The sequence below is a fragment of the Chenopodium quinoa genome, unplaced genomic scaffold, assembly GCF_001683475.1.
Source record: "Chenopodium quinoa cultivar QQ74 unplaced genomic scaffold, ASM168347v1, whole genome shotgun sequence".
Classification (NCBI taxonomy): Eukaryota; Viridiplantae; Streptophyta; class Magnoliopsida; order Caryophyllales; family Amaranthaceae; genus Chenopodium; species Chenopodium quinoa.
Window position 1 is genome coordinate 2,342,436 of NW_018745286.1, and position 72,089 is coordinate 2,414,524.

Sequence of the window (72,089 nt, forward strand, 5' to 3'; positions counted from 1 at the left end):
AGGTATGCTGATAACCAAAAATGATGCCAGGAAGCACTATTTTCAAACTGTTTACCAGGCAATTAGAAATACATATGTAGACAGTGTTGCAGAGACTTATGGGTCTGAAGTGGTCAACAATTTCTGGTACCTTGACTTTTGCAATGAGAACAAGAAGCGATCGATTCCACTCTTTCAGCATATTGCCAGAGCTGAGGAATTGTTAAACGCTATTGACCACCAGTTGGCCAACTTCCTTCCAAAAAAGTTGGAAAAAATCCGCATTGAAACCATCCGGACCCGGCGATTTCGAGCCATGCATATCAAACATAGTTTTCTTAATTTCTTGAGGGGTAAATGGTTTATCTAACCATTCACGATCATCCCTGGTAATTGGTTGAATATGTAATTGGCAAAGTAGAAGATCAATGTCTTCTTCATGGTTGACCCCAACGGTCGGAGAAAAAATTCCTTTGATCGAATTTAGAACCACTTCTTCCACTTCATCATACCTTTCTACCCACACCTCTTAATCTTTTCTTAAAGTCAGGATCTCCTTTTGCAGTTGTTTTTGTTTTGCCCTCCTATACATTAAGTGAGTGGGAAAATCACCGTACTTGATCCAGTTGGATTTCATTCTTTGTTTCCAATATTCAAAGTTGAGCTCTCCTTCTTTGTTTCCTTCTTGACTGGAGAATTAATTTGGTTGATGTAGAACTCTCCTTCTTGTAATGAGTCAATGCTATCCCTCACCATGCTCAAGTCCTTAGAGATGTTTCTCCAGTTAATGCCCCAATCTTTTTGTTTTTCAAACACCAACTTTGGAGATTAGACCTTAACAATATTAGCTTTTTTGATAGCCGAAACATACTAGACCCTTGGACTTCCACATTCCAGGAGTCATGAACAATTTCTTTAACCTCTTGAAACCGGAGGCACCAATTTTCAATCTGGTAAGGCCTGTTTGACCTTTTAGAGGTAGGGTTGGTGATAGGCGTGTCGCGTACCTAACAAAAAAACCTAACGAGACCACTACTATGTGGACGGGCAAGTAATGATCGAATCCCAAGATACTAAGGTTCACCTAATTCATTATACTCAAATAATCACTAAGAAAGTATCAAATCAATGGTGAAGTATACTATAAACTAATGTATGAAGAACTTAACTAATCTAATGAATATAATGAATCAATGAACTAAAACATCCAAGATCAAGCATTACCACAAATGCAATCAATGCATAAACAATTCTACCCCCAATATTAATTCAATCGACAAAAGGAAAGGTATTCCCTATAAAATACCAAAGGTCTCTTCCGAGTTATCAATGGCTTCCCAAATTAACTATCAAGCCTATTTCCATGGAATAAAGCGCATAAGTGACATTATACACAATACTTAACTTCCTAATCATTCAATCAACTATTTCCATGATAATCTTCAAACCCTTAATTGAAATACCCAAATCCCGTTAATATTCAACTTCTGTTGCAATAAGAACAAAGGGATGATAACAATACTAATTATTCCTAATCTAGTATTGGCATAAACACAATCAATTAAGCATGTCAATCGGAATTATTGGAGAATTTAAAGAATTAACCTAAGCATTAATCATATCCGGGCTTGCAAGAATCTACTCACACATACTAGCAAACCCTAAAACAATAATCAATGGAGAAAACATAATTAAAAACAATAATAATTGAAAGAGAAGAGAAAAGAGATGAATACAAAAGATGCTTCAATTGAAATAACTCAAATTGTTGATGAACAATACTCAAATCTAATGAAGTAATTAAATTGCAATGAAAGAGAGTAACTAGGGTTCTAGAGAGAGAAAATAAAGCTTAAGGAATTAACTGAGTGTTTTCTAATAATGATTACAAGAGGTATTTATACCCTTAATGAGATAAAAATTCGAAAATAACAAATCCGGTTTCCGCGTAACTGTGCTCGGTCCAACCAGGCGAGCACCACCCGACCGGGTAGGTGGAAGTACTAAGCTGCGCTGCCTTCGTTGCCTTCTTCTCCCTGGCGCCCGATCCCACCGGGCAGGTGGTGCCCGATCGGGCGCGAGGCTCAAACGTTGGCCTGCTGCTTGCTGCCTTGCTCTTGTTCTTGTGGCGCTTTCCACCACCACGCGCCCGGTCCAACTGGGCAGACCTAGCCCGATCGGGCGCGTGATGCAGCTACCAAATTCTTGCTTCTTGCCTTCGTATTTCGAGCACCAACCACAACTCCTCAGTGCCCGGTCCAACCGGGCATGCACTACCCAACCGGGAACAGGAGAATTAAGTAACTTGTAGTCCGTTTTTAGCTCGTTCTTCCTCTTTGCTTCACTAACATCTCCCATAAACACCCGAAATGTGTCCGAATCATCCAAGAAACTCCAAATTCCTATAAAACTCACAAAAACATATCGAACACACTAGAGAAGAGATTATTAGCGAGAAACAGATCTAAAGAGCCTAAAACCATGCAAGAATATGATGTAAAATTGGGATAAATCAATGTATAAAACGTGTACATCAGTTGGAGTAATAGGTGATTGCAGCATGATCAGAACAAATTGGCTCATGAACAACTCTTCCATCCGGGGTGTGATTAAACCATTCCTCGGTAATATAGGCTCGGTCTAGCCTTTCTAGGATGAGATCCTGTTGTTTTCTCTTGTTACTCCAAGTAAAACGTGGCCCTGAGAACGGAACCTCGGTGACATCACTACTTAGTCTCTAATCAAGAAAGGTGTCAGTTCCTCTTATAATGCTTACACCTCCAAGTTTATCATTCCCGCTCTCAATTTGGTTGAAATCACCAATAATTAAGGTGTTTTTGTATTCATCCAAAAGAAGTTGTAGAAATTCCCAAACTACTTTTCTATTCTTCACTTAAGGTTCACTGTAGAGGAAAATCACATACTTAGGGTTACCATTAATTCTATAAATTTTACAAAGGATGAAATTTTTTGAGGAGTACAAGCATTCGACTACATCATTACACCAACTTAACACTAAAAGACCCCCACTACTACCTTCCGAATCATACCCAAAAATAGAAGTTGGCCTTAGAAAATCTAAATCAAGGTTTAAAGATTTAAAATTTTTTGTTCCAAACAAAAACCCCCTCGAAAAAACCACTTTCTAGGTGGATTTTGGCTTTTAGAAGGTCATTTTTAAACACTTAGTGGATAAAGAATGACTTAGAATGTCGATTCCACCCAAAATTCACTATTTTAGAGTCGAAATCAAGGTTCGTAGTCCAAAAATAGCATAAGTACGATTTTAATCTAATTAAAAACGAGGTCCTAATCTAATTAGGATGCTAAACCAGAAATTTAAATCCATTTAAATCACCTTAATTAATTCTTTTTTAGTTGTAAAAATTAAATGCAAGAGGCTCTTATACTGCTGTTGGGTTTTGAGGTGTCCGACATCGCGCAGAAACATAACCCGAAAACCGGATCGCATGCATAACAATTACAACATAATAAAATAGCATGCAAACAAATAAAACACAAACACACAAAGAGAAGAGTGATAAATAAGCTCACCCTTGACGCGTGCTTCGCTCACTAATCGAGCTCGGACATGGAAAACTTTAAGCCCCGCAAACGCAAGACCTCCGACGTCTCACACCCTCGATTACCGAACTGGCCCCTACCCCGTAACTTAGACGGGGCTAGACCAAAATTACAAGAGTTTTACGAACTTAAGGCTTTCTCACTTAATAGGAGATTCCATTTGAGTTCTACTCAAGTGAGTATTCCCAATACCCAAGGTGGGTATTTATAGGGAAATACTCCCAAGGGTTTCCATCAACTTTCTACATGGAAGAAGTGGTGAAATGTGAAAATAAGCAATTAATTTAATTCCAAATTAAATTAAATAAGTTATGCAATAGTCAAATGACAAGTGTCAACATGAGGGAGGGAGTAGGTAAGGACCACAAACCTATTCTTGGAGAGCAAGCATTAACCCACCAACTCACACTTGGTCAACACAAGGAAGACCGACCTCAAGCCTTAGGCTCCAAGGCACGCCCAGCTGGCGGTCTTGCCCTTGGCTGGGCCTGCTAGCACGTCGCAAACCCACGAGAGCTGTTGGGCGCTAGCAGGCTGCTGCTAGGCTTGCTCGCGTGCTTGCGGGCTAATGCTAATGCTAGTGCTACTAGCATCGGCCTGCTCGCATGCTTGTGGGCCGATGCTAGCGCTGCAAGCTCACCCAACCATTGCTTGCGAGTCCTTGTGCTGCTAGCTAGCTAGCTCGGACAGCACACCCGGCCAGTGCACATGCGTGGCTGTTGGGCTTGCGGTCGAGGCTAGTCCATGGCTAGCAGCCATGCTAGCTAATGTTGCCTAGTCCTCGGTTGGCTAGGCCAATCTGAGGCTAGGTCTTTTGCGATGACTTGTCATTTGACTTATTTTCTCGTCTCGTCGATTGCATAAATTGACTCGACGTACAACGCTCGGCTTCGACGCTCTAAGCTCGGAATCCGACGTCTTAGTTAGTAAAATCTCTGTCAACTCAATTAATTCTACGGATTAATTCTCGCCTTGGTTTGGTTACACGATTGGTTGTGACCCGAAGGGTTCAGTCAAGAGCAAGTTGTAATATTAATTATTCATTAATATTACTGATCAGAAGCGGCCTCTAGCTAGGCATTCCGATCACTTGACCTCACGGAATAATTAGCTTTCCTAATTAGTTTCGAACCCTCTATCGGAATAATACACTTGTTGTAAGGACACCATTCCTTTCATGGTTACCTTCATGGTAAGAAATGTGTAATATTTTCAGGTGGAGTCAATGAATGAGCATTTGGGAGTCCTGGGATATGCTTCACCTAGATCTAGGAATGTTGGCCTTTATTTCTATATTGAGTACTCATGACAATGGTTTTTATTCATATTAGTTATTAATAAAGAAAGAGTTTGAGTTTTCACTACAAAGTTTTGGTTTGAGTTAGTAGTTTTGAGTAACCTTGCGTAATCACACGGTGGTAATACGCCTAAGTCTATCTTTATGGTATAATTATACATATTATACTGGTATTTCCGTAGAGGGAGAATTGGGGGTGTTACAGCAGGCTTCATCGAACCCTGCATGTATCCGGAATGGCTGGCTAATGTTGTAATGGTTCAGAAGGCAAATGACACCTGGAGAATGTGCGTTGACTTCACGGACCTATAAAGAGCCTGTCCGAAGGACTTTTATCCCTTGCCGAGGATCGATTAACTAGTTGATTCGACAAGTGTTCATGCTCTACTTAGTTTCATGGACGCATTCTCGGGGTATCATCAAAATTTCATGCATCCCGACGACCGTGAAAAAGGGCATTCGTTATGAACGCCGGGGTGTACAATTACAAAATGATGCTCTTCGGATTGAAAAATGTCGTGGCAATATATCAAAGGCTGGTGGATCAAGTCTTCGCCGAGCAAAAAGGATGAACATGGAGGTCTATGTAGACTATTCTATTGTCAAAAGTAAAAAAGATAAAGACCATGTTGCATACTTGGCCAAGACATATGTAACCTTAAGGAAATTACAAATGAAGCTGAATCCGAAGAAGTGTGTCTTCGGCGTGAAGTCAGGCAAGTTTCTGGGCTTCATGGTTAGCAAGAGGGGGATTGATGCCAATCCCGCCAGAATAAAAGTCGCACTTGATCTCCTCGAGCCGAAAAAAAAGAGAGATGTTCAGCGGCCGACCGGGAGAATGGCAGGCTTGTCCAGGTTCATCTCCAAAGCTTCGGACAAGGGCTTACCATTCTTCAAGGCCCTGAAGTTTCCCAAAACGAAGGAGCTTATCTGGGAAGATGAGCAAAAAGAGGCCTTCAAGCAGCTCCGTGAGCACCTGGCTTAACTCCCGACGCTGGCACGACCAGCCGAAGGGGAAACCTTATACTTATACGTGGCAGTCAACCCTGCCACTATAAGCGCGGTTCTGCTAAAGGAGAGAGACAAGGTTCAAAAGTCGATCTACTTCGTCAGCCATACTTTGACGCATGTCGAGACTCGTTACCCCCTGCTCGAAAAAGTTGCATATGCAGTAGTGGTAGTCGCTCGGAAGCTGAGGCCCTATTTTGATTGTCATCAAAAAGTAGTCTTAACTGATCAGCCTCTGGAAAAAGTCCTCGGCAAAGTGGAAAAATCCAGTAGGCTTGCAAAGTGGGCCTTCGAACTCACCGAGTTTAGCATAAGCTATCAGGCGAGGGCAGCCATCAAGGCTGAAGCTCTAGTGGACATCCTGGCCGAATGTTCGTACCAGGAAACGCTAGACGAAGATAAAAAGACATGGACCGTTTTTACGAATGGATCCTCCACCGTAAATGGTTCGAGGGCAAGGATAGTACTTACCTCGCCTGAAGGCAAGTCCTTTTAGTATGCACTCAAATTTGCATTCCGAACTTTGAACAACAAAGCAGAATATGAGGCAGTAATTGTTGGCCTAGAATTGCGCATATCACTGGAAGCCGAGCATGTCTGCTTGAAGATAGACTCTCAACTCGTCGCAAATCAGATCCGAGGCGAGTACGAGGCAAAAGAGCCCTCGATGATTGCTTACCTCACAAAAATCAAAACGATAATTGCGAAGCTAAGAACTTTTGAAGTCGAACTGATCCTAAGGGGTTCGAACGCACAAGCCGGTGCACTCTCCAAACTTGCAAGTTCGACTCTAATCGAGCTGAACCAATTTGTATATGTGGAGGTGCGACGAGAAAAAAGTGTCGATGAAGCACCTGAAATCTGTTGTTGCATCACACGTGAGCCCAGCTGGATGGACCCCATCCTAGCTTACAAGCTTTGGGGAGAAATTCCCAAGGACAAAAACTTAGCCTCTAGGTTGAAGAGAATGAGCTCAAGATTCATCATCTTTAGAGGAAAGCTACTGAAAAAAATCGTTCTCATCCCCATTACTGAAGTGCGTGGGACCAACATATGCTGACTATATCCTTCGAGAAATCAACCTCAGCATCTGCGGAAACCACATAGGGGGAAAAATTTTAGCCCACAAGGCATTAAGGGCAGGATACTACTAACCCACCATGGTCCTGGAAGTAAAGGAAAATGCGAAAAATGCCAAAATTCGCACCAGTTATTCATCAACCAGCCCGAGATGTCCAGCCGATTCTTAATCCTCTTCCATTTACTCAATGAGGGCTGGATATCTTAGGGTCGTTTCTCGATGCTCCGTACCAGAAAAGATGGCTGATAGTCGCCATTGACTATTTCAGCAAATGGATCGAGGCCAAAGCAGCCTTGAACATCACTGAGCAAACTGTCAGGAAGTTCATCTGGTAGAACATTATCACTCGCTTCGGCATCCCAAAGGTTTTTGTCTTTGATCACAGGAGGCAATTTGACAATCTTCCGCTGAGGCGGTATACCGATCAGTTTAGCATCAAGCTGGCCTATTCTGCGATTTGCCATCCGCAGAGCAACGGTCAAGCCGAAGAAGTAAATAAGCAGATTCTCAACGCACTCAAGAAGAGAGTGGAGGATCAAAAGCCCAAATGGATAGAGGAATTTCCTGGAACCCTCTGGTCACTTCAGACAACTGAAAAAGAGGCTGCGGAACATTCACCATTTAAGCTAGTATAGGTCCGAAGCCGTGCTCCCAGTAGAAATAGGCACAAAAAAGTCGCGAGTGCACCACTTCTCAGCCGAAGAAAATGAGCAGCTTTTGAATGAATCCCTCAATTTTCTGGACGAAGTCAGAGATTTGGCTAGAGACAAAATGGCTGCATACAAGCAAAGAATCAGCAAGTTCTAAAATCGAAGGGTTAATGCAAGACCACTTAAAATTGGGGACTTGGTCCTTCGAAATGCTGCAGCAGTACAAAAAGGCCGCATTCATGGGAAACTCTCGGCCACTTGGTAGGGATCTTATGAAATTTATGATGAACTTCAACTTGGAACCTACCGACTTTGTCAGTTGGATGGAACTGAGTTGAAGAACCACTGAAACGCTGATGTACTGAAAGAATTTCATGTATGAGCCCTTCGGGGAAGAACAATCTATGTAAGTGCATCTTCTAAAACTAATGAAAGGCCATTGAGCCACCTTTCTTATCAAATTTTCAAGTTTCTATTTTCTGTTTTTTATGTTTTTTTTAAAGGTTTCTTCGGCACTGTCCCAAGTATAACCCAACATTGGCACTGTACTTTGGATTGCTTCTAAACCCATCCAACAAGGAACAATGATTTCACAAGCGAAGTATAGCCATATGAAGGCATGGTACTTCGAATAAATCAGTTCCTTGGGGCAAAGGGGCCATGGATGAATGTGAAGCATAGCCAAGCGTCGGCATCGTGCTTCAGAGGAGTTATATCCGAGGCATTTTCAACCTCTAGTATTGTGCTTTGGATAGTCATTCCCCGAAAAAATTTTAAGGGTCGAGAGAATACTGCTTTCAGAGTCCAAGGCTTCTGAGCAGCAAACTCATAGATTCCTCAAAAAAAAAAGAAAAAAAAAAGAAAAAGAACATAAACTTCAAAAAAATTTCTAAGTGGTACAAAGCAGGGCGAAGCAGGACTTCGTCTGCACAAGTAAAACCAAGCAAACACCTTAAAAATCTAAAGTTTCATTATTCGGATTTCTGGGGGGCAAGAAGCACTCTAGCAGACAACTCAGTCGTACTCTTCCAGCAAAAAGGACCGAATAGGTCCAAGTCGAAGCTCAACACTTAGAAAAATTATGCAAAATAAATAAAAATGCAAATTGCATAACTTAAGCAAGTGAGAAAAATAGTTGGAAAGAGAAGCACCGCATTTAAAGTAAGCAAGTTATGTTCGGATCATCGAGCTACAGAAATTCAAGTTTGAAGAAACATTCTAAGTTGGCAGCCGTTCACAAGACGGAAAAATATAGTTGCCGAGCTAAGTACAACTACTTAAAAATCAAAAGCAGATAAAGAGTTTGTACATCAAGGCAAGCTGAAGCAAAAGGCAAAACAGATGCGACATATTTAAATTCAATGCTGAGATGATTCGCAAGATTCTGTAGACGACTACAAGAGTTCTTATGCTTCAGCATTTTCAGGGTCAGGCTGAGGAGCAACGTTTGGGCCACGAGAGGTTGCAACAGGTGAGGATGAAGTAGGATGAGCTAAAGCCTTCTCGACTTCCAGCTTGTGAGCTGCTTCCCTGTCTTCCCTTTCAGCTTCCTCCTTCTCTTTGGCCTCAACTTCAGCTTGACAGGCTACGAAGTCGATCTCGGCCTAGTTGGGGTTCACCTTGTGAACATCCATTTCATCTAAGGCCCAAGTCTCTACTTGGTCCCAATTGATGCTCGGTTCAGCATGAAAGGCGAGCCGCCGAGCTACGTTAAAACCGTTCTCATAACCCTCAGCGTACTCAGCCTCGATGTAAACTCTAACTTCAAGCAGCTTCTGAGCTTTCTTAAGCTCGGCCTGAGTTTTGGAGGACTCTGCCTACTGCGCCTTCAACTCATTTACAGCCGCTGAATTTCATCCTTCAGATCGGTTTGCTTTTTCATCGACTCCTCCTCGGCAATGAGAGACCTTTGTCGAAAGTCCTTGGCCATCATCTGCTGAGTTTCATTCTTTTGCTGCTGAATCTCTTAGATCCGGGACTCGAGGCCAAGAATATCCTCAACCTCATACTTCCTAAGTAGCTCAGCTCCCTGACCCATGACAGAAAAGACATATTTCTCCAAGTTTTAGAGAACAATGTCAGCACTTTCTTTGGCTGCAGCAGCCTCTTCCTCAGCAGCTTTGGCCCTGAGTCCAACAAGGTTGGCCCTGACCTCAACCTCCTCATGCTTGAACCGAAGCTCGTCATTCATCCCGACGGCTAAGGTATGATTCTGCACAGCCTGCAAGGCGGGGAAAGGGTTAGCCGAGGCAAAATGAGTTAAAAAAAATGCTTAAGGGTTAGAAACTTTACGAGCATCAGCAACCTCTGAGTCTCAGCGAAAGGATCTGGGATCCTCACAGTTGGCTCAGCCACAACAGCAGCCCAAAGAGACCATATCTTCGCCTTCTCCAGCTTAAACTTGCTAGACAGGTCGCCGAAGAAGGCAATTGCCGAATCTCGGTGGGACCGAAGTGTGTCCCTACTGCTGTCAGGGACATGAAGTAGTGGAGCTGATTCGAACCCCATGTCTGTAGACAGGAAGGTTCGGAAAGAGTGATCCACAGAAGTTGAAGGCATGTCAGTTCCCTTCACAGTCTCAGCACCCTTCAAGGTTTCAGCCTCGAAACCCTTGGGCTTCCCATCCAAGATCTACACCTCCTCTTCGGGGTGGTCTAGCAAATCCTCCAAGGCATCAGCCTCATGTTGAATCTCCTTAGTGAAGGGCCCATCGTGGTGCGGCGGAGATGTATGAGGAGTCCTATCTTTGGACTGAGCTTCTTGAACTTCAGATTACGGGTCAGAATGAGGTGTCTGATCTTCGGCTTTCTCCTCGGCAATTCCTTCAATTGGCCCAAGAAGAGGAACCTGCTCTTCTATCTTCTCCTCCTCGAGCCGAGGCTTCTTTGCGGGAACAGGGGCCACCTGAAATTGCCCCGACCTTATGATAAATCTCCTCTTCGGCCCAGTCATTTTTCCGTTCGAAGAAAGGTCTTGGACAGCTTCAGTAGCTTTTCCTTTTTCTCTCTCTTCTTCGTAAGACTGCAGAAGGAAGAATAAGGGGGGCAGAGAGCTGTATAAGTAAAATAAACAAAACAAACAACAACAAGAAGTAATCAAAAGACAAGTCAAGGCTGAAAGCTTACCGAAGTCTTGAGAAGACACTCGTCTTTGTCTTCGTCTTCGTCCTCTTCAACTCCTGGGGCAGCTGGAGTAACTCGCTCAGCAACAAGAGTAGAAGCTCCAGCAACTGAAGAAGCACGGGCTGCAGCTTCTTGTTCTTTAGCGTTCAAAGGGAAGTACGGGTCACGCTTTTCCCACCAATGTTTCTGCTGCTGGTACTCGGCAGTGCTGACTATCTCAAATCTTTTAGTGTGCAGAGAGAGCGGTCGATCCTTCGGATCAGTGATGGGAGGCGTATTTGTGATCGGATCCCTCTCCTAAGTGATCCCGAGCACCTCGTACTTAATGCCCGAGTTCTCTTCAAATAACACTGAAAAAGCAAAATGACAATTAGTCTCGCAAGGGAAAGCAGACAGTGAAAAACAAAAAAGAAAATAAATGGAGTCCTCGGCCCCAATCGAGCTCCTTACCGCCTTGGTACTTTTGGCTGAGGCCGATGACAGCAAGCATCTTCTCGCTGAAGATATAGTTGCAGCAAGGCAACCAAGTAGTGGGAACGATCGCGTTTCGGCCTGTGGCCCCAGGCACTTTAGACCGGCCGAAATGGCTCATTTGCTTTCGGTCCAGGGGAGTGAATTCATCAAGACTGATGCTAGACATGTTAAAATCTGGCTGCCTCAGGTACCTCGGTGCTCCGAAGTAGTTTGGGTGTTCTAGATTTTGGGGCGCCCTTACCCAGATCCATAGTCTTTGTCAAAGGTATCATTCAGCCAGACTGTGAGATAGCCCTTCTCATCTTCAATTTGCCACCAGCCGGGGCTGTTATGTTTGTTCGCTTGAACATTAGGAACCAGTTTGTGGATACAGCAGAAGCAATAAACATTGGGCTTAAATCCGAAAAACAAACATACCCAAAGTTATGTCATCAACCTTCGGATACTCACCGGCGTCAACTGGCACAACGAGATGTTGTAAATATTTAGTACGTGGGTTATAAAGGAATGGAGTGGGAACCGAAGCCTGTATTGCAACTGACGGACATAAACTCCGATATAACTTGGCAGAGGGCGATGAATCCGATCATCCGAAGTGGGCATTCGGTACCAATACCCATCTTCTTCCATAATTCCATAGCAAATCTCAATTTTCCCGGCAAAATTGTATTCGGCGTCATTCCCAACCCACCAATCATACGGGGGGAAACTCATGATGCCCGCATTCGCAGCCTTGTCCAACCACTTCCTTTCCTCTGGAGCCAACGGCCTAGATGCAGAAGCTCCGCTTCGGCCAGAGGTGCTAGTCGAACTTGAGGCCCTGGGTGGCAGGACGCTAATTGGGACAACGTTAATGGCATAGCAACTAGGATTGGCGACGGAACCAGTCCTAACCCTAGGTTTCCGGTCACTGAGAGGTGGCATCATCACCAAAGGACGATTCCTCCGCAGAATCAACTACGGAATCTCCTCATCTTCTTCTATACTCGGCTCAGCCTCAACCTTCCTCTTATCGTGAACGCCAACCATTATCAAAGGTGGTTAAGCGAAAGAGCGAAAATAGGGGTACTCGAAAAAGCAAGAAAAACGAAGAAATTTCGAAGAAAATTACCTTGGTCAGACGCGGAATTTTCCAATCTATAAGCTCGGAGCAACAAATTTTGATCTTTAGCCTCGGATCGCTGAATATGAGTGAAAAAAGGAAAAGGGTTTTAATTGTGGTGATTAGAGAAAAGCAATTGGGACTTAGCAAAAGTTGCAATGAGGAGAGAGAGTGGGACGAGTGGTGAATATACCTGCCAACTCAGGAATTCTGGGAGTTCGTGCCACTAAAGCCCCCACTAACTCCACTTCAATGCTTCACCCTTCCGTCTGCTTCTCACGTTAAACTCCCACTAAACTCTCTAAATTCCCTATTAACTCCAAGTAGCCGTTATTGCTTCAAATAAATCCAAAAATAATTCCAAAAAACTCAAATGCTAATTAAATCGTTTACTTCCCTCCAATTTGCAAGTCAAAACCCAATTCGTCAAACTTCCAAACCAGGACTGGGGGGGCAAGTTGTTTGGGTCCAATTTACTCTAATTGGGCCGGCCCACGAATGATTCAATTACAAGTCAAAGAAGGTTTAACCCTCCAAAAGCATGCCAAGTCATTCAAAGGCCCAGTCAACATGGCAACCCCATTTGGCTCCAAGGCCTATTTAATCTATTTGAGCAAGGTATAAAAGTCTTCGGTTCTCTCTTTCTACATTCATTCACATTAAGCCTCAAGCAATAAATACTCTTGCATAGCTTTCTCTCTTTAGAAACACTTTACTGACTTCGGCATCGGAGGGGCCTTCCTCGGCACAACCACCGAGGCCAGATTACGTGTGTTTGTTGTGCAGGAAACCCTCGTCCCAGTCATCACTTGGGCCGAGTCCAATCTTCAGCCCACTGGAAAGGTCTCGACGAAGGACCCATTGTTTAAACCCGAAACAACTATAAATACAAACAAAGAAATCCCTAAACCTTAGTTTACCAAAATCCCATAATTAAACAATAAACCCCAAAATAATAAAATTTAGAGGAATGAATCTAAACTAACACACAAACCTGATGTGCACTGGTACCTTCATTTTCACTAGAAATCAACCAAGTTAGAACTTTCTTCTTAAACTCGCTTGATTGATGAAAGCACAAAGACAAATAAATGTAGATAGGGAATTTTTTTTTTTTTTTTTGAAAAGGTCTAAAAAAATAAACATAGAAAGTACACAGTAGAATCTTAAAATACTTTAAGATCTCACATCTCTAAACGAAATACTCTGTATTATATAGTAGCCTCAAAATTAGGAATGACAACGGATCGGATTCGGGTCGGATGGGGCTAATTCCAAATCCGATCCGTTTAATATTCGGATTGTGGACTCAGGTCCGAATCCAATTGACTCAAGTTCGAGTTCGAATCCGACTCACATCTTAAGGGCTCGAATCCGATCCATTTATTCGGACATCTGGATTGATCCGAGTATTTTTTTTTAGAATAATGTGTGATACATTTATAATTGCTCGTATGGTCTCTAATAATACTCCCTCCGCCCCATAATACATGAGACGTTGGACTTTTTTTCACCATTCATGCATTATGTTTAACCATAATTTTTTTACTAACATAATAAAAATATATTTTATCATAAAATATGTTGTTAGATATAAAGTTTCATAATATTATTTTTAAAATAATCTTTATTAATATTTAATTATATAAAAATAAAGTCAAACTAGTATATTGGCATGTGTGCAATGTTTGACTGTGTCATGTATTATGGGACAGAGTGAGTATTTTTTTAATTTCATACTAGATTTAAGCCCGTGCAATGCACGGGTTTCTACTAATAAACAGGGTATATTTTGTAAATTGTTTTTTTTTTTTGAAAAACTATATTTTGTAAATTGTTTGAAAAACTATATTTTGTAAATTGTATGTTTAAACAACAATACAAACCAATTCTTGAAGAAAAATAGAAAGAAAATAAAATATGTGAAACTACATGTTCTTGTTTAACCAACTTTTTTTCAAATTGTGAACACGGTGAAAATATAATCTTCTAGGCTTCCATCATCCATTGTAAATCAATCGTTGATCGTGCCAATTGATAAGTTGCATAATTAAACACGCCCCCTTGCAAAATTAACATCCTTGCAAAATTAATACTTATGACTGAACTGGCTTCTTAATTATGATCATCGCTCATCGCGTGGGATATTAAATGAGTTTATATAGGATTTAAAAGATCCTGGATTTAAAGTGGTGATGATCATCGTTCATCGCGTGGGACATTAGATGAGTTTATATAGGATTTAAAAAATACTGGATTTAAAGTGGTGATAAACTTTATTATTCAGATTTGATAAATTTTGTTAACGTAGAACTTAATCTTTTAAATGAGTAAAATGATAAATGATGAACATTTATTTTTTGCTAGATTAAGATAAAGGATATATGTTTAATTTCAATGATTTTTCTTATTTTTTTGTATCTAATCCAAAACTGATTTTTTTTTTCTTTTGAGAGAAAATTGATATTTTTTTTAATTTGACGTGATTTCATTTTTTTATTAGTATTTTTTTATAAAATATTTTATTATAATCGCTTGTCATATTTTCATTATTTTTTTAACTAATCCAATTTTTTTAAATATCAATTGAACGTGAATTTTATTTTTAAGTTTAATAGTATTTTATATATATATATATATATATATAAAATAAAATAAATTGTTTCTTTTCTCTTAGATAAAATTTCCAATTTAAAAAGATAGTATTTTATTTTTATAATAAATTTAAACCTTTAATTTTAATCTTACGTGATACTTTAAAATAAAAATCCTACGTGGCATAAACCTACACGTTACGCTCTAAAAATACTAATCCTATATGGCACTCTAATAATTTTTAAAAAATAAAAATCCTAGGTGGCTCTCTAAAATCTTGGGAAAAAACTCCCCTTTATATATACTAGTTTTGTGCCCGTGCGATGCCCGAGTAGTTTATTCAATTTTAAGATTAACCTTTTTTTATTTATATGCCAAATTTCAAAATATATCATTAATATAAACACTGTTGTAAGAGGTATATATCCATTTTGAATTAGTATATTTTGACATAGGCTACCATTTAATTTTGTAAGTGTGCAATATATATAATAAATATACATTATATATAAGAAAAATATCTATGTTATTCAAACTTTCTACTCATGGATTAATAATCACTTGACAATCATATTAGTAAAGTAAAAATATATTTTTACCGCTCATAAAGTTGTGGGTAATTTTGGGAAAGACCTTGAGCTATCTGGTAGTTCTTGAAAATGTTACAAGTAGCATAGTCAAAGCAATTCGAAAAAATCAATTTGGAGTGTTGCACCTATTTTCATGTAATTGAATGATATTTCTAGGAGAAGGTGTGATTTTAATATCTTTAAGTGTACTCATGTTTGTCAGGCGGGTAATACGACTACCCATATTGTAGCTAAATGAGAGATTGATATAAATTTGGAATATTTTATGTATGAGTGATTTTCCCTAAGTCTTCAAAATTTGGCAAATCTTGATTTAATTTAATAATACAGATTTGCAAAGTATCTACAGTGTCTTTTAAAAAAAATTAAGAAGTACAATATAGCAATCATATAAGGTTGTAAACCTTTTATTATTAGTTGATTTAAATAATCTTAAATGGATCTCATTTTTAATTACCTTTTAAAACAATTGTCATTATATAAAAATACTTTGTAACAGACTTATAAAATATATATTTATTGAAAGTTTGAATTTAATTAGCACATATAAAATATTATTGTTACATCACTTACATAACATCACTTACATGAGCCCTCGTGACATATAACTTGCTTAATGATTTTCAAGTATGTAGTATAACCTATACAGACTTTAGCATAATATTTTAAAAGAAGACATTCTTAACCTCAGATTTGCTAATGGTGGTGTTACTTATTTCTTGTATGAGTTTCGTAAAAATTGGTTGGTAAAAAAACTAATAGCATAAAGAAAGTCAACTATACACTAATTTCTCAATTTTCACTTGGAGAACCATTGAACTTCCATACATAAACAATTGTTTTATAGTCTTATACAACTTCATCAAGGTTGTTGTAATAGAGTGGTAACTGGTAAGTATTTGGGCCTGTCATTCGGGTGACCCAAGTTCGATTCCCGGCTACGGAGTAGTAATAAAATTGTTTCTCTTTGTCAATTGTTGTTCCTTGATATGGTTCAGTTTTGTTAAACCTCACAAGTCATACCTCATCATCTTTTTCTTTTCATTACACTATAGCACGATTGACTATTATAATTTTTTTTTTGAAAGACGATTGCTTAGGAATTTTTATTCATACCAATTATTATTTGATTTGATAGAAAATGAAACTCTAATAATTTGTTATCCTACATAAATATATCGTGACCAGGCTAAAAGTTTAGCTTTATCGAATATTATTTATAAGATATTTTTTTAAAGTAATTTTATTCTTATGGAAATTAGAAATCCTATCATAAATAAAACTCTAAATAACTTTTTTATCCTAAAAATCTATCTTAAATTTGCTTATTTAACGTGAGAGGTGTCAATGTGTAATATGATAACTAGTGTGTGTCTCGGGCAATGCCCCGAATTGCTGGTTTGTATTTTGTACTTCTTTAATTTGATAATTATGCTCAAGTTTTGTATAGCTAGTGTGTGATGCGAGCGTTGCCTAGAATGTTACAATTTTTTTTTACCTCATATGTATTTATTTTCTAATCTTGTGAAGAATAAATAAACTAAATAACCTCTAATTTGAAAGAATATACTACATATAATGTTATTAATGTGAAATTTAAAACACTAAAGAAAGTTGGTTGAGATGGTTAGTGTATAACCTACGTTTGTTGGTGGTTGCGGGTTTGAATCTAGATCCGCCTCTTATTCGGGTTCAGTTTTATTTTGTCGGATTCAGATTCGAACTATTTTTGAACGGATTCGAATCGGATTTTTTTTGTTTGAATCGAGTCGGATTCGAATCAAATTTAAATTAAATTGCCATCCCTACTCAAGACGAGATGTGCAGCTAGCTATTCACTTTTCACATTAGATTCATTAGGAAAATCGATAAAACATTTGCCAATGCATATATGTTAGACGTTCGAAATGAGTCATTTAGTTGGGTTTATTTTTTCATGGTCCTGTCCTGGAGGACCTAACTCAGCTAACAAGCCCTCTTTAGCGTTTGAGTCAATGCCCCCAGTAGTCTCTAGTTTCCCGCCGCTTCTGGAAATCCAACATTTCTTTCAAAACAAGAAAGCAGTGAACAATTGACTCCAAGCCAAACGAAGAAGAAAATGCGACAGAAAGAGCTGAAATTCAGCATTGCAATCGCAATCGCATGCATCTCCGCAATCTCTCTCTACTTTACTCTTGATCATCGCCGACGACGTCGTTGTGCCAGATTATCGTGCTATTTATCCTCTGAATTCAAGCCACAATCTTCTTTCAAGCGAGTTTTGGCTGATAATTCTTACTCTTCTTTCAAGCATCTTAAGCTTTCTGATTCTAGTAATGGTATGAACTTTCATAATTGATTGATATTGATGTCATTTTTTTAATTATTTTTTGCTGAAATTTAGTATATGATTGATTGTTCATGACATAATTTTTTAATGCGTGGAACTAGTCTGAATTAGCAAATTTATATTATAATTAGATGATTTTAATCCGAATTAAGCTTCATCTTTATTTGAATTGGAGCTAATTAACTTCCAAATTTTCAGAATGAGTATGAAGATGTAACTATAGTTTCTTTATTTAAACCCTAATTGATTGATTGAATTTATACTTGAATAGTTCAGCTTTAACTTTGATTGATCAAAGTCATTATGCATAGTTGTGATCGGTTTAATTCGCCATGGTGTCATTTGATGCCTACAATCCAATGGAGAATCGAGCACACATTTGTCGAATATTGCCAAATTGGAGTGTGAATGTCTAATGTTTTGGATGTTTGGAGAAATTTGCCTTTTTTTTTACATGTGAGATAGATTAGGAGTCATGCATTCTTTAACTTTTTGTTCAATTGTTTAATTGGTGTGGCAACTAACAAACAATAACAGCAGAAAGAGAGATATTACCGTCGGCCTCCCACCCCCCCCCCCCCCCCCCAAAATCCCAAATACTATCGAGCTGACTTATCTTACCCTCCATGAAATATTGAAATGTATGTCTGCATATGCATTTCATTTGATGTATCCAATTTGAAATGTTTTAACTGATGGTACTGAATAATGAATATGAACGAAGATGGAATTTTCTTCTCTCCTTTTTGAGGATGCATTGACAAATTCAGGCTGAATTTAGCTTTGGGATTTTGTTTCTCATTTCTGCAGCTGCTGAATCATCTAATTTGCACCCTTATGATAGAGAGATTATGACGTTGTTGGAGAATACTCAAAATGATTATATCATTTTTGATGAGATTTCAATGACGGAAATGAGCAAGTCACATGTCTGGGTGGAGTCAGAGTCACAATTACAAGAACTTGTTGATGTATTGAGTAAAGAGAAGTTATTTGCTGTGGACACAGAGCAGCACAGCCTACGATCATTTCTGGGTTTCACTGCTTTAATACAGGTAATGTGTTAAGTTTTTCTCCCTTAATATCTATTCACCAAATATTTTGATATGAAGATTAGGCTAGCTTTTTTTTTTAGTGAGGTATTGCCCTTCTGTTGCATTCTTCCCTTCCTAAACCCGGGGAGGATGCCTCATTCCTGTTTGGAATTGAATGTGTTAATCTCATCATGAACCTGTATGTCAAACAGATTTCAACTCAGAAGGAGGATTATCTTGTCGACACCATCGCTTTACATGACTCTATTCATATGCTGCAGTCTGTTTTCTCTGATCCTAATGTTGTCAAGGTAAATATCTACCATATGATAACTTCAGCAAAACCTAAATGACTTCTTTGTTTTCCCAAGATTTACTAACATTAAAAACTTTTGTATGACTTTTTATCTTCCAAATTATAGCTTGTTACTACCAAAATAATATAGAAAACGTTAGATATTTTGCTTCCAACATGAAGTATGAAGAAATGACCTTTATTATCAATTTCCATGAGTACAACCTCCCCTAGGTCACTCATTAAGGAGGCATACATTATTTAATTGACAATTTTGGAACGTACATTGATTCACAACTGGTCAAGAACTACGGTAGAACAGGATGAAATCGAGGCAAACCTGTCGGCTGATGATACAAGACTAGTCTGGTAATGGATCAATTCAGACAGGGCGGACCTGTATTTTCTTGTCTGGTCTAGATTTTGAACATCCTCTGCTTTGTCGTTTTCTGCGTTTTTTTTTTCTTTTTTATTATTATTATTATTTTTTTTTTTATGTTTTAATTATGTGATCATATTATCATACAGATTCAGAATATGTAGCTGAACGAATATACTGTTGGTTTTTTTGATACTTTTTCTTTGAGTAATAAGAACACACATAAGAATGCATCATCTTATGGCTAGAATCACCAATTCTTGAGCATTCTCTACTAACCACTAAGTTCTAATTGCATTTTTAACACAACATGATACACTAAGAGAAGAGGAGGCAATATAGTTGGCAAGTAGCTGCAAGCCTGCAAGGTGCGAGCAGTGGCGTTTATTGAAACCTGGTGCAAAAATTATAAACAAAGACCAAATGGTATTAAGTGGTCTGACCTAATTGGTTTGGTCTCTGGTCCTACAATTGGTTGCCTTATTCAAGCAGTGTTCACCATAGTGCTGGTATCTTGAATGGATTTACACCACTCAAATCAATCATAGAAATTCTATTAGAACCAAAATACTCTATCCAGCTAGGTTGAAAAACATAATGTCTTGAATGTAATTCAAACAATAAAATCAACATTATTGATCACAATAACCTGTTCCCTTGACTAAAAAATATCCTATATTCAAAGTCTTTTAGGCAAATACAAAAAAAGAGAGAGCCTTCTACTTAACTTTATTCGATTAGTTGTTTAGGAGACTATTCTATGATGATCAATCATAAAAACTAGCAATAGAAATCCCTAAAGTTCAACTAAACAACAACCCAAAGTTAAAACCTTCACATGCAATCAAGTATCTATGAAGTTATTAAGGGTTTCGCCCATCCTCTGGGAGACTACTTGCAATCCATGGAAATAGCAAAATCAATCAATGAATTATATGTTAGATACATGAACAAAACATCAAGGTTGAAGATTATTAAGATAAAAAATGAACAAGAGCACGTACAACAAGAATTATCAATTGTTAATCGCAATGGAGAAAGAAGAGACATACAATGGAATTTATTTTACTAGAGATTCAATCCTCAAGGAACAACCATAAAAGTTATGAATTATAATCATCGAAATTGCAAATTGAACTGGAATCTACTTGTTTTACAGCATGGCGTAGCGGTGGCTTTAGGGGTAGGTAACGATGTTAAACCATTGTTTTTGCTAAGGGGCTAGTTGGTTGGTTAGACTTACAAGCGAATGACTCTTGATTTCCTTTCCAACTTTTTAATCCACCATGCCACCAACAATTCTCCAATGAACATCACCTTCCAATTAATGGGCCAACCTGAAAAAATGATTATGAGGAATGTCAATAAGGTTTTTAGTTGGCCTAGAAGAGGTAAGATAAGCCCTAAGGATTGTCCCTATTGTATGTATTATTGCATACTCTTTTGGAAACTTATGGTTGGCCTAAAGGAAGTAGGATAATGACTTACTACTAAGGATTACCCCTCTCATATATATGATTGCAGTCTTTCTTATTGTGAACATTATCTTTTCTAAGGGACACAATTCTAAGGACTTATTTCTACACGTAGGCATTAGATTTCATCTTTTGTAATTTATTTAAGAAGTCTAAGTGGCTCTTGGTGCAACAAGGATTGAGTTGTGCTCCTTAAAGACCATGCATTGATTAGAGGACGATGGTGTCGTGGGCTACAGTGAGTGGGCTAATGATTCTATATCTTCCTCCCTCATGTGGAGGCAACGGTAATCTACAACCCACAAATTTGGATTTTCCAACCTGATATTGAAAGAGTTCTGAAAGGTAAAAAGCCGAAAAGAGAGCCAGAGGATAGCTACGAGGGTGGAACCATTCCATTTGAGTAAATTTGGCAACATTGTAAGCTGGCTTTGTCAACAATAGTTATGCTTCATTTTAAAATGGTGTCAGTGTATGTAATTATGTGTATAGAAATGCCTTTTGTTTTAAATTAAAAGGAGAAAAAAAGTAGTGGTGTGTCATATAAAAAAGATGAAAACGAAAGGAAAAGGATGATGAATATAAGGAAAAAATTGTAATTCAATGAAAGAGAAAACATGTTGATATAAATAATAATTTTATGTCTCTTAGTTGTGGAATAGAATTTTAAATATGGTTGTAAACTTGTCAAGTGGATGGTTAAATGGAAATTTAATCTGTACTTGTGATTGAATTTAGTTGGTGTTCTATGATTGAAGTTGCTTCACTAGTTTAGGTTTTAATCACCACTTTCTTCTATAATTCTTAATATTTTGGTCCTAAGTCTCATTACAACCATATAAATCCCTTATGGTTAGAAGTAAAGAGTGTGTATCTATCGGTGATTTGGTGGAGAAAGTCACAATTCAAACTTATAGTGAGGAAATTGAAATGATGAGATGATGAGTCCTGTGTGAGAGTCTTGTGATGTCACCTTGTAGGACTGACTTGATATTGATAGAAGATTAGAAAAAGGATGTTTTATGCTTTATCAGTCAAATCAACTAGGGTTGAATATTGTTCTTATTGGCTTGCTAGGTCGAAATTAGTCTCTTTCTATGCTCCTCCTTTAGCATCCATTTCATGGTCTTGTTTTGCAGCTTTGGTAAATTTTGAATCATTGCAGGCCCCTTTAGCATCCATTTCATGGTCTTGTTTTGCAGCTTTGGTAAATTTTGAATCATTGCAGGCCTAGCCTTTCTGAAAGACCTCTTTAAAACATTCCCTCATTTGGCTGTTTAGGGACAAAAATTTCCATTAAAACATTTTAGTCCTCATCTTGACATGAATAAAGAGCATTTAGGCCTTGTTTACTTCACCTTAAAACAAATATTCAGTAAAAATAATTTTAATTTTGTAAAAATAATTTCAGTTGAATAAAAATAAGTTCAGTTGAGTAACAAAAAATTTATTTGAATAAAAATAATTTTAGTTTCGTAAAAATTTGTAACTTAGAAGAAGAAATATAATAGAGAATCATTAAAAAATAATTTTAGTTCAGCAAAAATAATTTCAGTTTAGTGATAATTTTATTACAGTAAAAATAATTTTAGTTCAGCAAAAATACAGTAAAAATAATTTCATTTCAACAAAAATAAGGTGAAGTGAACAAGGTCTTAGTGCTAATTCTGCATAGTGTTCATTATTCTGAGTTATACGAGGTGTTTTATGATTTTTGATGTACTTCAAGTGCAATTGGACATTCCTTGATCCCTTATTTTTGTTGATGTTGATTTGGACTTAAGCTTCGGAACATGTTTTGAAGTCACATGCAAAGAAACTATGGGAGGAAAGGCTCTAATCAGGTCAGCACACCTGTGCAGACCTGATAGCTGTGAGACAGAAGCTACTGGTCCCTGGAATTTGGGGAGCACATCCGTACTGGGCTCCAAAGTGCACTGTAGAATGTGGCCATGCTGTTTCTAATTTGAAAGGGCTTTGAACATCTGTTTGTTGTTGTAGCTAAAGGTTTAATAAACAGAAGTGAGTCTGACTTATGGTACTGGATTACACAAATGTAGACAACCAGAAGCGCATTTATTTCCTTTTTTTCTTTCATTCTTTATGTTTTAGGAGTTAAGTGAGTCTGACTTATTGCTGAATGTAATGCCTGCTGTGGACTTATTTTCCTATCTCTCCGATAACTAGGTAGTTATACTCACAGAAATATACAGGTTTCAGTGATCATTTTTCCTCACATGCAGGTGTTTCACGGTGCAGACAATGATGTGCTTTGGCTGCAAAGAGACTTCCACATTTATGTGGTTAACATGTTCGATACTGCAAAGGTCTTTGTCCTTTTCCTTATCACATTGTCAATTAAAGGTCAATTGGTTGTAAAAGTTAATAAAATGCAGAATAAATGATCCTCATGTGCAAAATCTGTTAAAAGCCTAATGGTTGAAAGGAATAATGAAGTGTACATATTTACCAAAAAAAAATAAAATAATGAAGTGTACAAATTAATGATTTTATTGAAAATCTCATAAGATAATTTATTAGAATATCAGTTATTCCAGTACTATTGCAAGGTCTGTTGTAGCATAAGCTAGGTTTATTAAAGTGTTATACTGTATTATTTTATTGTAGATTATCAATCTTGTTTGGGTGCTTGTTTTTTAAGATGCATGCCTTGATGCCTCTACCTTATTTTTGTGCAGGCATGTGAAGTTCTATCTAAACCACATAAATCTCTGGCATACTTACTTGAGACCTATTGTGGTGTTACCACAAACAAATTATTACAGGTAGGGTCATATCATTTCATTGTTCAGGCTTACATTTTTTTTCTTTATATTACCTATTGATTTTGCAAGAGTTCTGCAAAGAAGATAAGGAACTGACATTTATGTTCAAAAAGTTGGAATTACGAATTTGTATACTGATGGCATAGGTAGTCTGAAGTAGAACCCCCTCTTTCAGGATTGCACTTGTCTCCATCAGTTTGTCTTTATTAGTTTTCTGTCTTTCTGATTCACTGTAATAGATTCAAGGTAAGTTACAAAAAACAATGAGATTAAAAAGTAAAGATTGAAGCTTTGATTGATAACAAACAACTTCACAAGTTAGCGGCTTTAGGCTGGCACTAGTGACTTTAGGTCACAACTCTCAAATAGTGACTTGAGGTCACAACTCTCCTAAGGATTCACTCCAAAAATCTGCCTACCTCTTCCCCCCCGCCTATTTATAATAAAATTAAAGACTATTAACCTAAAAATACAAGACTACCCATAGTGCCCCTCCTTAGATTAGTTTATTACATTTCCAAGGTGAAACTTAAGCGTTTGCATCTAAGAGGTAGGAACAAATCAACAAATTGTATTTAGTTTTTTAAACTGTGTAGTAAGTTCTAATTATGTAGGGTAAGATAATTAGTTTAAAGACAATAAATTTGCTTGGTGAATTATCAAAGATAACAAAATTTCATGTCTAGAAAAGGGATGGTGTCCTAGCATTTGCCTTGCAGAAGGATGCTTTTGAAATATTTCAATTTCAACTAAAGCTGTGTAAGTAGACTAGTAGGGAATTTAAGGCTGTAATTAGTACATGCACATCTTGAATAATGCAGATAATGAATTGTTGAATATTTTTTCAAGAAGGCAGAGCAGATTAAGATACTAAGCTTAAATTGATCTCTGATATTGTTGCTAGGTCCCCGGCTAATTTTTAAAATTGAATAGTTGCCAAAGCAGAAGATCCAATTTACTGGTGTTTATGGTAAACTGCAATTCTATGTAAGTGGCATATGGATTCCTAATATTTGGAATATATAATACTTGTATTAATATGCTTATCATGAAAGGCATAATCATAAGCCTATAATTCTAGATTTACAAGTATTAATGTTGGTATATTACGCACAGACCTATTAGATTCTTCATAATTTGTTTGAAACTTCTTTATCATTTCTCATTCTTTTCCACATACCTCTAAGGAGAGAGGATGAAAGGGGAAAATCTTAATATAGAGTAACTATTGATGTGATGTTGCCACTTTGTCTAGCGCGAAGATTGGAGACAGCGCCCTCTTCCTGAAGAGATGGTGGAGTATGCCCGATTAGATGCACATTTTCTTCTTTATATAGCACGATGCTTGATCAAGGAGCTTGAAGCAAAAGATAAAGGTATAATTCTACTATTTATTTTAAAGTTGTTGGGGTTTTATAATAGATGCAGTAGAACAAAAGATACTAAATGATTAAAAACTCAATATGAGAAAAATTCTTCCACATTTATCACGGATGAATACTCTGCATAATACATATTATGTTTTCCCCTCATTTAAGGATTAAAAAACGTTATTAGGAAACTAAAAACAAAATCATTCTTTGTACTGAGTGATTGAAAGCTCATGACAATTCAGAGATTTAAATAGGAATAGGGGGTAGGGGAAAGAATTCTCCCAGATGACAGACTCATCAACTCAAGCTGAATACTGAATATTATAATTTCTTAAGGTGTTAACATAGAATTACTTTCGCTTAGGTTAAAAAAAACTCTCCAAATCTGAAGGGAGATGATTTACTTGGGCAAGTAGCATTACATGGGGAAATTCCATTGCCTTGGGCACTAAGAATGTTCTTGCAAAAAAAAATTAAAAAAAAAAAAAATCTTACCCGTCTTTATGAATTGATTCAAACAAGGATATTACAAGATTTAAGAATTACGCCCATAATTTTTTTAACGAGTTGTATCCCATTCTCTTCACCCTATATCTACTTAACTTAAACTTATATTAGTTTTACCAAAATTAAATTATTTTTTGTTGAACTTGGTTTAGATTTATCGATTAGAAATCTTACTTTTATTGATTCAGTATATTATAGTTTTACTCCCTTTATTATATCTTGTTCTACCCACTTCTCATTATAGTCTGTTTTTTCGTTCTACTCACTGTGCTTTATTCTATTTTAGGCTTATCCCCTTTACCATCTTACCCCTTTTACTCCATAATAATTACATCTTTCCACACACTATTTCTTACTTAATCACTCTTTTCTTACACCCAGCCACCTTTTTAAACTTTCTCTCACTTAATCCTACTCTTACACGCACTCACATTTTTCAATATTCAAATTGCGTATCCATAGACTTAGTTGAACATAAAAGAACGAAGGTAGTGTATATTTTCATTGAAGTTACTGATTTTAAAACTTATTTTTACTGAACTTGAGTTATATTTACTAAATTTAAGTTTAGGTTTATTTGTATTTTACCACCTAAAAATAACCGCCTTTTGAAATAATTACCCATTTTAATTTTATAATAACACCAAAAAAAAGACAAAAGATCAGATTTCACCACCATATAGCACTTTCCGTCAAAAAATCGTTAAATTCCATATTTTTAAAAATAATTATTGATTTTCGTGTCGAAACTTGTTCTATTAAAGTTCTGGGGGTTATTTTGACCTTAATGGTTCCGATTTGAGGTTAAAATTGACAAAAATTATCGAAAATGCCTCGATTTGTGTGCAATCGAGGTATATTTTGGTATGCAAAACGTGGCATTTCCAATACTTTTTTTTTGTTAATTTTGACCTCAAATAGCATCCATTGGGGACAAAATGACCCCCAAAATCTCTAAGCAGCATATTTTTGGCATGGAAATCGAGGAATTTTTTTTTGGAACGTTAGATTTAACGGTTTTCTTGACAAAAAGTGTTAAGTGGTGGTGAAATAATTGTTTGTTTTTTTTGGGTGGTATTTTATAATGAAAATTAAAATGGGTGGTTAGTTCAAAAAGTGGGTTATTTTTGGGTGGTAGAATACAAAAAAAAATCCTTAATTTTATTTGTTTGACTTGTTTATAATTAATATCATTTTTTAAAGCTAAATAGAACAGAGCCTAAGTTTCTTAAATAAGGTGAAGAGAAAATAGCCTAAGTACAGATACATTTGTTATGTAAGAAAAAGTACTTTGGAAGCTTTGTTTATATGCATTATCAGCCTTGAATGTTCTATATTAGAATTTGTTCATCATCTTCTTCATAAAAAAAAATATCAACAGATACCAGTCAACCAAAAGATTCAACACCTCAGGATGTCAGGTTCCAATTCCTCCCCGAGGCTATTCACAGGTCAAATACGATTAGTTTGCAACTGTTTTGTAAAGAGTCTGATTCTTTTCCTGGAGAATCTGTAGCATCATCAATAATTTCTCGTTATTTGAATAATCAAGGAGTTTTTGTCTCTGAAATTTCAGGACCACAGGTACACAAGTTAACTTTTTGTTATGATGTAGCTATTATGCCTGAAATACTAATATTGCTATTCTGATGCTTTTACCAGGTCCAGAATCACATAAGAAAACTTTGCGCCTGGAGAGACTTAATGGTTAGTAGTTAAGTTTTGACATTTATGGTTCCTTTTTAAAATATGCATGGACCATCCATTCGATCGTTGTTTATTAAGCGGTTTATTTCTCTTAGATGTTGGCAGTTTGGCACATCCAATCAGAAACATGTTCATGCCTACATCCAAGATTACAGTTTATTGCACAATGTGCACTGTTAAACACAAATTAACATTATTTTTTCAAATTAGTAATCACAACTGTATTCTTCAAGGTTGGCACATGTATCCTTAGACACAAAAGAATTGCTTTGTTCAATTCTTGTTTGGGAGAATGTTTTTTTTTTTTTTTTATTTTGTTCCATTCTTATTTAGGAGAGTGGTTTTTTTTTTTTTTTTTTTTTTTTTTTTTTTTTTTTTTTTCCCCTTTCATTTTTTAAAAATATTTTTTAAATTTGTAAAGGGAGTCCCTACTCTGCCTCTAATTAATGTTTGAGAATCGAAAAGCTCTTAGAGTGATATTACATCAATTACTCAATTAGGTAACTCTGTCAAGAAATTAGGTTTTTACATTGAATGGCCATAATGTTATAAATTAAAACTATTAGTGGATTGAATTTATGTTTCTTCGGCTTAGTTATGTACAGTCCAAAAGTAGTGTAACCAAGGTGTTGTGGTTTATCTTTCATGTGATAACTTAAATGAGGGTATAGTGAAAGGAAGATCTAGAAAGCTGTTTATTGCGAATGAACAAGTGAGCTACAAAGAGCTGTGCCAAGGAATTTTGGGAATTGTATTTTCTTAAATGGTCAAAGCTAGTATGGGGTTTGAGGAAATAAGTACATGAATGGTTTAATGGAAGAGTATACAGTGGAAGCATTAATGAGGGCTTCCTCATTTATGTGTGATCACTATGTTTGTACTGAAAAAAAGGACATTTAAAGGTAGCCTTTAGATTAGGAGCCACCTGCTAGAGCCCTATGTTAAATTCTGGACATCCACAGGGATATTGCTTCTTGGCGAATTGTCATTGGCTGATTTTTAAAACAATCAAAAGCTTGCATCCATGGTGTAAACACAAAGCCGCAATATTTTGGTTGGGTTGTATTGTAAAGAATTATCAATTGACCGAACTGAAATTGTCTGTATCAACAAGATGTATGTCAAAAACCCACAACCTTGGTTGAGTCAAATGTTCCGATCTTATATCACCCTGTGTTAAACGTTAAATTCCTTGTGTCACTCAAATACTTTTGATTTATAGATATAGTGAAAGATTCCCCTTGTCTCACTAGTCACCACTAGTGACTATAATGCTTTACTATTCTATTTTAACTATTCAAATAGTGTACAACTACTATCAAATCTTAAAAAGACTTTGAAATCAAATTCGCATTGTGAAAACCGTGACATGGTTCGTGATTGATGAATCATATTCGCACTTGCAACACCGTGATCGCAATGAAAACCATATTATTGAACCATGAGTCATGTAACCTGATGGAAATTGCAACGTTCCCTGTTAATTCAGTAACACTAGATTATTGGACCATTGAGATTTGTTGAATTAAAATAAAGTAACTTCATGTTTAGTATATGATGCACAAACCTTAATTCTTCAAGAGCTCTTTCAAGTTGAAGGATTAGGTTTTGCTGTTAAAATTTGTCATAGAATGAGATTATGTAACTTCAGAAATATCAACTTTCTCTGTTTTTTTAATAGACCTCTGTTCTATAGTCATAGTGAAGAAGAATAGGGAATACTTAGGACATTAACCTCTGACTAAATCAATACCAACGTAACCTTGAGATGAGAATACCTTAACAGACATTAATATATCTCTAGATGCCTGTGTGCTGTCTGAAAGGTGATGAAATCTATGTTTCTTCACTATGAAGTTGCATCGCTTTGTTTGTCTTGAGGTTGGGTCACAGCCTCTGTACTGTTATGAGTCACTTGGAAAATTATTGTGTGCTTTTTTCAATTGAATGAGAAAAATCAGCTTGGTATTGTGTTCTTTTACAGTTTTACTTCTTTAGTTGCCTTTTAGATCATATTGTCAATTGGGCTATTCAGCGATTTTTGGTCCTTAATTTCAGGCTCGTGTTCATGATGAGAGCTTGAGATATGTATTATCAGACCAGGCTATTGTTGCTCTTGCGGAAAAGAACCCAGTATCTGAAACAGAAATCTACACCGTCATATCTGCAGCTGATGAAGATAATGATTCAAACCCATCCTCATTCAGCATAATATCACCATCTCCTGTGATCTACAGTCATTGGGATGATGTCCATGGCTTGTTGAAAGAAGAACAAAGCAACTCTGTTGATATTTTGAGAAGGCTTCTTCATAAGCACCTTGGTCCAAATGGGAGTTGCTCTCTGTCTACTTACAACTACAATCTTCTCTTTGGTTCCAACCTGAAACTTGAAAATGGGTCAATATCTATGAAAATTGGGGTGAGAAGTGGAAAGCTAGTTACACGCAAGGCTTCTAGAGAGCTCTTTGTTCAAAAATTCTCATGCAAAGCTCCAGTTTATCATAACTGTAGGATATATGCTAGTGACGGCCGGTTGCTATGCTATTGTGATCACAAAAAGCTTGAATGGTTGGTCGTGATTAAATATGTTTGGCTACATCTACCCCTCTATTTGATACTAATTATATTGTATCTATAGGTACCTTAGCCGCAACTTAGCAAAAGTTATGGATGACAACCCTCAAGCTATCATGCTTTTGTTTGAACCCAAGGGACGCCCAGAAGATGAAGACAATGACTTCTACATCCAAAGTAAAAGAAACTTGTGTGTTAGCTGTGGTGAGAACAAACATTATTTAAGGTATCGGATAATACCTTCTTGCTACAGAATGCATTTTCCTGAGCACCTCAAAAGCCACCGTTCTCATGATATAGTCCTGCTGTGTGTTGATTGCCACGAAGTTGCTCACGCCGCAGCCGAAAAGTATAAAAAACTTGTTGCAGCTGAATATCGTATACCACTTTATGTGACGAAAGTGGTAGATTCAGGACAACTGCAACATACTGAGACACCTGAACTGCAAGATCAGGAAGTAGGTGTTTCACCCTTGCAACTGCGAACAGCAGCTATGGCGCTTCTGAGGCATGGACCAAGGATGCCATCCAAACGTCATGAGGAATTGGTGAAGGTGTGGAACTTTTTTCATTTTTATTTTATTTTATATTTTGTATGGAAGCATAAAATTTAAGTCAATGGTGGTTTATCATTGTGAGTTGGATCTTGATTATTTTTGTCCTGGTCAGCTGGTGGCCTCTTCCAGGTTTGAAATTTTTAATATTTTTCTATCAGATGATGTTACATCTATGGATATAAGTTGCAAATTTTCTTGTTTGATATTGGGATGTTGACTTCTATGTGCTTTATCCACTTTTTCATGCATGCTTGTGAATATTAGTTGGCTAGAAAATTGTACTCTTTCATTGAATCATTCTTCATGTACTTTTTGTGTGTGCTGGGTTAGAAGGTTGTAGCACTGCTATTATTGCTTCATTGCTTGAATTGATTGCATTGTTAGATGTAGAATTCAAAAGCTGAGATTGAAGAGCAAGGTAGATTACATGTAGTATGCCTTAAATACTCCCCATTGGTCATGTGGGGATGATATGAAGAACTCCTATACCAAAATTTATTTATCTAGTGGATAAATAAGATAGGAATTAAAATCAAGTAACCTCCATTATTATGGATCCTAATCATCCTTTACATACCCCCTCAACAAATATCATGACACACATTTTCACTCACAATTTTGCTAGCAAGCTTTCACTCTTAATCTTCCCTTCGTCTTTTAAAAAAATAAATTTCCTCTCTGTATATTCACATCCTCGCTCTAGAGAGTAAAGTTAGTTTGAGAAGGGCCTTGTTGTAGTGTAACTCATGTGTATCACTTTAAATGTGTTGATGTAATCATGATGATCGTTTGATATTGTAGGCAATTATGCACATCTCAATTAGAATTAATTCTCGAAAAAGACAGGCATAAAGGGCTTAATTGAGTGATGTAGGGGCATTGATGCCCCTGTTTGGGATGAGTCTGGGTCCTAGTTTCTGGATATTGATTATTTGTTAAGCATTTGATGGGCTTTAAGAAGGAATTTGTAGATTATTTTGGCATGCTAGTTTAATAATGATTTACAAGAGGATTAGAAGCATAAAATGGATAAATGCAAGATAAGTTGTGGCTACAATTGTGCTCCACATCCAGGGCATTCATTTTCACCGTGTCTGTGGCCCAATAGGCTTGCAAGACCATGTCCATACTAAAAAAGTCACAACCGTGGCACTGGTGGAGATAAAGCACCAAGGCCAATACAAAGTACGGGCTTTTTGTTTCTCTATGTGTGTGTGTGTGTGTGTGTGTGTGTGTGTGTGCGCGCGTTTGTGTGTTTGTTTTTTTTATTTTTTTTTTATATTTGTCCACCCACATCTATAGTCCAATTTGGTAAAAATCTGTCATCATCTTTCTTCCTTACCTTATGCACACAAGTACTTTTAACTCCCTCTCTAGTAGATTATTGACAGTTTTTCTTTCACCTGCCTTCATTTTTCTACTATCCTTGTCTGTTAACACCATTATGGTAGAACAATATAACGTACTATATACTCAAATCATCTCCTTGTACTACACTTATTAATAATCTAGGCCGTAACTTTTTTATCTGATGTATTTTCTTTTCTTGTTATTTCTCAATTTCCTTTGCCTGAGGATGGGTAGCCAAGTTTTCTTATATGCCCATCTTCATCCATTATGTATTGAATGTAATATAGAAATGATTCTGAATGTGCATACTACGTTACTTTGCAAAACAAATTGAATTACATTATGTGATGTGTTTTATCTCCAGGTTGTATTGAGCAAAGCATTTGCTGCTTAATAGTGGGATACAAGATTTTGTTTTTCTGATAATGTCTCATTTATTTACCTGGTATCTATAAAGGTTGTCCGGACTTATTATGGAGGTAGGGAGATATCACATGAAGACCTTGAGGCAGCTTTACATGTTGGCATGAGTCCTAATGAAAGGAGAAAATTTGAGAAAAAAAGAGGGGCTTCCTATAAGCATTCCTTGGCAGAAAATTTTTCAGGTGAGGTACCTGGGAACAATTCTGCTGACATGCTTGAACCGGGCAACCATTATTCATTAACTAGTAAGCCCAGTGGATCACTGGATGCAACAGATCAAGCATCGGATTTGCAGCTAGTCAACAAGCCTGAAACAAGTGTAAAGACAACCTCGTTTTCTGTGAAAGACATCAGTGGGGATGCATTTACTGTTAATGGTGTACTTATGACTTCAGCCGACAGTGGAACCTCTGATGACAAAGATGTGATGCTTTCGGATACTGAAAATACCTGTGAGAATAGAAATCCTCAGCAAGCAACTGTTGATGGTAGAAAGGGTAAGTCAAAGGTTTCATTATTAGGACATGGGCCTCATGGGAAAAAAGTTGTGGATTATTTGCTCAAAAACCATGGAGAGGATGGGATTCATGTATTTTGTCAAAGGTGGCGACAAGTCTTTATTGATGCTCTCCATCCCCGTTATCTTCCTGGCGGATGGGATGTAAAGCACAGGTAAGTTGTTCTACATCATGCTTATCATTTTATTTAATGCTTCTCTTGTGTCCTCCCACTTTCCACGTCTCCAACCCCTCACTTCTCTTATACTAACGGACTTGCATATGCATAGACAGCATATATAGTGTACAAAGGCTGTTTGTCAGTGAATTTTTGAATTTTAAATTATCGCTTTGTCGGGCCCTGTATTACTAGTTTTTCTGATTCCATACTATGCTCCTGTATCCTGTCTGTTGTATTCTTTGGAGTGCAATTTGGAAGCAAACCGCCTATCTATATCTGTAACATACAACTCATAAGCATATTGACCATTATCACCCATCTAATCTCCTAAATGCTTACATATGATGTATGAATTGAGAGACGTAAAAGATGTCATCAATGTATATCTTGAAATGTTGTAAGTTCTGAGCAAGGCACTTTTGGGCTGGTTGTTCATGTTGCATGGGCTGCATGAGTTTGCTAGCTACATACTTTTCCCCTAGCAGATTGAGTATTGAACTTAATGTTATTACATGTGTAGTCTTGCAAAGTTGAGATTTTTGGATTGACTTTTTCTCCTTGGTGCTCTAAATATACCGTGAAAGTGGCTTGATTTGTCAAAGGGCTAACCCTGTCAATTTCTTAGAAATATAGGCTGAATTATACTACAGATTATCACTGATTAGCTTATCATTTTGGGAAGAAAAATTTATAAAGTATTCAGCTACACATGAAAAATCAACTGCTACAGCACTTGATAATTAACATTTAGGTCAATGTAATAATGATAGGATAAAGAAGTCATTTCAAAGACCTCAACTTTGCAAGATTATCCACATAAAAATAATAAACCCAACAAAAAGAAATATTCCAAAATGACTTGCCTGGAGGGAAAATCACATAGCTAGCAAACTCTTCTATATATTTCAACTGTCAGATCCATCAGCATTTTCTTATGTCTGCATTTGATTCTACTCTTGTCTTATTGATCTGCACTGATGTTTTGTAACTGCTTGGTATTTGCTTTGCTCCTTAAGTAACATTCCTATATAGCTGCTTTTGGTTAGGGTCATTCATGTATGAGATTTGGAATTTATTTAGAGGTCTGTCTAGTATGGTCGAAGTTAAGGTTCTTTAATGCAGGTTATTATGTTGCATGCTGGTGGAAAAATTCCGTTACTATTAAGCTGCTTTCCTTAAACTTTTTGACATTTCTTGAAAGTTAAGATTATAAGTAAATTGAACTTGAAAAAAAGATAATCTAATATTGTAAAAATGAAAATTGTTGAATGGGTGGTGGTTTTGTTGCATCCTGCTGGAAAATGAACATAAAATGTTAATACTTGGTTGGTATTTTTCTAGGACTTCTCTGAAATTAAAATTGTTGGTTTGCTTATTTATGTTCTATTTTGGGACTATACATATTCATGCTGACTTAGAAGCTATCTGGACTATGTTAACGCTTGTTCTGATATTTCTGTTAGAGTTATTGAACTATTTCTTAACCAGCTACTTTTTTGTTCTTTCTGTTGTTAATTTCATGAGGTTCTGATACTGATTTATGTTTTATTTTCCCAGTGGAAAGAGAGGTTTTGGAGAATTTAGCGTTTATAATCCTGGGAAGAAGGATAGTAATACCATCCCGGGGTAGCAAGTTTTGCTGATGAGCTGCTTGATACGATACATTGATCAGATGGTTTTCCCGGAATCAAAATTTTCACCATATATATCTCCTTGATAGTTTCGATCCTTTCAAGTTCTTGTATGGCTTGTTTGGGAATTGGCATTTGTTATCAGATTGACACAGGTACCAAAACTGAAATTTTGTAATAGTATAAAAACCATTTAGTTTGTTAATTTGTTTTTTTTTTTGAGAAAAAAAAACCATTTAGTTTGTTGGACCATGTGATAGGTAGATTGATTACAAAATTTTTTGTTAGTGTCAAATTGTGAAGAGGCCTCAAAAAGAAAGTACTCCGTAATACATAACTTTTCCTTTAGCATCTTTTTTTTTTCTTATGTTCTTTTTTTTTTTAGTTGACATGTTTGACTTTAACACTATTCACACACTCGTTTTGTGCTGTTTACATAATGAATAATATAGTTATGTGGTATCTTATTAGTTTCGTCACGATATATGTTTTCAAAATATTAACTTTATGGTTGAATTTGTGCATTGGCAAACGTGACTAAAAAAAGTGTCAACTAAAAAAAATGGAGGAAGGTGTCTTAAGCAATCTTTTTGCATATCCATTCGAGAGCATTTTACTTTTGATTTGATCCCTAAGTGATTGATATTATGGGTCTTATTGAATTGGCACTAGGGTAATTATTGGGCCAATTGTTGAAATTTAAAATTTTGGATTCAAAAAATTAGAAAGTTTAGTCCATGAATCCATTAATTTACCGGATGGGGTTTATCACTTCACCTAATCGGTTAACATCGGCTAACGTTTTGAGAGCTGTAGGGTTTCCCCCCAAATTAGATTCCCTTGTTTGTGCCTTGCGATTTCCATGGTGGGTTCCCCATGAAAGAGGTTGAGAACGAGAGAGAGAGAATATGTTTTTGAAGGAGATGAAGACGGTTGCAAAGGATCAGAAGAATTTGGAGGCGTAATTGAAGAGTAATTTAATTTATTGCCTCGTTAGTGAAGTATAACTGCTGCATTATTGAAGAAATTAGAGAGTAAAGTGTTTTAATATAATTATAGGGAACTAGAAGAAAAGAGGTGGAAATAATATAAACAAAAATATGTCACATGACCTATACATAAAGAGTCAACTCCAAAAATAAGGAAGTCAACGTCGAAAAATAGGGGTTGGATGTTTTTATAACAAAAGAATTTCAATTCGTCTTACATACAACCGGCTTACATTAGTTTAATGTAAAACGAGTTTTCCACACTTGTCAACTAAAAGGAAGAGAAAGCTACTCAGAAAAAGTGACTTATATATAAAAGGGTAACTTTTACAGGTTTATACTCCCTCCGTTTTTGAATCATTAACACAGTAAAAGTTGACACACATCTCTCGCACACATCGTTGTAATATGCAGCCTTTTCGAAGAGACAGTGCATTGATTTCTTGTAACCGATAAGATTAATTTTCATCTAATTCATTTACATGTATTTGAAAATTTAACAACCGTTGCGATCCCGCATGAATCTTTTACCAACAAATTGATTTTATGGATGAAATGCTTTTTTATAAACCCTAACCCATAATAATTATTCCCTAAGCAGATGAACAACTATACCAATAATTAACAATATCACCATAGTGAAACTAGAACATGTCATATACACTACTTTTTCAGATTTATTTAAATGAGCAATGTAAATTTAGAAGGAAAAAAAAACTACTAAAAAAAAGAGGGTCGAAAGTAATCCAAACAAATTAGAGAGAGAGAGAGAGAGAGAGAGAGAGAGAGAGAGAGAGAGAGAGAGAGAGAGAGAGAGAGAGAGAGAGAGAGAGAGAGAGAGAGAGAGAGAGAGAGAGAGAGAGCAATTTAATAATACATCTAATTAGTAAATTAAATAAAATTTATTAATCAATTTATGGTCATATTCAATGTTACCTTATTTACTACCTCTGTTACACAGTAGATGTAATGTAACATTAAGAATAAAAAAACTGGTGGATTGCTAAACATCGCCCGCAAATCTCCACATAAAGCCCACAAAATTCACTTGATTTGACAATATTGCCCTTAACATAAAAAAAAAAAAAAAAAAAAACACTCACACTCTCATCACCAAACACTCATCTTCTTTCTACATCTCTCTAAAAAAAATTCAAACTACGGCAATGTCGAGGCGGCAAGGCAAGGAATTGGCGGCGGCGGCGGCGGAGGGAAGGAGGTCTCAAGGACGCAAGGTACAAATTTTTTTAAAAAAAAAAATTAAAAATAAAAATAAAAAACAGCCGTGATTGGCGGGGCGCCTAGGCAAGACGCCCAGCCAGGGGTGGTGGCGTCAGCTGCAGACGCCAGAACTAGGGGCCTGGCTGCTGGGTTGGACGCCGTAGCCACGGATGTGGCGTTTTTCCAAGGCGCCGCAGCCGTGGCTTCAGCGTCCAACCCAGACGCCAGGCCACTGGTTCCGATGTCTGCAGGTGGCGCCACCACCACTGGCTACGCGCCCAGGCGCCCCCCCCCCTTTTTTTTAAAGTTTTTTTAATTTTTTTTATGTTTATTATTTTTTTAAATTTTCTTTGTTTTGAAAATAAGAATATTTTATTTTTAATGTGCATTTTCTTTTTCAATTTTTTGTATATTATGTTGTTTATTTTTATAATTTTTTTCAAATTTGTTGTATTTTTTTATGTTTATATTTCCTTTACAATTATTTGTTTGTTTTATTTGTACATTTTTATTTTTATTCTTTATTACAATTTGTTAGTACATTTTTTTGTTTATTTGATATTGTTTTTGGTTAGTTAATTTATTTTAATTTATATTTATGTTTATATATATTTTGTATGTGTTGGTTTTTTTCCTTTCTTTGTGTATTTTTTATTCTATTACTTTTTAAAGTGTTATGTTAATTTGTTAGTATGTTTTTAGTTTATTTGATTTGGGTTTTGGTAGCTATTTTTCTTATAATTTTTTTTTATGTTTATATATTTTTAAATTTTTTGAAGGTGTCGCAATTTCACCATGGTGCGGGGAAGAATATAGATGATCATGATATGCCACCGGCCACTGCCGTGGATGCGGTATGTGTCATTAAACATTTATTGTTGTGTTTTTGTAATTTCTATATATCGTTATTCATTATAATATTTTCTTTTTGTGTAGTGGATGGTAAAGTTGATGCAAGTGGGACAGAAACTCTCTCAGGAGAGGGACAGCATGACGACTGCATCTGGGAGAGTTGATATTGATGAGTTGGAACGGGCCATTGCGCATTGGGAGTCGGTGTCAAAGAGGGATTATTGATCTTTTTGCCAGTTTATTTGCAGAACATTTTCTAAAATTTGCAGTTATTGTTTAAGTTTATAAAATTTGCAGTTATTGTTTAAGTTTATAAAATTTGAAAATATTGTTTAAGTTTTGTAACTTTTGACATATTCGTTTAAGTTTTTAACATTTGACATTATCGTTTAAGTTTTTAAAATTTGACATTATCTTTTTACTTTGTAACACGCAACGTATGCATGCAAGATATAAATGTAGTCAAAAGTAGAATACAAAAAATAAATGTTTGTATTAAAATAGCTACAAAAAAATAAGGTTACATAGAAATAGTGTACGCACTCCAAGTCTTGTTGGTACACATGACCATAAACATCTCGGTTTGAGGCAATTTCACTGTACATCAACTGACGCACTAAACCGTAGTTGTCTTCGCCCATCTGAAACACATCAGCCACGACCCGGAATCCGCAGTTACCATCTCCAACTACATCATTCCACCCGTCCAAGTATGACATGATGATGTTAGGAATCCTGTCCTTGTATGCAAACTGATCAATATCAACTCTTCCTATTGAACACATAATATCGTTCTTTTTTCTAATCAATTTCCTTGCTTTTGAGCTTGAATATCATTTAGATATACTTGGTTTTATTGATTTATTGTGAAATTACATTGAATTTTTATTTATTGTGTAGTAGTACAAAGCCATTTTATTTAAATCTAGGGTTTAACAGTATGGCGTGTTGCGTGCATGGGGTTTATTGAGCATTTTAGTTGATTTACGTTTCAATTATTTTGGGTTTTAGTCTAATTGACTGACAATCTCAAATGTTGCAGAATTTCATTTAATTTGGTTTTGTTTTATTACTCAGATCCTCCTTTTTCGTTTTCTCGGCTGGGTTTTGCACTATGAACTCAAGAATTGGCCTGGGTACATTGGGTTTCAATTTTATGGAATTTCTTAAATATGAAATGACAATACATCATACCATGTCGTCGTCTAGAGTCCTTGAGAGAATTATGAGTTGCTACTACTAAACAAAAATCAGATCTTATTGCAACTTGTTTTGCCCAATCAATCGCTTGTTGAGCATCTTCGAAGGGACCATCATGTACAGAAATCCTACTATGCCATATTATTTTTAAATACATATAATTATATAAAGATTAAATTAATACATTTAACACAAAATTAACATAAGTAATTTCTAAAATATTTATTTGTAAATTTCATTCTTATATATAATTTACACATACAAAATTAAACATAATTTTATTAACACATATTTATAACATAATTTCAGATTAAAACAAATTTTTTTTTTGAACTTATTAACATATATTTAATTTCAAATTTATCAAAGTTAAAAAACCACAAAAGAGAAAAAAAAACAAAAACTTTAAATAAAATTAAAAAAAAATTACAAAAAGTAGGAGTGGCGTCTGGCCAGGACGCCGCCACCGTGGCGGTGGCGTCTGGCCAGGACACCGCAGCCATACGGTTGTGGCGTTCCGGCCAGACGCCACCCCTACTTTCGTAATTTTTTCCCCGGATTATCTCGCTTTCCAGCGACGATGACGGCTCTCCGGTGTCCCTCGGCGATCCACTCCAGCTCCACATTTTTCGTGAGAGAGTTACGGTTTTGATAAAAATTAGAAAAAGGGAAAAAGAGTCAAAGTAAAAATAATTGTGGGCTTTATATAGAGATTTGTGGGCGATGTTTAACAAATCCCAAAAACTGGGGTGTATAATCTGTGACTGTTTAGGAAAATTGAGCTATGGGTACTCATAAAGCTTGGTATTTGTTTATCTTTTAAGGTTGAAGTGTTGGCTGTGGAATATGGACTAGAACTTTATAGTGGCATTTTAGGTCTTTTAATCACTTTTTAGGTCACATTTGCATAACTTGTCTGTTTTGTGCTTTATTACGTTTCTTTGTATTTTCTTAATGTTTCAGGTGATTCATAATCATTTGGATGCTTTCCAAGTGTTTAGAGTTGATTCATATGATATTTGGACGTAAAGACGATGAATAAAAGTCATTGAACAAAGGATTTATGTTTGTGGATGCTTAGGTCGAGATTTATAAGCATACAAAGTTAAAATAACTAACATAAGGCTTGCTATGCACCTCTCGAAAATGGATTTGAGTTTGAAACGAAGAAAAACGACGGTTTACAAAGTTTCAAAAACGACTTTTGCTCACTCTTTTGATCATAACTTAGACTTCTATAATACCTAAAAAAAGGGTTACAACATCTGCAAATCTGCCATGAGAACCAGAGATAAGCTGCCCCTGCAGCTCGACACACCTAGCCACGAGCAGCTTCTGCTTGGCTCGGCCCAGCGGCTGCTTGTTTTCGTAGCCTAGCAGGCCTTATCTTCCCATCATCATAATAACCTACTTCGACTACAACTCCTTTAAATCGACAACTAATCATATCACAACTTATGTATATTATATTTTCTGCTTTTATTTTATTTTATTATTATTTTATTTTTTTATTTAGGATTTAGGATAATATAAATACTTAAGGAATTATTATTTTTCCCTTATACATTTTATGCTTTTTATACATTTGTTCGTTTTAGTTTTCTCTCTAGCCCTAGTTTCTCTTGGGCAATTCCATGGATTCATCCATGAATTGCTCTTGAGTTTGTTACTTTAATTCATAGAGGTATTTTATTTCTTTATTTTAATTAGGATTTTTTGTAAATTACCACCCAAAAAACAGTCCACTTTTGATATAACCACCCAAATAAATTTTTTTTTAAAATTACCACCCAATAAGTTAAAATATTGCTCAGATTACCACCCATTTAGCAATTCCCGTGAAATTTACGTTTGTGCACCTCACCCAACGACTAGTAACGGCTAGTTTTTGCTTTGAAAATCACTTCTTCCCCGATTTTTTCCAATAAAACTCATCCCCTAAATTATAAACCATTTTCTTCTTCAATTTTCTCAGAATTTCACCAAAAACGCTTCTCCTAATTGTAGACGCACTCCAAGACAGACTACAACTAATTTGCGCATTAGGTATGTTAATTTCTTTGTTAAATTAGGGTTCCTGTTATGGTGAAATTGGGGAAAAAATTGGGGAATCGTAAATTAGGGTTCTTGTTGCCCTGTAATTGGGGAAAATTGGGGGCTAAGTTAGTTAGGGTTCTTGTTCGAAGCATGAATTATTTGTGCTATTTCAACAATTAGGGTCCCTGGTATTATTCAATTGGGGTTTCTATGATTGATTGTTAGTTAGCTTAGGTGTCATTGAGTTTTGCACGGATTTGGTGGCGATTTTTGGCGCTTGGTGGCTCAATTGCGGGCTGAAGGTGGAATGGTGGTGGCGATTTGGAACGAAGGAGGCAGTGGCGGAACCAAGGGGGGGCTGGCGAACGGAAGGGATGGTTTTTCAGGGGGTTGGGGGGAAGGGGAGGGGTGGTTTTCGGTGTTGCTGGAAGAGGGGATAGGCGATTTGCTGGAAAAGGTGGAGCAATGGTGGTGGTGGTGGTTGGGAAGAAGAAAGGAAGAAGGTAGGAAGAAGAACAGTGAAAAAATCGGGGAGAGAGAGTGAGAAAGTCAGAAAATAGAAGAAAAAAAAGGAAAAAAATTAAAAAAGTGGGGCCCACTGACGGAAATTCACCGGAAAAACAAAATGGGTGGTAATCTGAGCTTTTTTTTAATTTATTGGGTGGTAATTTAAAAAAAATTATTTGGGTGGTTATATCAAAAGTGGACTGTTTTTTGGGTGGTAATTTACAAAAAATCCTTTTAATTATGCTTTCTTTAAATTATCTGATTTAAGGTTTATTATTTATTTCATGTTTGAGTAGTTTTATTGCTAGGGTTTGGGAATCCATTTTATACAATGACTAAGATTGATGTTATTGATATTTTGATTATTATTGATTTCTCTAATTGATAGTGTTTATTGTTAATCTTGCAACCTGATCAATTGTTTGATTAATTATTGTTAATAAGAGTTTGAATTGAAAAATCATACTTTTAGAGGCTTACAATTAGTAATTTTTTGAATATGTTAGTGACTGTACTGCATATATAGAATTGAGTGCGTTAAGACTCGACCGTAGACTTAGCAATTGTTGTAGATACTTGATTAATTGAATTGTTAATGGTATTTTGATTGAATTGCTCTAAAAACTTGGTGAACCGTAACCATAGGCATTTTTATTCTTATTTTCATTAGTTTAGACTTTCTCTTCCGATTTCGTTACATATTTTAGTTACTTTAAATCTGTAGAAGTCAGATTGAATAGCCACCTCTTTGTGGAATCGACCATACTTACCCTGCTATATTTTTAGGAGGTTTTGTTAGGATTTTATTTTTGACAGGTGTATGACAACCTATCAACTAGCTCAAAGGATAGGGTTATCTAGGCTGCTAGTTTAGTTAGACAACCAAGAAGTGGTTATGGCCTTGTTAAATTCTGATGAGTATGGTGGAGAATGAATCCACCATATTATAAATTGTTGAAATTTGGTGGCTAATCCGACTTGGTAGGTTAAGGTGATACATGTTTATTGAGAAGAGAATCGCGCTGCAAATTTGTTAGCCAATCAAAGAGGTAGTTAGAACAACAAGATAGAATTGATTCAAGTCCCCCTTCGGTTTTATGTTGTATTTTACATAATAATGTTATAGGTGTGACTTTACCACGTTTTATTCCCCCGTAGTTTGTTTGTTTTTCATGTTTTTGGGGCTTTGCCCCTCGTTTGCTTATTGAAAATCAATTTTTGTTTTTTTAGCACACCATTTTTACCATTAATTTTTGTATACATTAATTATTAAAATCATATATTTTTGATAATGTACATTGTGATCAATCAAACTTGATTATACATTCAAATATTTAATTTTTATATAAATTTTTAAGATATGTAGTCAAACTAGTTAGATAACTAATATACAAAGTCAAAACTTTATATCTGTTGTGAAACGGAGATAGTGCAAACATGAAAAAACAAAACAAAAGTAACATAAAGTCAATATATATATATATATATATATACAGAAAACAAAACGTTGCTGACATCATCCCTTCTCCAAATTGTACACATGTCACTCTGACATAAAAAATTTTCCCGCCAAATTGTTATGATGATGTCATAAGGTTTTTTTTTTTTTTAATCTAATAAACCTTTCAGATGCTTAATCCTTTGTCCCTACTGTTTAGGGTAAAAATTACCCTCGACACGTGACAGCCAGCCATTGGTCAATAGGGCGCCTATCCCCTGTTGACACGTGTCCTTTGAACCCTAGATGGGGTACTGGTCTCCCACAATAGATAGTGGGTCAGACCTCATTTATTGGGGATTAAAAAAAAAAACAGCCATAAATACAAACACCAATCACGTGCAATATTAAATGCAGAATCCTCCTATATTAGCGAGGAGTAATTATTATTTCGGCATTATTTACCTCCTGTACGTTACTAACTTAATCGTCGGAGACGGAGCTCCCACCAACCAGAGTCTTCGTGGTTTTGCAGGTACAGGCGTCGTTGGCACATACTAGGAATTGTAACTCTCCCGCTGGGACACATCAAAAACTCCCGAAACATTTGGCGCCGTCTGTGGGGAGAGTACTTTCTAGATGGCTTCTAAAACTGTACCAACGAATGAAGGCAAACAGCCTACGATCGAGCCTGAGATCCATACGGACCAAGAAAGTGGTGACGATTACGAAATCGACACCTATGTGGCCCTAGACGGGTCCTTCAGAACAAAACACATCCGCTCCAAAGAAATAAAGGAGCGGGGTGAAAGTCAGGCTGCTCCAGGCGGCCCAAACGGCAGACCGACTGGGATAACCCAGGCGGTAGTAGGTGCTTCTCCTGTCACGAGAGACGAACTCATAAAATTCATGACAAGTTTCAAGGGCGAGATCACGAGCCTTCTAAACAAGGCCGACGGCCCTCGCAAGGGTCAGACGGCAAAGAAACCTTCCTCCAGGAAGAAGCAACTCAAGGATCGTGTGCGTACCCCTCACCCGAAACCAAAGGTGGCGGACGGGTCCATGATCGACGTCTCAAAACTTCGTTTCCCTGAGACAGGGCAACGGAAGCCCCTCCGGCAAGTACAGCCGGATGGATCTAAGAAGACTTACTCTGATGCCCGGTTGCTCATCCAGGAAAAGAGAAGTCTGCAGCTATCCGTGTCGGCTTCAACGTCGACCTACCTAGACAGCTTCCGAAATGCTTCCATAAAGTATTCGAAATCAGACAAAGGGAGTCAATTGTGCGGTCCGTCCGCACGCTCTGGTCCTAAAATTTTCCAGCCGGCACAGTACGGGTCACCGTACATGCCGTATGGATCTCCATACATGCAGCCGGCCCTCTTTGAGGGTCAGGCGGCATAACCGGTCTAGCCTATGGACTGGCAGCTCCGGCTGCTTAACCTTGGGGAACAGCCAACGGCATTCTCCAGGGAAATTACCGAGGCGGCTTAGCCGGCTAAGGTGAAAAACGTGTTAGTCGGTGCCTATGACGGTACCGCCAACCCAGAGGATCACCTAATGGCCTATACCAACCTCATGTACTTACAGGGGTTGGATGATGCCGCCTGGTGTCGGTGCTTCCCGGCTACATTGAAGGGCATAGCCCAACGATGGTTTGACAACCTGCCAGCCGGATGCATCAACAACTTCAGAACTCTGGCGTACTAGTTTATGTCAAACTTCTCAATGAACATCCCTGCCAAGAAAACAAGCCTCGATCTAGGGGCCATACAGCAGGGAGTGAAGGAAGGACTTAGGTCCTACGTCAGGCGGTTCAATTTGATGAGAATTCAGATACAAGGGTTGTCTGACGATGTTTCCTACACAAACTTCTTCAAGGGATTGAAGGACGGGTCGACCTTCAAGTTCGACCTGGTCAGAAAGAGGGTTGCCACCCTCCAAGAGGCATTAATGGAAGCTGAAGCCTATATACAAGCGACAGAGCTATGTGCCGTGAGGCACCCGTCGGATCCCAAAAAATATGAACGGAGAGAAAGCCGGCCATCCCAGCTGGCAAAGAAAGAAGAAAAGAAAAGAAAAGAAGTTTGGGCGGCAGATCGATCCGGTCAGCCGACCCAGAAGAGTAGAAGAAAATTAGAACCGTACATCCCAAAGTACGAGTTCACCAAGGACTGCTCCTCCATCCTCATGGAGATCAAAGACCGGTTGTCTCTTGAAAAACCGACAGCAATGAAAAGCCCCGTCAGCAGCCGGGACAAGAGCAAATACTGCCAATTCCATGAGGATGTAGGCCATGACACCAACGGTTGCTATAGCCTCAGGCGGCTGTTGGACCGTCTGGCCGAGGAGGGGGCTCTAAAGTCCTACTTACACGAGTCCAAGGGTGCTCCCAAGACCAACAAGGGACACTCGTCCAAATTAACGGCTGCTAACTCTGATACAAACGAAGAAACAGTCTTCACTATAGCAAGCAGTTTTGCGGGTGGAGGCCCTACCATCCGGGGTACCAAGGACAATATCAGGAAGCTGGTCAACTCTGTAGATGAGGGCCAAGCGTCGAAAGACACCTTTCCTGAGGTCCTTATTTCTGAAAAGGACCGAGGCCAGGTCAGGCGGCCTTACGATGACCCCATCGTCATCGAATGCAAGGTTGCCAACCAATGAGTTGGCCAGATCTTAATTGATACCGGGAGCTTGTCTGACCTGATAAGCTATCAGTGCTTGACAAAGCTCAAGTACAAGCCCAACAACATGCAGGAGGCTCCTCACCCCTTAGTCGGTTTTGGGGGAGGAGTAGTGCATCCGGTGGGAAGGATTGACCTACCCATCCGGCTGGGAGAAAAAGGGGCAAGGGTGGCACATGGTCGTCAAGTTCCTTGTTGTTGAGGAGCTGACCGCCTATAATATGATTTTTGGCCGCCCCACCCTCAACGAGTCCAAGGCTGTCATCATCCCGTCTCTCATGCTGATCAAATTTCAAAAGGATGATGGGGAAGTCGGTGCCCTGAATGGGGACCAAAAGACGGCTAGAGAGTGTTACCTCTCAGACGTCAAACCAACTATGGGCTTCATCCGGTCATGGCAAAGAACCCATAGAACTGGATAACTGCAATCATGCAGTGCCGGCTCCAAGGGCAGCCGGTAAAAAGAGAAAGGCGGACCAACTGGCACCCGTCAAAAAAGAAAAACAATAGCAATCACTGACCGACGAACAGTCGGATGATCTCCGACCCCAGCTAGCTGGTGAGAGCATTGATGTCGTCCTAGACAACAGCCGGCCTGACAGAACTGTCAAGGTTGGGACGGTTGCCTTTGAGAAATTGGGGCCAGATTTGCTCCAACTGCTAAGAGAGTTCAAGGACATTTTTGCCTTTGAGGTGGAAGAGATGCCAGGCGTCAGCCCGGATCTTGCTGTCCACAAACTCGCCGTTGATCCCAAAAAGAAGCCGGTTAGGCAAAAAAAGAGGAATCACGGAGAGGAAAGATCTCAGGTGGCAGCCGTCGAGGTCAAAAAATTGCTAGATGCTTGGTTCATCTGGCAATGCTACTACCCGGATTGGGTAGCAAACGTTGTCCTTGTCAAAAAGCCGAATGGCACCTGGAGGATGTGTGTAGACTACACAGATCTGAACAGGGCATGCCCGAAGGATAGCTATCCACTTCCAAAGATCGATAGCCTAGTCGACTCTACAGCCGGTCATGCTCTGATGAGTTTCATGGATGCCAGGTTTCCATCAAATACCCCTGTGGAAAAAAGATCAAGAGAAGACGGCATTCGTCACTGATCAGTGGTTATATTGTTACACGGTGATGCCGTTTGGGTTGAAGAATGCGCCTGCTACTTTCCAACGAATGATAAACACAGTCTTCATCAATCAAATCGGAAGGAATGTAGAGGCGTATATTGATGACATGATAGTCAAATCCAAGCTACAGACGGATCACCTGGCTGACCTCTGAGAAATCTTCACCACCCTCAGGCGGCACAATGCTTAACCCCAAGAAGTGTGTCTTTGGTGTTGAGTCTGGGAAGTTTCTCGGATTTCTGATTGATTAAAGAGGCATAGAGGCTAATCCAGAAAAAGTAAAGGCGGTTATTGACATGCAGTCATCCCGCACTATCAAAGAAGTCCAGAAACTTACCGGTTGTCTGGCGGCATTGGGGAGGTTCCTCAGCCGATCAGGCGACAAATGCCTCTACTTCTTCCAAGCAGTAAGGAAGAGGTCAAGATTCGAGTGGGGTGAAGAGGCTGAGGTGGCATTCCAGAAGCTGAAACAACATCTGCACTCTTTGCCAAGGCTAGTGAGCCCCTTGCCCCAGGAGGTTCTCTACATGTACCTAGCCGTCTCAGGTCACTCCCTTAGTGCTGTTCTCCTTGCTGAGAGAGACGGCAATCAGCTCCCGGTGTATTTCATCAGCCATGTTCTCAAAAATGCTGAACTCCGGTACCCAATGATTGAAAAATTTAGGCTGGCCCTCTACAAAGCAGTCAAGCGGTTGAAGCCATATTTTTTGGCACATTCGGTGATTGTGTATACTGATCAGCCACTCAAACGGCCAATGACTACTATAGAGTCATCTGGCAGAATGATCAAATGGGCTGTTGAAATTCAAGCCTGGAGATAACTTTTGAACCCAGACGGGCAGTGAAATGTCAGGCATTTGCCGACTTCATTGTCGAAATGACTAGGCCGGTACAGTCGACAAATCTGGATCAGGTTTGGAAGTTATTTGTAGACGGAAGCTCCACTATGAACGGCTATGGTGCAGGCGTAATCTGTCATTCTCTAGAAGGGGATAAATATGAATATGCACTGCGGTTTAAGTTCCAAGCCTCAAACAATGAGGCAGAGTACGAGGCTCTGCTGGCTGGTATACGCATGTGCAAGGCGGCAGGGGCTAGAAAAGTTGATGCCTGCTCTGATTCTCAATTGATCGTTAGCCAATTCCATGGTGACTATGAAGCCACCCATCCGGCTATGATCAAATATTTGCAGGCGGTCAGAGAGGAGGCTGCAACACTTGACGAATTCAATCTATGTCAAGTGCCACGGTCCGAGAACAATCAGGTGGATGCATTGTCCAAGTTGGCATCATCCGCCTCCTGTCATGCCAGTCTTTTGGGAGGTCATGGAAAAAAGAAGTATTGAACGTGAACCCATTGGAGTTCTTGACCAAAGCTTTACCTGGATGGACCCCATCCGGGCTTATCTGACAGACGACACTCTGCCGGATGTCCCTTCAGAAGCGGCTGCTCTTAAGAAACGAGCTCTTAGCTTTGCAATGCATCAAGGGAAACTCCTCCGAAAGGGGTACCTTTAGCCGTTTTTGAAGTGTGTTACCCTAGAGAGGGGGAGAGAAGTCATGGAGGATCTGCATGCGGGTTTTTGTGCATCACATATAGGCGGCAGATCCCTGGCTAAGAGAGCCAGGCCGCAGGGCTACTTTTGGCCCACTCTTGAAGCAGATGCCATGAATCTGGTCAAGAGATGTGACAAATGTCAACGGTTTGGCCGACTGATACACCGACCGGCCACAGACCTGACAGCCATTCACAATCCAGTTCCCTTTGCAAAGTGGGGCATGGACATTCTGGGACCATACACGCCTGCTTCAGGCGGTCAACGTTACATCCTGGTTGCTGTGGATTAATTCACCAAATGGGTTGAAGCAGAGGCGGTCAAAGGCATAAAGACTAAGGATGTCATTTCCTTCATCTGGAGTAATGTAGTCACCCGGTTTGGGGTTCCCATGTCCATGGTCTTTGACAATGGTCCTTAGTTTGAAACGCCTGTCCTCAAGAGTTGGTTGGGAGATCAAGGGATCTCGCACTATTTTGCATCCGTTGGCCGGCCCCAAGCAAACGGCTAAGTTGAAGCCTTCAACAAACTCATCTCAGACGGCATAAAAAAGAAGGTTGAGAGAGCTAGCGGTCTTTAGGCGGATGAGTTACCTCATGTCCTTTGGGCCATCAGAACAACTGAAAAGGGGGAAACCGGTGAAACCCCGTTTCTCATGACATACGGCACTAAAGCCGTCCTGCTCATTGAACTTTATGAGCCAACACTCCGAGTAATGCTTTATGATGAGGAGGCTAACTGGGAGGCCATGCGTCTAGCATTGGATTCACTCCCGGAGCGCAGGGGCAATGCCGCCTTGCGTCATGAGATATACCGTCTGAGAATGACGGGCCTACAACAAAAGAGTACACAAACGGCCCCTCAAAGTGGGGGACTTTGTGTTACGGAAAATGGAGGCAACCGGTAGGGCGAATGAGCAAAGGAAGCTAACCCCTAATTGGGAGGGCCCCTACCGGATTTTTGAAGAAGTCAGAGGCGGCACTTACCGCCTAGAAACCCCAGACGATACACAACTAGCCAGAACTTGGAATGTAGACAACTTGAAAAAGTACTATTTTTGAGAAATTGTAAACTTTTGTAAATAGAGTATATTAATGAGAATGCTTTATTTCCAACTTTTCCTTTTTTGCATATATTCGCCATGTCCTGTGCAATACGCAGGCGACAGCAATAAAATTAAAGGCCAACCGACAAGCTAAAAATTAAAAACCGTCTGTTCCAAAAGAGCAGACACCCGGCGACGCCCATTTGAGGTGAATTCGTCGAAGAGAACATCTCCTTTTCGGGTGGTACATTGTTCTAGTGATCATAAATCAAACGGCTCTAACCGGCTATTTGAATGATCCTTTTGTAACCAAGATACGACCGGTCTTCACCGCAAATAGTGCAACCGGCCATTTCCGCAAAGCGGTACCCCCGGGCTTTACTTCAAAGTAATACAGCCAGTACTCTAGTAGGAAAATACAGCCGCACGTGCTACCAAACAGTACAGGCGGCATGCAAAATCTTGGTCACGCCATAACCAGCTTTTATACAAAGCCACCTCAAACGGTTGTGCCACTAAACCTAGCAAGGTCCAAACCTTGGCATTTAACAAATGACTGACCTACAGCCAGCCAAATAACCGGCTGCATACAAACATGGCAAAATGGGGTGCTTTACGAGCACACCCCAACTGGTTGGTAATGCGATATGTCTGTCTAACTGGGTGCGCGTATGGACGCCTGCCTGTTAACCTTTTCGAAGTTAACAGCCATCCAGGGGAAAACTCAGTAACCCCACCCGGTATATATGGGAAGTCAGGCGTCATTATACTTGGCTAAAATTTGCGAAAACATAGAAAAACTTGCGAAATACTGAGAATCATATCAAGGCATAGCCGACACAGTCGGCTAAATATATTACTAATATACTCAAAAATTAAAATTGTTATACTGTTAACGGGACCCCCATCCGGTGAAAATGCAAAGTAATACACGACACGCAGGCCGGGAGGTAGTTGCTACTCTATCTGAACTGTAACGCGGTCAGCCGGAGTTTGGGTAGCAGGCGTCTGAGTTTGCTCCGGCTGGGTCTGGGTGGCAGTGGCCACGGAGACGGGAACGTCAGCATTTTCCTCGGTCTCCTCCTCTTCCCCGGCCGCCTCAGCCCGCATTCTCTCGATCTTCTTCCTTGCCCACTCCTCATAGGGCTCAGGTTTCGGCTGACCCTCCTCTTGCGCCAGAATGGCAAGATCTGCGTATTTATATGCGAGCTCCCAGACGGTGTAGTCCACATCTGGATGTATACGGGAGAACGCCATGTTCATGCGGTTCTCGCAGTCTTGCTCATTCTCTTCAATGATCCGACTCTGTTCCGCGTGAAGGGTTGCCTCGAAGTTTTTCTGAGAAGTGGCAACCTCCTTCTTCAGGCAGTCATTCTCCTTCTTCAGGGAGGAGTTCTCCGTCTGTGCCTTCTTCAAGGTCTCGAGAGAATCCTCGTGGCTCTTCAGTTCTGTCTCAACATTGTCCAACGCCACCTGAAGGTTGTCAGCTTTGAGCTTCGACTCGTTGAGGGCCTTTGGAAGGGTCTTAATCTGGTCCGCCTGCTGCATGATTATAGATTTAGTTTCTAAGTCATGTATAATCATTGAATACAGAGCTACATTATGGGCGTCATTGGCGTCCCGTTTGGCTCTAATTACCTCCTCTTGCTTGCGTGCATAGGCTCCCTTTTTCCCCTCTACGCACAGCAATGACTGCAAAGACACAGCCGGTGTTAGAAAACACCGGATGAGTGTGAGATTAGTGTAAAGAAGAGACAGATGTATAAGAATACCTCATCCAGGCTGACCATTACACGGTCAGCATTGAAGGTGTTGATCCCAGGGATCGCTGCCTTCTCGTCCTTAGGGATGGCTTTCAGCATGGCCCGGGCGTGTTGTGTCACGTCCAGCCAGCGAGGAGATTTATCTGCACTAGAAACAGACGGTGAGAAAGAAGCAAACGCCCCTCCAATAGAGTGCCGACTGGATGACGAGTCCTCCGGCTGGAGTTGGGAGTAAGACTTGACCCGCATGGGCAGGCCAAGTAGAGTGAGATTGTAGGGGTCATCCGTACCTTGGGTCTCCTGGGTGCCGCGTCGGCCTTTTCTGGCGGATGTACCGCCTGTAGTATGCAGGTAAGGAGGGACATCCGTCCTTCCATGGGAAAGGTCGAACCCTATCCCGGTGTTCTTCACAGATTTACCGCCGACAGTCAGCCGGTCAGCGTGAGAGGTCTTCTGGACCTTAGGGGCAGGCTCCTCCCCAACAGGCTTTTGCCGGTGTTGTTTGGAGAGAGAACGAGGAACCTTGCTCCCATCTTGAAACGAGGCAAAAAGAGGTCAGACGGATAGATCGGAAACAACTGGGAATAGAAGAGAAAGCAAGCAATACGCAATGAGGTCAGGTGGGCTTACTTTTTTAGCCGCCTAGGCAGCCTTTTTCTCGGCGTTCTCCTTGCGGATATCCGAGGCCTTCTTGGCAGGCGTCTTGTATGTTGGCAACATACCTTTGGCTTTAGCTGCAAAATAACAAGAGACGCCCGGTTAGAAAAGGTTGAAAAACACATCTGAGCAAAGCAAAATTATACAACCGGCACAAGTTGCCCGGCTGAGGCTCTCAACCTACATTTTTCTTTAAACATAGTGCTTAACCCGCAAGCGGACAAGAACGCCTCGTCCCTTAGGAACTCATGTTTAGGTACCCAATTCTTGGGTACACTGATAACTTCTCCGGTTGAGATGGTGGAAGAGGTGAGCTCGAAGAATCCGGACTCTATGATTGCTTCGTAATCCCCATCCGGTATCGGGGGCATTTTACATTTTTGCCTAAGCAGCTCAGGCTTCCGGTTGTACCTCCGGAGCTCCCGATTTTCTTCGTTGGTTGGAGCCTTGACTAAGTAGAAGCGGTTTTTCCAATCTGACCACTTTGATGGCTTGTCAAGCGTCATTAAGTATTGGGGATATGTTGTTAACGTGTACCAGGCCCTCCAACCGCCTGGACTCCGGCTCAGATAGTGCATATGGGAGAAAGCCTCCCAGCCGGGGTTCAGGTTCTGCATTTCGCAGGCGGCAATATACCCCAGAATATTTACCCAAGAATTTGGGGGTAAGTTGCCAGACGCCTAGGCCATAACCCCTGAGTATGGCCTTTATTGTGTTATGAAGGGGGAAGCGGAGCCCCGCTAAAAAAGCCGCCTCATAGCAGCCAAAGAAGCCGTTTGCATTGCGCTGGTTGTCTTCCCAGGAAATGGTCCCCATCTCAGGCGGGACGACTAATTTGTACCCCTCTCCTAAGGGCCGCTTGAGTACGAAATCGGCTAAGTTTCTCTGCATGCTAGCCCTGTCTTTTGCAGAGACGGAGATCATGAGAGGGTCGCCTTTGCTGTTCCATGTAGGCCTCTCATCCTCCTCGCTATCCACAAACGTCGTGAGATAGCTATTGCTGCTGCTTTTGCCCCCATCAGAGCTGGAACTGGAGGCGGGGTTCTCATTTCTCGCTGAGGTTTCTTGATCCTGAGCTCCAGAAGCAGAGGCGGCTTCCTCACCGTCTCCACTATAAGACCCTAGAATTCCATCGCTAGGGGTACTTGGGGTGCCTCTAGGAGATCCCCTTGTCATCTCATCTGGGATCTTCTCCTCAGTCGGCAACTCTTCTGAGCCTCCGCCTCTGTAATTGGGATCCACAGCCGTCTTCCAGGTTCTGGCCATTGTGTCTTGCACAGACACGGAGACGGTCGAATTGGGAGATGAACAAGAAAGATTCCAATGCCCAGAGACTGCATCCCCAGTCCTAGACTCAGCCGTCCTGAGGGACCGGTTGGTCTCAAAGCTATGTTCCGGGTGTGGGTATAGAAGGTCCATCTACTTATGGAACTAATAAATAAAAAAGCAAGTAAGAAGCACAAACGTAAATACATGGAAGAGCTAGAGAGAACAGAGGTGGTACCTAAGTTAATTGGGAAGAGGAGAAAACCGCTTGACCAAGTTGGAAAAACTTCAAATGGCTTGCAAAGACTCAGGCGTCCTCGTAGCCGGATGTGTTCTCTGGGTAGCAGCTGCAAATTTGAGATGCTGTTCACAATACACAAAGACGGCAGAAAATTCTTTGAAAGAGGCGGAAAATACCGGATGTGCACTCGGAAGAAATCAGGAGAATTTGCTCTCAATACCGGCTGCTCTCAAAATCTTTGAAAATTGTTCAAGGTTGTAAATGTGAACATGAGGGAGGAGTTTTTCTATTTATAGGCAATCCTCATAAGGTGAACCCTCGCGCCTTTTCACCTTCTGCCCTTTGAACTTCCAAAATTCGAATTCAAATTCGAACAAAAAAAAAAAACACCAACCAACCGTCTCAGGCGCCACGTAGCACCGCCACGTCAGCACCTGAGAGGGGCAAATGTTTAGGGTAAAAATTACCCTAGACACGTGGCCCAATGGCCCTGCGACACGTGTCAGCCAGCCATAGGTCAACAGGGAGTCAATCCCCTATTGACACGTGTCTTTTGAACCCTAGATGGGGTACTGGTCTCCCCACTATAAATAGTGGGTCAGACCTCATTTATTGGGGATTAAAAAAACAGCCATAAATACAAACACCAATCCCGAGCAATATTAAATGCAGAATCCTCCTGTATTAGCGAGGAGTAATTACTATTTCCGCATTATTTACCTCCTGTACGTTACTGACTTGATCGTCGGAGGCGGAGCTCCCACTAACCGGAGTCTTCGTGGTTTTGCAGGTACAGGCGTCGTTGGCACATACTAGGAATTGTAACTCTCCCGCAGGACACATCAAAAACCCCCAAAACACCTACCGAGTTGTTTTTTTTTATTGGTATGTTAATATGTCAATGTTAAAAAGTGTTCATTGTGTTGTCCTTTTATATATATATATATATATATATATATATATATATATATATATATATATATATATATATATATATATATATATATATATATATATATATATATATATATATATATATATATATATATATATGTTCTATAAGTAATATGCTACAATAGAAATTACTTATCATGTATACAAAAAATTTACGGAGTAGAAAACTATCTTTCTCTATATGTATAAACAAATCTCACAGTGTGTCTGTTTAAAACCGTGCATGGCACGGGAACTAAGCTAATATATATATATATATATATATATATATATATATATATATATATATATATATATATATATATATATATATATATATATATATATATATATATATATAGAATTGTTAGAATAAGAAATGAGAAAGCCACTAATATCCCAACACATGTCATTGTCAAAATATGAGAAAGTTGAGAATAAAAAGAGGAGGGAATTTGAATTTTAAACCAAGATAATGTGTTAGGATATAAGTGGCTTTCTCATTTCTCAATACTAGGATATGTATATATATATATATATATATATATATATATATGTAGATATATATATATATATATATATATATATATATATGTAGATATATATATATATCCTAGTTGTAGTACGCACCCGGTCAACAATTTGGTTAGTAATAATGTTTAATAAAGTATCTATTTAAGTATAGTTAATTCAATTTATTTGTCAGCTGATATACGAAACTTTAAGTATTCAAACAATATTTACAAAGTAAGAAAGAGATGGGGAAAATGAGTATAGATGTACAATATGAAGATATCAATATATTTTTACAATTCAACTATTTTATTACATAAGAATTATACTTGCACTAATTATATTACAAAAGCTTGTTGTAGTACAAATATCTAAATACGAAAAAAACCTATGTACAAATGTTTAAAAAAACGAGCTACATATATAACACGAACCTGGCCTAAACACATATGTATTTTTACAAATCTATACATAAACATAGTTTATATAGATTAAATTGTAGAGATTAAAAATATGTATATTTGTTATTAGAGATGTATAGGGTGGCTCCCGCTGAGCTGACCCGCGCTCTCACAGGTTCTAGTCGTATCACCTTATCAAAAGTAATTCCTAAGCCCTCTAACTAAAGTAGATAGGGAAGTAGGGTCGAATCCATAGGGTAACAATGTTCTTTTATTCCTAATCAATTATTATAATCTAAATTATCAAGTAACCAATTTGTATTGTGGGAAGTAAACTAACAATTAAACTAAGCAAATTAAATAAGGGAATAATCAATAATAAAAGGCCTAGGGTATAGGTTCACCAATAAATAATGTTGCAGGGTAAAACATGACAATCAATTATCAATGCATAAATTAATCAGATTATAAAGGGCTTTCGCTACGTATTAAATCGCATCTCTCGAAATCTTGACTTAACCATTTATAGATTAACATGCCTATTGAAACTAAGCCTAAACATCAATTCTCATCTCTCGAATCTCGAATCAATATTTCATAACTCATACAATTAAATCTGATCAAATCTAATTGCACAGCATTAAATCAGTCAATTGGAAATTAATCAAGCATTAACAACCAACAATAATAATTTACCCCTTCATATTATTTATGGATCCCCACAAACCCTAGAAATAAATCTACTCACTCATAATCAAATCTAAGCTAAACTAAATAATTAAACAAAACATAATTAACCAAAGCAACTAAATTACTGAAAATAAAAAGGAAAGAAATCGTTACCAAATTAAATGGAAAGGATGAATTGCATAAATCAAAGAATGTAGAGTGAACAAGAGTATCATGAACAAAGCTTAAGCAAAAATCAGGAAATTAATCTAATGGAAAACGTAATCGTCGGTCTAAAACGTGATACCATTTTAGCAACCCCCAAGTATTTATACTCAACTCCTAATACTAATTAAAAAAGGCTAAAACAAATTAAAATTCCTAATGTAAACACGCACCCGGTCCGGCGCGCCTTTGCCCTCTCTAATGCTTTGCTCGCGCCTAGTCGGGCGCGCGTCCGGGCGAAGTTCACCCTTTACTATCTCCCTCGCCCGGTCGGGCACGCCTTTGGGTGAAGCCTTGCCCGATCGGGCGAGCTCCCGGGCAAAGGATTATTTCAACTCTTTTGGGCTAGTTTTCTTGGCCCAATAAGATTTCATCCTTGGGTCTTGAATTACGGTCCAATGCCCGAGTTCTTCTTTTCTTCAACGAGCCCTTAATCACTGGGTTGATTTCTCTAACGTGGCCCTAGGCTCCGGAATATGATCATAGTAATGCGTTTCTCTCCAATGCTCGCGGTGGCTCAACTAAGTACGGGGAAAATGCTCCAAATCTGCAGTTTCCTGTAAAATAATACCACAACTACGAAAACACTAGAAAACATATATTAGTAATAAAAGTGGCTCTAAAGTGTAAAAAATACTCCTAACTATGACCAAGGGACGGGGATAAAATACTACATAAAATGAACATATCAAACTCCCCCAAGCCAAAGCTTTGCTTGTCCCCAAGCAAAGAGCTCATCAATAAATGAATAAAACATACTTCACCCCAAATATCAATCAAAACTAAGCATAACCGATTCAGGGCAAATCCAACAAATACGCATCAAAATTAACCAATCAAATTCATCTAACTACTCATCCTTCCTAACAATTGTCAAATAAAGCAAACCACAAGAGCATATAGAATTCAAGACTAGTGCTCACACACTCAACTCTCATTTATGTGGTGAGTAAAAGATATACTCAATCGCTCTCCATCCAACCCCTTTAATGTGAACAATGCCCTCCCAACTCACGCACTCGTGTGTTTAAAAGACATACACTCAACCTAGTAGTCGACTCGAAATACATTAAATCATTCTTTGCATTGATAAACAACTAATTTCACATTCACACAACTCTATGCACAAAGGTCGGAAGGTTTTCAAAGCTTGTAATGTAAGGCTTAGGTAAAGGGTAGGAAATATTTGGGAAAATGTGAGAGTAAATCCATGCTTAAGGGAGCCAAATCCTAATTAATAAAACCAAGGTCAAAAATAAATAATGACCAACACATCTCCAACACAACTCAACCCTACCAAAAATTCACCAAACATCCAATCCATTCATAACCAAATTTCCCAACACTTATAATTTCACTCATAAAATATAACATTATAGAAATTGAGAGAACAAACAAACTTTGAACTTGGATTTTTTTCTTTCTCATTTTTTTCTTGAAACTTATTTTTCTCTTTCTTTTCTTTTGAGCAACCTTCATTTGAACACTTGAACATTGAAACAATTTTTTTTTCTTTTGCTCTTTTTTTTTTCTTTTATCTCACTTGGAATTTTTTCACTTTTGAACACTTTTTTTAATTTATTCCAATTCACAAAAATAAGAACAAATAAAAACTGAACAAATAAAAACTTCTCAAATCCACCCAAATTTGTGCAAATTATGTGCACACTACAACTCCCTCACCTCACTCACTATTAGCTCCCCCAAGCCAAGCTTGGGACTAGTAACCAATGAGGCTTAAATAGGCTTGTAATGTAGCTAAATAAACAATGAAAGGGCACAAGCAACAACATGGGTAGCAAGAAGGGAACAAATGTATCTAAAAATCATCTGAAGGCCACCTAAAAGAACAAATGCCTTCGTCCTCCTCATTGTGCATAATAATGAGTCATACAAACATTACTCAGAGTTATAAACGAATACTCAACTTCATTGACATACCAGGAACTAACACACATTCCTAACCAAATAACCTAGTCAAGCACTATATTCACAAGCAGTTTATGTTAAGACATCAAAGCAATCAAACATCAAATCATGGCTAACCTATCCACAATACTCATCATCATATACCAAGAATCAAAACAATTTTCATATATGGGGCACAGGGAAGCATGATTTATTATTCATTAGAACGTGTTTTTGGATTTTTTAATTTTTTCAAAGCAGTAAATCTACCCTAGAAAGCAATAAAACTAAACTATAAACATCAAAAACAAAAAGAGAGAGAAAAGAAAGATACCTCAATCCAAAAATCTCCCCCAAGCCAAAATCAGACAATGTCCTCATTGACTCGGGAATTAGCCAAGCGCGGCTAATCATCACCATCCTCATCCATCCGGCCAGACCCACCGCCATTGCCACCTGCACCACCAGAAGAACTACCACCAAAATAGTTAAGGTTAACATCCCCCCCAACCCCCCAAAAGGAATGTCTCGTCCATAGCCGGCAAATGTGGAGTAATCAGTGTAAATACCATGGGAGGCGGGATCTGCATATCCCTAGGGTGGTGGCTGGTACCAATTAGGGTAAACAACATCGTCGGGAATAGCACCCCGACGAGCATAATCATCATACATGGTAAAAAGAGCTCTACCCTGGTTCCTCTCAACATACCCTAACCTCTTGTCAATGTAGCCAACCATCCTCCTAAGGTCACCTTGGGACTGCTCTACCTACCTATGGCCTGACCTATACTCTGTAAATCCCAAATGGTCTCGGAGTCAGGTCTGGGTCGTGGTCGAGGTACTTAAGGAGGAGGTGGTGGTGCCTCATAGTGAGGCTATGGGGGTGATGGTGCAAGTGGTGGGGGCTGGGGCAAACCCTTTGCGTGGGCAAGTAGAATGTCATAGGTATACGACTCTTGCCCAGGGGGAAAATTTGTCAACTCAGGGTTAGGGAGAGGGAAAACAAGGGTGTAATCCTTCCCTACCCTGACAAGCTACTTTAGAACATTGCTACGGTTGGGCCTAACCCAGTTCAGAAATTGGAAATATGGCAAGTTCATAAGTGTATCCCCCACACAGTTAGTTAACCCCTGATACCTAGACTCGTTAAAACCCGCCTTCTTAATTGCTATCCTAGTAATTAGGCCGCCAAATTTTGACAGGTTCTAGTCGTATCACCTAATCAAAAGTAATTCCTAAGCCCTCTAACTAAAGTAGATAGGGAAGTAGGGTCGAATCCACAGGGATACAATGTTCTTTTTTTCCTAATCAATTATTATAATCTAAATTATCAAGTAACCAATTTGTATTGTGGCTACAGGCGTTGGCGTGCCTACTCAAATGGGTAATAATATATCGGGCAATGTTCAATTTCCCGTACCCATACACATAATGCCCTAGGATAGCTAGCTCGTTGGTTTGGGCATTGTGGGGTTCGTGGCGAGCTAGGAAATAAGTCCCCGAAAATCTTTTGAAGATTTTGGGGACGGGATAGTGAAAGGGAAGAGCATTAACATGTTGGGAATTCGGGCAAGGTTTGCCCGACAATGCAAAATAAATATCGTCAGCTTTGTACTCTTCACTCCATTGGGTCGGGGGAAGGGGATCCAATTCAAACAAATTAGCAAATTCAACATATGTTAAACTAATATTTCTATTGTTTAACCTAAAGTGCAAAATAGGGCCATTGTTTGATTGTACAACATTCAAAGAAGACAAAAATTCACAAGTCAATTCCCTAAACGTAGGATAATGCATATCTAAAAATTTTCGCATGCCAATATCGTTCATAAAACGTCTAACATGCTCATACAATCCTAAAGTTTGTAGGGTGTCTCGGTGTAACCACCGAGAAGGAATTACCTCCCATTCGTAGAGGTTGAGCCTCTCGCGTTGTTGTGCTGTGGTAATCCGTATGGTCGTCCATTATTGGGGTAATTGAAGGTCTGGATCGACCGGAACGTTGGAACCCGAACTACGACCCGTTTGACTTCGTGCCCTTTTGAACATATTGAATTTTTAACTCTTCAAAAATGAAAAAGATTAGTTTGGATTTGTAGAGGATGATAAGGGGAGTAATTTGATGTAAAAATTATGAATTTTGGATGAGGAATGAAGGAGAGAATTTAGAGAGAAGTTAGAGAAAAAATGGAGTTTTAGAGAGAGAAAGTAATGGAGGAAGGAGTAAGAAAGAAGAAAGAAAGAAAAAGAAAGGAGAAAGAAGAAGAAAATTCGGAGAAATAGGGGCGCGCCCTTTCGGGCGACCTCTTGCACGGTCGGGCGATCTGACGAATTCGAATTCGTTGGGCTCGCGCCCGGTCGGACGGGATCTCGCCCGGTCGGGCGAGATTAAGGTTTTAATTTCGCTTCCTCTCACGCCCGGTCGGGCGAATTTGACTCTTTATGGAAGCTTATTCTCACGCCCGGTCGGGTGGATGTTCGCCCGGTCGGGCGAATTGTTGCCAAAATCTTCGAGCGAAATTTGCTCGTATACGGACTTCTTCTAGCGCCCGGTCGGGCGCGAGGCCAAGTTAATCCGTATGTATTTTTTCTTTTCTTCTCCAAATTTTGGCTAAATCTTTTTCTCCGACCTGCGTAAAAACACTCTAAAATACATTAGTTTCCTCTCTGATCCTCTCTAAAACAAAAATAAAATTAAGAGGAAAAAAAAAAACAAAGAAAAATACGGGTTGCCTCCTGCAAAGCGCTGGTTTATCTAGGTCCCGCACGACCGTCTTACCATATGTTGCTCAAGATGAGGGTGGATCGATTAGGTGGAGTAATTCAACTGCACCTATCATAGCCCCTTCGTGGTAAAATTTCAGTCGTTGGCCATTTACCTTAAAGTTACCACCACGTTTATCGTATAATTCCACAGAACCGAATTTATTTGCCCTTTTAACAATGAAAGGGCCCGACCACCTTAACTTTAACTTCCCTGGGAACAGTTTAAGTCTAGAATTTAATAACAAAACCTTATCACCCTCTTTGAATTCTCTCGGAAGGATCATCTTGTCATGCAATTTCTTGGTTTTCTCCTTGTAGCCACGTGCACTATCATAGGCCATCAACCTAAACTCATCTAGTTGGTTAATTTGTAGTAACCTCTTCTTTCCCGCTAACTTAGCATCTAAATTCAGCTCTTTAATTGCCCAATAGGCTTTATATTCTAATTCTACCGAGAGGTGACATGCTTTCCCATACACAAGTCTATAGGGAGAAGTACCAATAGGGGTATTAAATGCAGTTCTATATGCCCAAAGGGTGTCATCTAGCTTATCACTCCAACCCTTCCTAGACTTCGCTACCACCATCTCTAGAATAGCCTTAATCTCACGGTTCAAAACCTCCACTTGGCTGCTAGTTTGGGGATGGTAAGCTAAACTTGTCCTATGGTAGACACCATACTTTTTTAGAAGGGTATCTAACTTCCTCTCATGAAAGTGAGATCCTCCATCACTGATAATGGCTCTAGGGACTCCAAATCTAGGGAAAATTGTTTTCTTAAGCAGCTTATGAACCACTTTGGCATCGTTAGTAGGTGTGGCAATGGCTTCTACCCACTTAGATACATAGTCAACAGCGACGAGGATATAACGATTCCCTTTTGAGGAGGGAAAAGAACCCATGTAATCAACACCCCAAACATCAAAAATTTCAACTTCTAAAATACCTGTTTGAGGCATCTCATGTCGCCACGAGATGTTGTTAGTCCTCTGGCACGAGTTACAAGTTATAATAAAGGATTGAGCATCCTTGAACATGGTAGGCCAATAAAAACCTGACTCATTTATCTTGGCGACCGTCTTGGTTGGGCCATGATGTCCACCATATGGTGAGTTGTGGCATCTTGTAAGTACGTCGTGAACTTCCCACTCGGGGACATACCTGCGAAATAATCCATCTGCACACTCACGAAACAAAAAAGGATCATCCCAAAAATAATGTTTTACATCATATATAAACCTCTTTTTCTGTTGGTAAGACAAGTCAGGAGGTAGAGTACCACCCACCAAATAATTAGCATAATCTGCATACCAAGGGTGTTGCTCTACAACTGTGAATAAGTGATCATCAGGGAATGAATCATCTATAGGAAGAGAATCCTTACCCTCATCATACCTAATCCTTGACAAGTGATCTGCAACAACATTCTCTGCTCCCTTTTTATCTTTAATTTCCACGTCGAAATCTTGGAGCAAGAGAACCCAACGGAGGAGCCTAGGCTTTATTTCTGCCTTGGCTATGAGATATTTCAGAGCTGCATGATCGGTAAAAACAATAATTTTAGAACCAACTAGATATGATCTAAATTTTCCTAAAGCATATATCACAGCAAGAAACTCCTTCTCCGTGGTGGCATAATTGACTTGGGCTACATCCAAAGTTTTACTTGCATAATAAATAGCATGCAAAACTTTGTTCTTTCTCTGTCCTAGCACGACCCCAACTGCAAAATCACTGGCATCACACATGATCTTGAAAGGAAAATTTCAATCGGGAGCACATATGATAGGTGCCAATATCAAAGCCTGCTTAATCCTGCTAAAAGCCTCAAGACACTCGTCAGTAAAAACAAAAGGGGCATCCTTGAGTAAAAGCCGAGTCAGTGGTTTAGCAATATTAGAAAAATCTTTGATAAAGCGACGATAAAACCCCGCATGACCTAAGAAACTTCTAACCCCCTTAACATTCACTGGTGGAGGTAATTGCTCAATCACAGAAACCTTAGCTTTATCTACTTGTATACCCTTATCAGATACGATATGACCAAGAACTACTCCCTCTGTCACCATAAAGTGACACTTTTCCCAATTTAGGAGTAAATTACATTCTTCACATCTTTTCAAGATTTTAGTCAGATTAGCTAGACATGCATCAAATGAAGACCCATATACACTAAAATCATCCTAAAGACTTCCAAAATAGACTCTATGAACTCAGATTAGATACTCATCATGCAACGTTGAAAAGTAGCAGGGGTATTACATAGACCAAGGGGCATCCTACGATATGCAAAAGTACCATAAGGGCATGTAAATGTGGTTTTTTCCTGATCTTCAGGGTGAATCGGAATTTGGAAAAATCCCGAGTACCCATCTAGATAGCAAAAGAAATTATGGTTAGCTAACCTTTCCAACATTTGGTCAATAAAAGGGAGAGGGAAGTGATCTTTCTTGGTGGCAATATTTAATCTGCAAGTCAATACACATACGCCATCCTGTCACAATTCTAGTCAGAATTAACTCATTTTTATCATTTTTTATTACAGTCATCCCACCCTTCTTAGGTACTACCTATACAGGACTCACCCACTTTGAGTCAGAAATAGGATAAATAATACCTACATCAAGTAATTTCATAACCTCTTTCTTGACTACTTCCTGCATGTTAGGATTCAACCTTCTCTAGGGTTGAATACATGGCTTGTGATTGTCCTCTAAGTGTATCCTGTGCATACAAAAGTCAGGGCTAATACCCTTGAGATCATCAATACTGTACCCAATTGCCCTTTTGTGGATTCGAAGAACCGTAAGAAGTTGGGAAATTTGTGGGTCATCAAGTGCAGTACTAATGATGGCAGGGTGTAATTCCTGTTCATCAAGAAAAACATATTTTAAATGAGAAGGGAGAGGTTTTAGTTCAGGTTTCTTAACCTCTGCAGATTTTGATTCTTGAACTAATTTTACTACCTTCTTGCTCTCCTTAGGATCAAGTTCCTCAAGTGCGAGAGCTGCCTCTATAGCATCCACCTCACCGCTCCAAATACCAGCGTCACCTGCAATAAAATCACCACAAAGTACTTCCTCTAAGGGATCCCTTGTAAGGATAAGTGGTAAGCTATCTTCACAAATAATATCAATCACATCAATAACATCGATACTACAACAATTTTCCTCTAACATAGGACCTTTCAAAACTTTCCCTAAATTAAAAGTGATATTATCATCTCCGATAGAAAGGGTTAGTTTTCCATTTTTTACATCAATAATGGCTCCTGCAGTGTGGAGGAAAGGTCTTCCTAATATTATTGGAATTTGTGTATCCTCAGCCATGTCTAGAACAACAAAATCAACAGGGATATAAAATTTACCAACTCTAACATGGACATCCTCTAAAATACCTAAAGGGTATTTAACAGAACAATCTGCCATTTGTAGAGTAATATTAGTCACTTTTAATTCACCCATATTAAGCCTTGAACACACAGACGAAGGCATAACACTAACACTGGCACCCAAATCACATAATGCTTTATCAATGAAGACATTACCAATATGACAAGGTATAGAAAAACTACCCGGATCCTTTAATTTAGGTGGAGATTTATTTTGCAATAAAGCACTACATTCCTTTGTGAAAGCTACAGTCTTTACCTCATTAAAGGCTCTCTTCCTAGTCAAAATATCTTTCATAAATTTAGCATATGTAGGAACTTCTGTAATTAACTCTGTAAAAGGAACTGTTACCTGCAAGTTCTTCACAACCTCCAGAAACTTACCAAACTGCTTATTCAATTTAGTCTTCAAGTGTCGATTAGGGAATGGTAGTTTGATAACTGGTTTCTGTACATCTACATCTTTGTCTTTAGTTGTACCTTGCAATGTATGATCAGAAGTATTAGCTTTATCCTGGAGCCCTGCAGGGCTATAATAAAATCATTTGATATAACAGAATCAGGGTTAGCAATTTTTTTAAAATAGGTTCATCATCCTTGGGCATAGGAGGCCCATCATAGTATGAACCACTCCTTAGAGTAATTGCATTTGCATGATCTGTAGGTGTTGTGGTTGCGATGGTAAGGCTCCCTGGTGGCGAGTTTGTAGAGCAGAGGAAAGTTGCACAATTTGATTGTCCATAATTTTATTATGAGCTAAGATCAAATCAATTTGTGCATCCCTACTCTGCATATGCTTTTGCATACTAGCCAACATAGTTTTAATTTCTAACAAGGTAGGGTCAGTAGATGGAGGTGGAGTTTGTGGTTGGGTCCTTTGGTTGGGTGGTTGATAATTTTTTTGCTGTGGTTGTTGTGGTGCTTGTTGTTGTGGTTGTTGTGGAGGTGGAGTGTTTTGAACATTTGTACTCCGATAAGAAAGATTTGGATGGTTCCGGAGACCAGGATTATTAGTGTTGGAGTATGGGTTATTTTGCCTATAGGTTTGGAAGGCATTAACTTGCTCCATGGAACTCCTACAATCTTGTGCCCAATGACCTACAATTCCACAATTTTCACAAAAAGCATCGTTAGTATTATTCACAGCAGAAACATTAGCTAAAGAAGTAGGAATAACAATACTAATATTATCTAATTTTTGGAAAATAGAGGTTAATTGAGCTTGCACAAAGGATACTGAATCGACATTATGTTTCCCCTTGTTTACAAAACCTCTAGGATTCTCGTATTAGGAATTATGAATTGCCATATCTTCGATAACTGTTCCTGCTAAGTCTTCTTGGAGATTCATAAATCTTCCATTGGCTGTTGAGTCAAGTATTGATCTAGATGTATTTCCAAGCCCGTTGTAGAAGGCTTGAATTATCTGCCATTGTGCCAAACCATGATTGGGACTTTCTCTCTGCAAATCCTTGAACCTTTCCCAACCTTCATATAGACTTTCATCAGCTTCTTGGGCAAAATTTTGGATTGAACTCCTTAGTAAAGTTGTCCTCTCTACAGGGTAATATTTATTATAGAAATTCAAAGCAAGAGTATCTCAGTTAGTAATACCAAGTGCAATTCTATTCAAACCATTGTACCACAATTTAGCTTTACAACACAAAGAAAAGGGAAAAATATCTCCCTGATTTAGTCTTGCATAACCCCAGCTTGCCTAATAGTATTACAATATTGGCAAAAATCCAAGATGTGAAGATTTGGATTTTCACCCTTAGCTCCGCTGAATCGCTTCCTCTCGATCATGGTGATAAACTGGGGTTTAATATTGAACTGTACTCCCTCGAGCTCGGGTATAGGAGCCAGATGTGGAAAATCTGCCAGGGACGGCTGCGAATAATCGCTGAGCTTGCGAGGTGGTTGAGCCGTCATCTCTGATTCTAGTTCTGAATAGACTTCTGTGTCACTAGAATCAGATGGTGGTTCCAAAGGTATAGTACCCTCAGAAGTAGCTCGTACCTGTCTAAAAAGGTTCTTCTGTCTATGAAAAGAACGTTCAAGTTCAAGGTCAAACGGAATGATCTGGAACTCCTAGGCATAAACACATAACTAAATAAACAAATATGAGAAACTGCCCCAAGGAACTTGCGTTCTCTAAGACTAAAGAAAAAAAATCTAGACTACAATGATAATCAGAAATAAAAATAAAACCGTTTCCCCGGCAACGACGCCAGTTTTTGACAGGTTCTAGTTGTATCACCTAATCAAAAGTAATTCCTAAACCCTCTAACTAAAGTAGATAGGGAAGTAGGGTCGAATCCACAGGGAAACAATGTTCTTTTATTCTTAATCAATTATTATAATCTAAATTATCAAGTAACCAATTTTTATTGTGGGAATTAAACTAACAATTAAACGAAGCAAATTAAATAAGGGAATAATCAATAATAAAAGGCCTAGGGTATAGGTTCACCAATAAATAATATTTCAGGGTAAAACATAACAATCAATCATCAATGCATAAATTAATCAGATTATAAAGGGCTTTCGCTACGTATTATAATCACATAATTAATCCACTGGTATTAAATCGCATCTCTCGAATCTTGACTTAACCATTTATAGATTAACATGCCTATTGAAACTAAGCCTAAACATTAATTCTCATCCCTCGAATCTCGAATCATATTGCATAACTCATACAATTAAATCTGGCCAAATCTAATTGCATAGCATTAAATCAATCAATAGGAAATTAATCAAGCATTAATAACCAACAATAATAATTTACCCCTTCATATTATTTATAGATGCCCACAAACCCTAGAAATAAATCTACTCACTCATAATCAAATCTAAGCTAAACAAAATAATCAAACAAAACATAATTAACCAAAGCAATTAAATTACTGAAAATAAAAAGGAAAGAAATTGTTACCAAATTAAATGGAAAGGATGAATTGCATAAATCAAATAATGTAGAGTGAACAAGAGTATCAAGAACAAAGCTTAAGCAAAAATCTGGAAATTAATCTAATGAAAAACGTAATCGTCGGTCTAAAATCGTGCTACCATTTTAGCAACCCCCAAGTATTTATACTCAACTCCTAATACTAATTAAAGAAAAAGCTAAAACAAATTAAAATTCCTAATGTAAACACGCGCCCGATCGGGTGCGCCTTTTTCCTCTCTAATGCTTTGCTCGAGCCTAGACAGGCGCGCGTCCGGGCGAAGTTCGCCCTTTACTATCTCCCTCGCCCGGTCGGGCACGCCTTTGGGCGAAGCCCTGCCCGATCGGGCGAGCTCCCGGGCAAAGGATTATTTCAACTCTTTTGGGCTAGTTTTCTTGGCCCAATAAGATTTCATCCTTGGGTCTTGAATTATGGTCCAATGCCCGAGCTCTTCTTTTCTTCACCGAGCCCTTAATCACCGAGTAGATTTCTCTAACGTGGCCCTGGGCTCCAGAATATGATCATAGTAATGCGTTTCACTCCAGTGCTCGCGGTGGCTCAACTAAGTACGGGGAAAATGCTCCAAATCTGCAATTTCCTGTAAAATAATACCACAACTACGAAAACACTAGAAAACATATATTAGTAATAAAAGTGGCTCTAAAGAGCCAAAAATACTACTAACTATGACCAAGGGACGGGGATAAAATACTACATAAAATGAACATATCACGCTCCCAGCACCAATTGAGAGGTGCGCGCTCACGCCAGTCTAGCCCAAAACCAGGGGTAAGCTCCCAAGGACTCAGCCTCATGGTTGACCTCAGCAGGCTCCAGCCCGCAGAGCAAGGAATAGTACAACTATAAATAGCAAGCCAATTACAACGTAAAAGAGGTTAGATAATTACATTTCATCACTTATCCATTATTATTCATCCAAAACCATACTAACTTAAGCATCGAAGGGGGATTCCTCGAAGCCACCCCTGAGGGCATAACCACCATTCATTGTGCAGGTGATCCCAGCTAAAGTCTAGATCTGACCACCAACCTAGCTCCGGAACCACACCCGGAACAATTGGCGTTAGAAGGAAAGGGTAGTTCCGACGCTTTAGCTCAGCCAGTAAGCTTGTCTGAAGTTGGAAAAATTGCCATGGCGGGAGAAAAATCAGATCTGATGAACAAAACACCCATAACCGATACCTAAACACCACAAACCAAACCCGATCCTTTGAAATCTGTTGCAAAATTAACTCTGATCATTATCCAAAACCCAAATCCTACCAGAGCTTCTTCGGGTATCACTAAAAATACCGGTGGAACTCATAAGCCGATAAGACCAGCTCAAACAGTCCGATTCAAAATGCCATTCACGAATCAAAACAATGAGGTGATTACTCAAACACCATCAGGAAAATTCCAGACAGTGTAGATACCAGATGTGCTACAGAATCTATCTCAGTACAGCAAGGATTAGCTAGTTGCTATGACAATTGTGCTGAACTCATTTGGAAAGGGGTCAAACTCCACTCGCCCCGCTGGCACCTGCCGGGCAGACATTTACCAGGTCGCCCGAACTCCATCTAACCCTAGAGCAGAAGAAGTTGGCATCCCTGCGTAAAAAAGTCAAAGAACTGGAGGCTAGTAATTTGAACAAGGAATGAAGTATAGAGGAATCAGAGAAGGTACCAGCCGGGAACATCCGTAGCAGATCCTTGAGAAAACGAAGAAGATGATGATCATTGTGACTCTGAGGACTCACCCTACTACAAAGAAATCCTAGAAGAGCCAATGGAGAAAATCAAGATGCCCTCGTGCAAGTACAATGGTATTAACGACTCCAAAGAATCATTTGTATGCTTTAGAGAGCCACATGGTCTTGTATACCAGAACCAATTCATTTTGGTGTAAGGCCTTCCCTTCTGCCCTAGAAGGGTTGGCTGAGGAATGGTATCGCTCGCTGGCAAAAGGACCAATCTACTCTTGCAATGGTCTGAAGAGGCTATTTATGGACCACTTTGTTACGCTAGTAGATCGCACCAAAATGACAACAGAATTAATGTCACTGGAGCAGGGAGAGACTGAATCGCTCAGAGACTTCATCACTCGATTCAACAAGGAGGCAATCCCAATCCCCAACATGAGCCAGGAAGTAGGCCCGTTGGCGATGCAGAGTGGCTAGTTGCCAGGGTCGGCATTCAGAGAATACATGGGCAGGAAGAACTTGAAAACCCTAGCTAAGGCCTTGGGAAAAGCTCACGAGTTCATTAAGGGAGATGAGACAGATAGGGCCATGCTAAAGTCTAAATCATACTGACAGGGTAAAGTCGTATCACCTAATCAAAAGTAATTCCTAAAATCACTAACTAAAATAGATAGGGAAGTAGGGTCGAATCCACAGGGAAACAATATTATTTTATTCCTAATAATTTATTATAATTAAAATTATCAAGAAACGAGTATTTTTGTGAAAATTATACTATGACAATAATTAAACTAAGGGAAATAATCAATAATAAAAAGCCTAGGGTCATAGGTTCACCAATAAATAATATTTCGGGATGAAAGATAACAATCAACTATCAATGCATAAATTAACCAGATTATAAAGGGCTTTCGCTACGTATTATAATCACATAATTAACTTAGTGGTATTAAATCGCATCTCTCGAATCTTGACTTAACCATTTATAAATTAATTCTGACTTAACCATTTATAAATTAATTCTACCTATTGAAACTAGGCCTTAATATTAATTCTCATCTGTCGAATCTCGAATCAATATTGCATAACTCATACAATTAAACCTGCGCAAATCTAATTGCATAACATTATAACAATCAATAGGAAATTAACCCAAAACATTAACAATCAACAATAACAAATCATCCCCTCATATTATTCATGGATCCCCAAGAACCCTAGAATTAAACTACTCACACATAATTAATTCTAAACTAGACAAAGCAATTAAATTAAGCATAATAAAAACAATAATATGAAATATGATATTAAGAAAATAAAGATAATCAAATTAATAATAACGAAACAAGAAAGCAAAGTGAACTAAAATCTCAAGCTAAATTAATACGAAGTGCAAGAAAGAAACAAAATTAACGAAGCGAATAAAACTACTAAACTAATATCCTCAGCAAAATAAAAGTCTACCTAAAAGCAAGTTACGGAAAATCCATAATCAAAACTAAGACTAAAGAAAGTAAAAAGCTTAAAACTATAACTACTTACGTAAATCTAAAAACTAGTACGCCTCCCATATATATAGCTGCGTGGAATGGAGTAATAGTCAGGCTAATAAAATTGGGAAACCGAAATTAGTTGAACAGCAGCTGGAGTAAGGCCCAAGGAAAAAGTAAAAGTTGCGTCCAGCTGTAGTATTCCTCATCCGATTAGACCCGATTGCTTGGACGTGATTGGGCTTCTAACTTTGCCCCAATTCTTCCTCTTTGGTTGGTCCATGTTAGTAAATTAGAATGTTGAACCTCCTCACCCTATCAAGCCCTTAATCACCGAACTAAATTTATTTAGCACGGCCTTGAACTTTAAATACTCGGCCATAAAATGCAATCCGCCTCTAATACTTTGTAGTGGCTCAATGAGCTCGGGAATCATCATAAATCTGCAAATTCCTACAAAATAATATCAAATCTACAAAAGCACTAGAAAACGTATATTAGTAATAAAAATAGCTTTGCAGAGCTCAAATAAGCACAAAAATGACCATGAGACGGGGAATAAAAATATATATATAATAGACTCATCACATACTACACACTAATCTCACGTGGTCATTAGTCGTCCAACTTTCAAATGACCTTGATTAGGGATAATTTCGATATGATATTCAACGTTCACTTAATAGGTGTTTCTTTATCCAAGACATTGTCTTGATACCCTATTTTGAATATTCTCAAATCGAATGGACTCATTATTTAATTCAAAACCACAATTAAATAGAAATGGAATTATAATTTGCAAAAAATTATATTTCTCCATAAATGAATGGTTTCAACATATTGTTTTACATTAAAATCTCCAAAACTCAATCAAAACACACAAATAGGGAAATCAAAGCCAATCTCCAATAAGTCTGATTCCCATTGCCTCAACGTGCTTGTTGTGTTTCACTTGAGGCAAAGGTTTCGTGAGTGGATCGGCTACATTGTTGTCCGTTCCAATCTTGTAAATTCTTATTTCACCCTCGGACTTCCATTCCCTTATCATGTGAAATCGCCTCATGAAATATTTGACTTTCGGATGATCCCTTGGCTCTCTGGCTTGAGCAATAGCCCCACTATTATCACAATAGAGGTCTATTGGTCCTTTTATTGAGGGGACAACACCAAGTTCACAAACGAACTTACGAATCCAAACTGCCTCCTTAGCTACTTCTGAAGCTGCCAAGTACTCGGCTTCAGTTGTAGAATCTGCAGTCATGCTTAGCACTCTTCCAACTGAACGCTCCTCCATTAAGACAGAACACGTATCCTGATTGCGACTTGTGTCTCTGTCAATCTAGAAGCTTGCGTCGGTATAACCTTCAACAACCAAATCCTTACTCCCACCATAGATCAGAAATTTATCCTTGTTCCTTTTCAGGTACTTTAGGATATTCTTAGCCGCAGTCCAATGCGCCTTTCCTGGGTCTGATTGGTATCGACTCGTAGCGCTTAAGGCATACGATACATCTGGCCTGGTACATATCATGGCATACATGATCGATCCAATAAGCAAAGCATATGGAATCTTAATCATTCTTTCTCGCTCATGAGGTGTCTTTGGACACTGTTTCTTGCTTAGAGTTTTGTCATGAGATATGGGTAGGTGGCCTCTCTTGGCTTCCACCATATTGAATCGTGCCAATACCTTATCAATATAAGTACTTTGGCTCAATCCAATCATCCTTTTAGATCTATCCCTATAGATCTTGATGCCCAATATGTACTGTGCCTCTCCTAAGTCCTTCATTGAAAAACACCTTCCAAGTCAAGTCTTTACAGACTCCAACATTGGAATGCTATTTTGAATGAGCAATATGTCATCAACATATAGGACAAGGGAATGCGATGTCACTCCCACTGACCTTCTTGTAAACACAAGATTCATCTGGATTCTTGATAAAACCAAACTTGCTAATGGCTTCATCGAAT

General features: G+C 38.6%; 1 protein-coding gene across 1 annotated transcript; it reads left to right on the plus strand.

Annotated features, from left to right (window-relative positions):
- The first annotated feature begins 17,417 nt into the window (after window positions 1–17,417).
- Window positions 17,418–34,934, plus strand: LOC110711887 (protein RRP6-like 3). Its single transcript, XM_021890329.1, has 12 exons — window positions 17,418–17,801; window positions 18,623–18,867; window positions 19,059–19,157; window positions 23,239–23,322; window positions 23,695–23,781; window positions 25,037–25,157; window positions 27,043–27,245; window positions 27,324–27,368; window positions 29,427–29,938; window positions 30,009–30,498; window positions 32,309–32,946; window positions 34,510–34,934. Exons 1-12 carry the CDS (start codon window positions 17,582–17,584, stop codon window positions 34,580–34,582), a joined length of 2,817 nt encoding a protein of 938 aa, XP_021746021.1. The 5' UTR covers window positions 17,418–17,581; the 3' UTR covers window positions 34,583–34,934.
- Window positions 34,935–72,089: the final 37,155 nt, after the last annotated feature.

Coding starts and splice junctions, on each gene's coding strand:
- LOC110711887 (XM_021890329.1), top strand. CDS start 17,582: ATGCGACAGAAAGAGCTGAAATTCAGCATTGCAATCGCAATCGCATGC. Junction 23,782..25,036: donor CCACAAACAAATTATTACAG/GTAGGGTCATAT, acceptor CACTTTGTCTAG/CGCGAAGATTGGAGACAGCG. Junction 32,947..34,509: donor GGATGGGATGTAAAGCACAG/GTAAGTTGTTCT, acceptor TTATTTTCCCAG/TGGAAAGAGAGGTTTTGGAG.